We start from the raw sequence: 63,627 nt of genomic DNA, 5'->3' as shown, positions 1-63,627 counted from the left end.
CTACACCGTGACCGAAAAGACACAATAAGCGGTTATGAGTGTACATCCTCGTTTTCAAACACACCAATGTCAGTTTCTGACCGTCCAGACTAAAGCACAGCCACAGAGTTTTCAAACTAAAACAGGGTCAGGAGCGTTTCCAAACGTCTCAGTTTTAACAGCTCTAAAACTCTGGAGTAGTGTGGACGTTAGCCATATCCACAGCAGGATTGCTGCGTGTTCAAACGGAAATGTAATAATGTGGATGTATCCTTACTCGTACTCTTACATTTTCTTTGTCTCAATTCACACTTGCTATTTACATATCTGCATTTACGCCGACACGTATGGCTGCATACGTTGTAATATTAAGTACGTGGATGGACACTTCTCGGACTCAGCAGTCGCCATTATGGCTAGCAGAGGCAGAAGGGTTGGGAACACCAGCCAAAATTAGCACCCGAAGAAAGGAGGAAACATTGTCGTCACAAATATTTCCATGTTACACGATAGAGGGGACACGCAAGAAAGTAAAAATGTCACATGAGCAAAGCAGTCAGGCAGCCATCACATGTTCAGACATTTCCTGTGAGTTCACAACTGCCGTGTTTGGATTGGCTCAACACTACCGCTGCTGGAATTCATACTCTACACCAGTGAGAATACAGTGTACACAGTGAACTGTATTCGAAGTGTTCGATTTGAGCCTCAGCAATTGTGTTCATGTCAAGCAGCTCGACAAGTGCTCAGCATTTAACTTTGGCAGAAACATTCCCCCTCTCATGGGGGGGGTTAGAAAGGCAGAGAGGCAGCAGTGAATCAATCCAAGAGTGGATCATTCTCAGTGTTCATCTCAGAGAGGGGGGCAGAGAGAGAGTGATGCAAAACAACATATAGAAGAGTCAAGTGCCAAAAGTCTCATTCCTGGAAATGTACAGCCTGGCAGTCTCAGCCATGCGGCTTGTTGGAGGATGAGGTGATAGAATGTGACAGAAGGCATTTTGACAGGCTCTAATTGAGAACAGACCTTGATTCTGGACACCAGTTTCCCAGAGAAAACAAGCATCTTGTCATCCTCCAAACTGATGTCTATTAGGAGAAGTATGATGTCAACTTGTTAATAATTGTTTTGTCTGTTTGGCATCAGTGGCATCAGTGTTTCTTAGTATTTTGTGGCCTTACAAAAGGTTGTGCGATGTGTGTCCAATGTGTACTTTCTCTTGTTTCCTTTGTCCTCTGCCCAACCAAATCCCATTCACTTTATTCATAAGAACAAAATATTCCAGTTTCTGTCCTTATTCCCCAAAACACAATTCCTACTAAGCTGTTTACATTGGTAATGAAAATGATTATTCCACTAATATTCCCATGCAGCCGTTATACTCAGAAGAAAAGACACATATTATGCTCATATTCAGATTCATCATTTTACTTTGGGTCATTACTTGAAACGTTTTACATGCTCTAATGTTCAGTAAAAACATAACTTTCCTCATACTGTCCATTGCTGCAGCTCCTCTTTTCAGCCTCTGTCTGACACACTTGGTTTTAGCTCCTGTCTCTTTTAAGGTCCCTTCCCAATAACACCCAGTCTGCTCTTATTGACCCACTCTATTGTCATTGGTCAACTGCTTCCAGCGTTTGAAGGAAATGTTGGCCTTCGCTTTCACTTTACCTGGTTTTGTTTGAAGGCGAGCCACACTAGTCGCTAGGTGTGCATTATGCAAAGTGTTATGCAAAATTGTGTGACATCTCCATTATGTGGAAGTATCGGTCGGACTCCTGATGAGGTGTCAGCAGTTTCAGGAGCAGGGTTTTCTGTGGGGTAGAGGAGCTGCCTTTATCTCAGACCTTGGACTTTTTAACTTTGAAGAGGTTTTAGGTTCTCAAAAAATATATATATAACACACTGGAGGAAAGAAAAACAGAAAAAGCATCTCCTTTAAGATAAAAGCCCCCATGTCACTGCTCGCTCTCGAACTTAATTGCCCTCTGGAGGATTTTCCCCTCTTGTCAAACTGCTGGCATGCTGCTCCCGCGGTGAACCCTTGTTGTAAGTCAGCACTGTGTTCTTCAACTTAGTTGGTTTGTTTACAACATACACATTTACAGTTGAGTGTAAACAGACAGGAGGTCGTGTGAGGCAAAATGCTGTAATAACCCCAATACATATTCAGAATGGGACATATAGATCTGGGGGGACTGGTGCAGTAGCAGTGTGCGTTGAGGCCAACCAGAGGAGTGTGTGTGGCTGCAGAGTCTGATCCCCCTCAGGGACATCAGAGAGGTGGGAGACTGGACAGCTGGGACGAGCATGGAATATGGCAAGTGGATTACCAGGGCAAGGAGAAGGAGCAGTTAACCTTTCTGTCACCACCAGACAGGATGTATTTTTGAATGGGATTGATTGAGATGGCAGTGATGTTGACATGTATGGGACCAGCGGTGGTGTGACATAAGCTTATGGGGAATTTACGGCAGAAATATGCTTTGCCTGCGTCGCAGCTGCAGAGACAAACCCATGAAGCAGCTTATCTTTCTGAGCTCCAACTCCAGGCAGTGGATGTCATCCCTTAACTTCCTTTTCCTTAAGCAAATTTGCTGCAGCTGGTTTTTAGCCCAACTGTAATTCAAGAAACAATACGATTGATGAAATAGAAAAAAAAATAAAAGTGATCCAACAATGCGTAGAAGAGCAGGACTAAAAGGATTAAAAGCTGAAACCAACCGAGTCTGTAATGGAGATTAAATAACAATATGGGGGATGTCAGGTAAACACTTGCAGAAACCAAATCCTTCAAGATTGGATGGTGGAAAGCATGGTTATGGTAATTTCAGGAGAATGTTTGAAATGCAGTTCGGTCTGAAAGTAGTTTTTGTGACATCAAAAGTTCCAGAAGTCCTTCCAGCCCGTTTTAAGCCACGGTTTCTAAAGAAAACAGGCTGTGTGCCTTTCTCTGTGGCTTGAAAGCTTTGGTTATTTCATACTATTTACTGAACACCCATTTCTGCTTTCTAACCAAAATGAAATTGAAAACTGACTTTCTATAATATGGGACCTTTCATCAGAAATTTCTAAATTTATTATAAAGCTAAATTCTGAATATTGAAATGGAATAAGCTGTTATCTTAACTGGTTGAGTCAGAAACACAACAACACAGCAACAAGGTTGGCCAAGTGGCTGGTTCTTCATACAAATCTATATCTACCTCTAAAGGAATTTAAAGTGATGTAACACAATTCTTACAATGTCCGAGGTCCATTGCTCCTGACAGCAACGATTAGCATCAATACCAAGTAAAGCTCTTAATTGATTATTTCAATCAGAATGCATTGATGACATTCAGTTTGTTAAGTCATTATTCAACAATCCATGTTCCAATGAGAATCCCTTGTATTTTTCTGTAATTAATTTAGTTATCCTAAATCTTTCAGGGAAAGTGGAAATATATCTCAAATCAATCTGAGAAAGATGAAAGATGAGAAAACAGGATTGTTTCTGAAAGATATTAGACTTTCCAACCCTCACAATTATATTATGTATGATACAGATGAGAAAGGGCAGTAACAGACCATGAAGAGAAAACTATTGCTAATGAATAAAGAAAGTATCTAGTTTTTACATATATAGTTTTATATGGTTCTTATTTTAATTAGACCTACAGATGCACACTTTTTTTTATTTGATAATGAACAGGAGAATGGTATAAACCTTCCGAGTCGACTCGAAAATACTGTATTAGTGAAGCTCTTTGCTTCACCTGCTCTCAGATGATCCCCCATATTTACCTTGTTATGATTATGACATGTTCTAATTAGGCAGTTTGTTCCTCCCTTGCGACAGTTTCCTCTCTTGTCTTCTGCAGGTCGTCATGTTTCCTGCACCCAAAAAAAAGCTCTGTCAGAGTGACACGCAGCACTATTGCATCTGTCCTGGTTCCACTGCGTTACCGTGATTACATCTCAGCCACATGAGCCCCGAACTTGTAACGTTTAACTCACAAGGCAGAAAAGTAGGAGCACTGTGTAGTATTTTATATGTTACAGTTACATGGATGAGTGCAGCATGGATAACCTGCCTTGGGCCTGTTTCCACTGTGCAAACACTCGCTTCAGTGGACAAGGACAAGCTGCAACCTTCTCTGACATGACAAAGCAGCGGGCTGTGTAAAAGTCTGATCTGACACAGCTGCTTGACTCTTAATGGTGTGTTTCTCCTCACATGACAGCGCTCCTCACAATGTTATGACCGCAAATTGTTCATGCTATGTGGCACCATTAGAGAGATGCACATATAAGATTCATATCTGGAAGTGCTTCTTTGGCATGTCTGGTGATATGCTGTATGTGGGTGATATGAATGCATGGTGGCTTATTGGGGTGTTGCATTAAATCAGCAGAAGCAGCAGCTCACTGCAGATAACTTAGGGATTTAGATGTGGATAACAGAGTTAGCTTGATTTGATGCACTTTAAACAAAAGCACTTGATCTCTGCAGCGGAATTAAATACACCATATCCTGCCTCCTGAATTCTATACCCCGGCGCCACCCCTCGACTGAATGTTCCGGACGTTTTCCTGTCGTCGTGAACATGTCTGACTCGGGCAATCTCCTGCTGCATCCTTCATATGTGAAAGGCAAACTCTCAACTATCAATGGATTTAGGATTATTCCCTAATGACTTCGGTAATCCAATGATTTTCCTCTATGGTCATTATGAGGTTGTCATGTTTTTGTGTTTTCCTAAAAGGGTTTAACAACTATCAGTACAATAACCAATGAAATTTGTGACAGATACTCATGGTGCACAGGGAATAAATCGTAATGTGTTTGACATTTATGTTTTTAGTTAAATGTGTTGACAGCAATTGAATTCGTACAAACGTTAGTATTTCCTGGGTAGCATGGTGGTGCAGATACTGTCACCTCACAGCGAAAGGGTCCTGGGTCTGAACCTGCTTGTCTGTTTGCATGTTCTCTCTGTGTGGATGGACATTCAAATTCCCCTCATCTTTCTTGAAACGGGAAACATCTTTAAAAAACACAAGTCCAGTTGACAATTCCCATCAGTTCCTATTGTGCCAACGTGCATAGTCTCATAAAGTGCTGCTGTGACTTTATACCTTTAGCTCTTTCTAGTAAGACTTGATAGTAAAAGCACTGCACAACAGCAGCTTTAGCCCTGTTTGTGCCTACAGAGGAAGCATTCAGGCACAATATTTAGTATAGGTCACCTGCATTTGGTCAATGGCCAGTGCATAATCCCTGTAGCATTGCACGCTACAGGTCAGATATACAATGCAAGCAGTTTTCCAGTCTGAACAGGAACTGAAAATGCAGTGAAATGCTCCCCTGAGTAGACAAGTCTCGACAGTCCTGTCCAGTTCTCTGAGGCTGGCTCAAAGTTTTTGTGGATCTGTTATCAGAGCAACAAGCTGTTAAGATCAAACCCGTCGGCTTATTCCCAGTTTGCTGGATCATTGCTTTTCAGGGTGAAACCACATGAAGCCTGAAAAGAATAAGATATGAATAAGCCATTGAATGATGGTCACTGTCAAGTGTGAGATCTCACAAACAGTTGTTTGTCTTTCAATTGAACACACTACAGATGAACTCTAATCAAGGCACAGAAATATCTAAATGATGATCAAAAGAGGTGGGTGGCACCTGAGCCACAATGGCTCTGAATATTTAAATCAATGTGATTTATCAGTGTTTCTTTTTTAACAGAACTTGTTTATTTACACTATAAACTAAGTTTTTTTTCTATTTCAACATAACAAAATGAGAGGAAAACAAAAGTGACTGAATGTTTTCTGATTGAACTATAAAAAGTCCAAATTATTTAGCTTCACTTGATCTTTTGGTTTAGAACACAAAATTAACATTAACCACAGAGCAAATATTATCTCATCTCCAAAGCATATCCACTTGATTCCTGAAAGAAACATGTGAACACGCAGCCTCAGACGAGGATTAAAGCTCCACAGTCCAGAGTACACACTGGATAACACATATTGATTTGTTTTGCCACTTGGTTCGTTAATGATGTTGATTTCATTTGCATGCTCGTGTAACTCAAGTGTAAAGTGTTATCAGCAGCCTCTCAGTTAAATCAAATGCACGGCGCCCACGTGGTGCACTCCCGTCTTACTCTGCCCCTGGCAGACAGCAAAGGGCAAACTGTCGCCCAGGGCAAGGAAATCAGGTGTATTAACAAGTCATTGAGAAATTCATGTGTGTATAATTTCACAGTGAGCACATCTGACCTTTGTTAATGATGCCACTCAAACCTGCAGGTGGTGTTTCTCAAATAAACTCCCGTGGGAGCTGCGTGCGTTCCTGCTGCTGCTGCCTCTGCGTGAGCAGCTCTTTCCTCCAGACGAGAGGAAGGAAGAACACACACTCAATTAAAGGGAAAAAAGTGAAACTGAATAGGAATCCATTGTCCAAACCACTTTACATCAAAACTCAACGGGCGCTCACTGTCTTTTGTTTTTTTCTTCTTCATTCTGAGTCACTTTTTTGTGGCACTGTCAGAAAAGATATGTCTTGGCATCAAAGTGTTGTTGGTATGCAAACATGTTTCCATTTGAGAGTGCTCATCTGTGCTCTTTCTTTTTTTTTCTCCCACCAGAGATGAGATGAGGGGGGAGGGGGAGGATAAGTACTTGCTGGTTCCTAAACCGTTCTTTTCCAGCAGCTTTAGTGCAGTGAAGAAGACCGAGAGTAGAAGTGGTGGTTAGAAAGTCCTTGAAAAGCAATTTATCCTCTTCCATCTACAGCCACCTTCTAACTGCTGGCTCTTCCAACTGTTGTCCACCATCTCCTCCTCTCATCTCCCGGAGCCCTCTTACTCCATCTTAATTTTGCGCTGCGCTTTCATCACCTGCTGACTCACGCTCTCCATCAGCTGTGTCCCCCCCCCACCCCCCTTACCCTTAGCTGTACCTTCCGCATTACTCTCTTTCTCTGAGCCGGATCACACACTTATCACATCTAGTATCGTCAGAATCAAATGTGAAGGCCGGCCACTGTCTCGATGCTTAAATCTCCCCATAATGGAGCCCAAGGGTATCTGAAATTGAGTGTGAAGACGGCATCAAGGTCATTTACTCCACCCCACAGGATAGTGATGGATGTGTTGTCTGATTGCTCAATTTGGCTGCCCTACTTGAGGGAGGGGGGGGGGGGCATATCTCATTGCACTTTGCGAGCAAGGGAGTGTTCCTTTTTGCACGGACGGCCAGAGAGTCCTTCCAGGCAGAGAAGGAAAAAGATGGAGGGGTGGGAGGTGGGTGTAATAGGAGAGTGGAGACTGTACAATAGCCACTGCCGCCTGGGAAGAAAGGGGTTCTGTGTCTCTGTACTCGAGTAAACATTTGAAGGAATAAAATAAAACATATTGATTGCTGGATGGATGGAGCGCCATCTGTCAATACGCTAATCTACCAAATTGACTGCACCTCGCTGAGTATTGTGCAGCTCCAAACAGCTGGATTCAGTCATTGAGAACCATAAACACCAGCCGGAGTCAGCGGAACCCTCACCCAAGTGCCTGTGATTTATAATCCCTTGGATTGTGTGTGCGTGGACTTGTGGGAATTACTAAAGACTGTGGATGGACATGTGGGGCTCAGCCCATGCAGTACTATTAAAGGGGTAAAAAGGATCATTCCCTTAGAGAAGCGCGATCTGAACTACGTTGTGCTTCTCTGACACTTTGTTGTTCCAACCACCTTCTTAAAAGCAGCATTGTGAAGTGGAAACTGTTGACCACTGTAATCCACTGTAATAAAGTTAACGTACAACATAATAATGTATTAACATTATCAGTGTTGTAAAAGATTATTTAATTTGAGCAAACAAAAACCCTTACTCTTCTCATTCACTAGTACAGAATAGATTTGAGGACTCCCAAATCCCTACAAGCCACTGGATTAAAAATGGCAAATGGAGTGTATTTATATAGACATTTTCCAGTTTTATTGGCCACTAAAAGCTTTTTACAGTACGTAGGTTCATGCACACATTCAAACAACCCTTCCATATGCTTCACTTTTTCTATCACATAGTGAGGGCAGTTTAAGGGTTTAGTATTTTGAAAGTTCTCTGATTAGCTAAAATCAAGTGCTGTTCTTGTCTACAAATTTGAGTTACTGCAGTTTTACTTGAGTATTTCCATTTTATGATTGATTTTCGTTTTCTGTTGATCATCTTATAACGTACCCGAACAACGTAATAAACACTATGTGGATTATTAGTTCCAACCACAACACTGAGGTATCACTCATCTAGAAAACTAGAATGTCACTCAGTAGAGTTCATACCTCCACCAAGACCCCAAATTCTCCTTAAGAAACCACATTTAAATTAGCTAGATCCACATTTTTATTTCATTTGAATTTGCACACATTCATAATTTTATTCACCAAGATCCATGAATTATTCTCAAAAATAATAATACAACAAAAATGTTGAAAAAAGCACAATGTTAAAAAAAGTGCAAAAAAAATCCTGGATTCACACCAAAAATGTAATGAGTTCTTTCCTGACCAAAACCACATCCTTACACAAAGTTAATCCGTCCAGGGGCTTTTGTGTATTCTTGCTTACAGACACACAATCTCTAATCAAAACATCCCTGGCAGAGGTAATGATGCAATGATGTAATATGATGAAATGGGATAAATCGCCATGGTATTATGCATACTTTTACTTTTGACTTATAAGTACATCTTATTGCCAAGTAAACTTTTGAATTGCAAGACTATTATTTAAAAGAGATATTTCAAACCTTGGCTTTGTTATGTCAGAGAGCACACTGTGACACTGAAAGATCTTATTAAAGGTTATTATTGTGCAATTACGTGCTTAACACCAAAAATGCCGATAATTTTTGTGAGCGAAGAATTGACTTTTGTTTGCTCCTAATAATCGATTCTTTACTTTTCTCTGCAAAATTTAACTTTTCCGGGTGAACAAAATTTGCTTAAAATAACCTGTGGCGTTTTCAGAATGGAGTCACAAATTTAACACCCACGTATACAGCGCACGGTTATCCTGCATTACAGATACAGCAGGAGTCAAACATGAATCCCAGTGCATGAGTCGGAGGCATTGCGCCGTCAGGCTAACAATCAACAGGCACACACGTGATAGACGAGTGAGGCGTGATTGTCTTAGTCTTTATGCAGTGTTATGTTTGAGGGTTAACAAAGCATAAGATTGGGCCGTGCCTCCGTGCTGCACATTCTCAGCTTGCAGGCCTTTTGTTCAGCAGCCCTTTGTGGAGCCTGCCCCGGATTCATTGAGACTCTCCACTGCTGAGTGAGCTGGAAGAGCTGCTTTTTTTATTGTCACACACCCTTATTCTTTCCTCAACACACACAGACATTCACACACATACGTGCACATACACACACAGGCATGCACACACATACGTGCACATACACACACAGGCATGCACAAAGGCTGAAGCCCTGCCAGCATTTCGTGGGATAATCTACCTTCCTGGAGGTTCGCTATAAAGCACCCTTCCCTTCCTCCCTTCCAACCGCACAACCCCACTTCTTCTCCTCCCCTCAACCCCTCCTCCCCTCAACCCCTCCTCCCCTCCCACCTCCTTCTCCGTCTTATCGGCCCCAGTGTTAGAAGCATGTGGTTTCCTGCCAATTTCTGGGAGCCGTGAGCAGCCTCTCCAAACAGGAACACGCATGAAGACATTCCACTGTTGAAGGAAACGGTGTCCTCAACCGCCCTCCCCTCTTTTTTCAAATCCCCACTGGACGCTTCTACACATCCCGGGATAACACGCACAAACATCCACAGACGAACAAGAGCGGGCACGGGTTATGCAGCCATTCAATACAGCCATGGACATGGCAATGAAGATGGCTGTGTGACCGTGTGTGTGACAGAAACAAACCAAAATAGTGTGAGAAAGAGCGTATGACAGCAACAGAGGAAAAGTGTGCATGGGTTTTATTGTATGAAAAAGAGAAGGGGACGTTTCAGTCAACAAAAAGAACTGAAATTACTTTTTTATAGAGAAATGTATCATCATAATCACATCATAATTTATCATCATGTCAGAACTTTGGCTTTGGAATGGGAGTCCGACTGTGAAACAGAAAACTCTTTAGTGTGCTTACTCACCACACTTAACCATAAGTTGTTTGAGAGGTGCTTGTACTGTATGTTTTTTTATTGGAAATCTATAAAAGCTTCAGTTGAAAAGCAAACATCAGTGTGAAGAGCACTGAGCGAGCTGTTGGAGGGCTGTTATGTGCCTGGTAGAAGAGTTGTTTAACATCGCAGGGAGCGCTCTTTGAAAGGCAGACGGCAGGTCATGTGGTGAGATGCGGAGAAAAAAGAACAATAGGCACAGACTCACATGGGCATCATCTGCATGTGGAAGGTCAAGTAGTTCTAATCGCGGTAATACAGTGGAACTGGAACAGACGCAACAGCAGCCTCTGTGTCGTCACGACACCACGGAGAAATGAGTCTTGATGACAAAGGCAGCCTCACTGTGAAGAAAGACTGAAGTGTGTAATTAGTAGGTTTAGAAGGAAGCAACCTCAAGGGACTGATTCTCTCCAAAAGTCAAACAAAAACTGGGATTCAAGCAAGTAAACGATGCACAATAGTAGGCTTTAAATCATTCAAAATCTTATTTATAAGCTCCGTGCTCTCTCCCCTGGCATGCGAGGCGTATCGATCGGGGAATTTTATTGGAGAATTCTGCGAGAGATGATTAATCATAAGTCACTTTTCTCCCCTGTGTGTAATGGATCAGTGCCAGGGAGAGAGAGGCAGAGAGGGTATGTCCTCAATCTGCCGTGCCGTTGCCTTTTTAGCAGCCAATTCTCCCACTTCACATCTTATCTGCACTCCTCCGTTTCTGAAGGTTTTGGAAGGTAGAGTACACAGAGCGAAATGCCCCAGACAGACATTTCTCTACTCCCTTCCCTTTCCAAGGTGGTTGTGCTCACCAGGCATGTACGTGGCATGGCTTCTTTTTTGTGTGCCCACATAAATGATTCAGTGCCATATTGAAATAACACAGTGAGCTCCTCCGGTGAGGCTGCAGAGTTGTTTTGAGATTCAGGTCAACTGTTGGATGCTCAATACAAACCAAGGTACTTGAAGCAAGTACAGATTAACTTGAACTTTAGTTGCCATATACTTGATTTTCTTGTCTCTTACTGAATTAAATAAGGTCTTTGAGGAATTGTCATTTGTTTTTGTGTCATGCCAATTAAGTCTCCAAGAGGGTCATCCACCATGACTGTTGGATGCTGCTTGATTAAACTGACCAGTTTAATCCATCAATTTAAATACATTCAATAAGTATACACAAAGTGGTTGGATTTCATGAATTTGTCTCAATTTCTGATATCATATTACATTTTACAAGACAAAAGGCTACATTAAGTTTAATCTTGTTTGGTTTGAGTTTTTTGAAACCCCTGTGAAGTAGTGGATCGTCACGTTGATTCAGACAAGTAGTTCCAGCCTCATTTTCTAATCAGCATACAGCCCCCCACCCACCAACCCTCACATCATGGGAGACATTTCTTGTCACACACACATGCCCATGGTTGAGGGTCTGCGTCAGTCTGTGGTACCACACATGAGTACCTGATCATACATCCCATTCCATTCCAATATTGTACCTGGAGCATGGGAAGTTGACGCATATATTTGAGACGGTCAAAACTTTTGATTGGAAGACGACATTTGCATGACGAAGACCATAGTGAACCCCAGCACACTGACAGACGCGGAAACCATGAATTCGCCTTAACCCTTCACCCTAACCATTCTGTAAAGCCCTGGATAGGTACATGAATTACTTTACATTGCTTTCTGCAATATCAGGCCAAAGCCAATTTTTGCGCACTGACGTCACACAAGGATTTGAATACAATTGCTTAATTCACTTTCACAGTTGAGAGAAACACTATGAAAAATGTGAGCAACAATATCCCTGTGGGGAAAAACTGTTCCAAAGTGTGCGCTGCTACCCCCAGTTGTACAAGTATCACGTGTCACCTGTTGCTATGATGGTCAGCTTTAAGGGGGCTCTTCAGAACAGTTAAAAATACTTTTTTCCCCCAGTCATGTTGAGACAACAATGAAGTTTGGCTCTGAAAATACTGAAACCTTTGGTGTTATGGAAAAAAAATGGTTATGTCAAAGGAATTTTGGTTAAGGTGTGGTTAGGGTTAGGCAACAGAACAGGTTAGGGATTGTGGTTCCGACATTCACAACCAGATCACGCCATGATTGAGCAGCTGTGCAGAGGTGAGAAAAGAGTCATGGTTAAAACTTCTCCCCCAAGCTCTCATTTTTCATTCTTTTTCAACTGACTCTGACACTTTTCATGTGAACAACCAAGTGCAACAGTATGACGGTTTTCCAGGAATGACTGTCAGAAAACATACGCTACATGTTTTAAAGTTACTGCAACCCCCCTCTCTATCGGCTTTTCAATAGAAATAACTACAAACGCATGATTTCTGATGTGGTTGGACAACATGTTTTACCATCTGGGTCTCATACAGTTAAGTCCGGCCCTGAAACAACCAGTGTGCTTCATCAGAACTGGTTCTCTGATGGTTGGCTTCAGAAACACCCCTCCTCCTTTTTTGATATTCAGATCAGTTTAACTTGTAGACCCTTTTACAGAGCCTGTTCAAGGCAAGAGTGTTATGCATACCATTCTGTATAAAGGGTACAAATACGGAATTTGGGGGTTGGTAGGCTATTGTTGTTCCGTCATTATGCCAGCAGAAGAGATGGTCACATAGCCTGATCGACAAGACAGACACCAACACTATTGTGTTAAAGCCATGCCCCTGATTCTGGAGCGTTGGCTTGATGTGTTAGGTCACTCACCAGGCTTTGTGTTTCAGTGAAAAAATATATATATTAAGGGGTCTTCTCAACTGCAATATTGCAAGATCTCTGTATCAGGCTACATCCATATGTTTCATTTGGAAACGTATCAACTCCTCTGCAGATACGCCTGGCGTCCACACTACACCAGAGTTTTAGAGCTACTAAAACAGAAATGTTTGGAAATGCTGCTTGCCCCATTTAGGTCTAAAAACTCCCTGGCTGCATTTTAGTCTTGAAGGGCAAAGACGGATATATGTTTTGAAACAATGACATAGACACCCACAACCACTTGCTGATTGGGTCTTTTCAGTCACGACGTAGTCTTCGCTGATTCTTCAGGCTCCAATCAAATGAACCCCTTTTTGTAGAAAACAACCTCGGCTACCAGTGTAGAACACAACATGGATTATCAATTACAAGCATTGCTGACCCTGTTGTCTTCACTAAGTTAAACTTTTGTGCAGTTAAACTCTAGATTTCCCTTCCTGCCATTGCTGCTTCTTGTTTGTAGCCTAGCTCTTTCTGCAACAAACAACCAAGTGCTTCCTGTGTAGACCCGCACAAGCAAAGAAAGGTGGGGAATTATGGTTCCACCTTTGTGCTGCCTGTTGATGTAGTCACCGAGCCGGATCGATGTCTGTGTACAAGGGAGATTTAGAACCGTGGGGACAGACACCGACACTGTTGTGTCACAGGTCACGCCGCTGATTCCGGAAAGCTGGCATGATACAGTTTGTCAAATCACACACAGGAGTAGCAATATCCCGACTTGTTGGGTTCTGTGTAAAAAAGGCAAAGGAGGAACAACAAAAGCTCTTATTAACGGCAGTGCAGCTGGATCTCTGTGTTAAAGAGGCTAGTGTAACACAACATCCCCCTTCTTTACACAAAGAGCACACTGCTTCCTGTAGTGGCACTAGACGTACATAATTCACACAAGGACATGATTCCTATACTGGAATGTATATATCCTGTCACACTGCGATGATGATGTTTGATGGGAATATTGGCTACTGCTGTGGTCGAATCTGTGATTTTTGTACACACCGAACATTACTCAGTTTTTACACATTCATGCCCAGAAGCAGTACAACCTCAATCTTCTACTGTCAGAGGCCGAGCAGCCCTCTGGAGTTATTGCAATTCAAGGCTGCTACGTGCTTCAAACAAACTGCTGCTGACTGACGAAGGATGCAGTCAGATTGAGTCTGAAGAGTTTTTATGTTGTGGGTAAACAACAACCTGACAGTGACTCACTTTACTTGAGTCGACTGGAGTGATTTTTTTTTCAGCACAAACATGATTGGCACAACTGTCATCCTCCTTTGCATTATAAAGAGTCCTCAAAGTTGTTTCCGCACATCTCGCCCCTGATAAGTTTCTCCATCTTAATGTCATGCTGTTCAAACTCAGCTGCACACCTCTCATACATAATGAATGAGGGCTAACTGTTTGTCTTATGAAGTCGTCTGCGAGTAACGCAAGCTCCTTGCTCAAGGGTGCAGTTGATGAGGGGAGAATCCACTCCGCAAGTGCACGTCTCTCACCTCAGTAAAATGCCTCTTTTAATATGATCTTCATCCCTGTGGTATCAATAAATTAACCAGTCTGCAGATATTGTGGTCTCTCTGAAAAAAAAGAAAAAATACATGTAGCTCCAAGGACTCATCCCACCTATGAATATAAATGAACTCTATGCCATAACTCGCAAGTTAAAACAAAAAAAATCACAGTTTTCCCAGGAACTCATTACAGAAGCAGTGAGGCAGGGCTTAATGTTGTTTTGACTGAATTGTAGTTATCAGTAGGCCACCGTGATGAGGCTCAATTAGAGCAGCATGCTATGAGCTAAGCAGAGGTAATCACTGGGCGGAGGGCAGACTTATGTGGAGGCATGGATATTCACTCTGAACAGAAAAAAGCGAGGGATTCACAATAGGACCTGGAGCCGTGGAGAGCAGCTAATGAGCCTACATGATTCACGCTTGGTCTCCCCCACAGAGAGCCTTGTCCTGGGCAGAGCGGAGGCGCACAAGAGGTGCAGTTTTTGCTCCAACACATTCCACGACGCAGCCTGTCAGAGCCAGGAGGGTAAAGGGGGCGATTAAAAGTTTCTCTTGCAAATGCTGAGATGAATGAAAGCTTTTTTTCCTGCATCTTATTAGAATCTTGAATTAATCTGGACATTGTGGACGTGTTTATTTCATTAAACAGAGCAGGACAATGTGTCCTGCGCCAAGACTCCATCTTCCCCCATTCAACTTGATGTTGCAGAGAGCTCACAAGAAAACCTGCTTGTGGTTTTAAAGGGGTAATTTTGTTGAGAATAACTATTAACACTGCAGACAAGTGATGATCTGAGCAGATATACCTAATCCTCCATGCAAGAAAATTGCTGGACAAATTAAAAAGACTGTTGTTGGGTTTCTTTGTAATATTGTTAGGTCTCGACCTTACCATATAAAGTGCCTGGAGATAATTTTAAAACCACAACATAACAATATGTTGTGGTTTTAAAATTCAAATGAATTACTGAGTTAAGGTGTGAGAGGCATTGCTTAAATGATCTGCACTATCAGATCATTTAGTCGGTCCTGAGGTAGGACAGGTCGTTCACTAACAAGAAGGTCAGGGCTTCGATCCCAGTCTCCCCCTTTCCACATGCTGAAGGCAAGATACAGAACCCCAAATGCACTGTATGAGTGTGTTTGTATGAAGGGGAAAAAAGGACTGTAAAAGTGCTTCAAGTGGTCATCAGGTTCAACAAGTAGAAGATGGTGCAGAAATGTAACTGGTCCATCATGGATAACTGTATAACACCATAATAATTAAAAAGGTGCTATTATTATCCATAGATTAATAATAATAATTATTATGTCACTCATTTCACTGCGCCTTTCTAGAATGGTTGGAAGTTAAACCAAGATTAAAATCAGGTTAAGAGGCAAAGACACCTAACAGTACATCATATGTGAACACAAGAGGGACTAAAAGTAAGACCAGGGGTTAAAAAGTGATAAGTAAGGGACAGATAAGATTTTATGGTGACTGATCAAAGCAGATGTGTTTTTAGTTGGGATTTGAACAGTCCGGCTGGAGGATGTGAGGTGGCAGGGATGTCCAAAGGCTCTGCCACCCACAGTGCTGAGTTTTAATATGGGGACAGAGAGAAGAGCAGCTGAGGAAGAGCGCAGGGCACAGGAAGATGAAGAAGGTCCAACAGGTATGGGGAGCCAGGTTATGGAGGGCTGTATTTATATAGTGATTTTTAAGTCTTGATGAAAGTGCTTTACAGTGCTTCACCCATTCACACACACATTCATACAGCACATCTATGTGCAGCACCTTCTTTATCACATACACACAATTCAGGGTTGCCCATGGACACTTCGGCATGCAGAATGGGTGAGCATCCCAGTAGAACCTTGTGGTGTATTGTTTGTTGGGAGACTGGGATTGAATTGCTGAACCTTTGGTTAGTGGAAGATCCGCTCTACCCCCTGAGCCACAGTAGCATCTTGAAGAAGATGAATGAGGAGTGGTGTGATGTATTGATTTAAATCAGCTGGAATAGTGATCTTGTGTTTCTTCCAGATAAAGTTGAGAATCAAAAAGAGATTGTTTTTTATCAACAGATCTCCTCCTGCCTCAATATCTGATATTATTGTTTTAAACGTTATACAGATTAGCCACTTGTTGCCTGTAGGTGTGTGTGTGTGGGTCGAGGTGATGTCTCTGAAGAATCTCTGGTTTTATTCATTAAAAAAAAAAGCCACTAAATAAGCATCGAGACTTTTAAACCGAGGCGCGCTGTGATTGGGCGGCAGCGGGCCACGTGGGGCGGTGCAGTCAGTCGCTGTGCGGTGCCTGGAGCCAGCGCTGAGTGGAGCCTGTCTGCCAACAGCCTCAGCAGCGGCTCGATCTGGATCCTACTACACTCACTGACAATTAAACAGGAGGCCGCTTTTTCTTCTTATTCCCGAGGACCACTCTCCACCATGGGCGACAAGAAGAGCCCTACCAGGTAATGCGACCGCCTGCTGTCGATTTCGAGCCGTTCCGTGCGTCCTCGCGGCTCGATATTCGGATGCGTTTCTCCGCTTCACGGGGATCGTTTCTCCCTTTTTCAGTTGGTATGCCACAGCTAGCTAGAATAGTGCAGTCACTATGGCGGCTTCTCGCTCCCCTCGCAGCCCCAGTCACTTAACAGACAAAGGGATTTTTTTCGGCGGAGACGCCTGGCATTCCCCGGAACGCTCTTCCGTCTCCGAGAAGCCTTTCGGAGGGTCACTGTCGAAATGGACACGGTGTGATATCCGTTTCGTTAGCCGACATGCTAAGCGTCGATGCCGAAATTTTTAGCAACGCTCGCCTGCCTGCTAGCACGTAGCCTGGCGATACAATCGGACGGTGTGGATGGTCGTCCGCTCCTCCGCTGAGGAGGGGGACACATTCAAACCAAGGAGCTCCACGAACCGGGACTCGAACCCAATATTAATGACAACACCAGCATGCTTTGTGCAGGAGAGTAGCTTTTATATCGCACAACAGGTTACGTTGGTCACCGCCACCTTTCTTGTAAATTCGTGGAGAAACGTTCTTGGCATTTTGTTTAACTAACTTGACCTTAACGTCTGTGTCATTTATTTTATGATTTTTTTTTGCAAAGGCCAAAAAGACAAGCCAAACAGACCGCAGACGATGGATACTGGGACTGTAGCGTGTGCACCTTCAGGAACACCGCCGAGGCTTTTAAATGCAGCATCTGCGATGTGAGGAAGGGCACATCCACAAGGTAACGTAGCTCTCTCTCCAACCTCCAGCTCCCTCTCCCTTCTCTCTCTCTCTCTCTCTCTCTCTCTCTCTCCCCTCCAGTCTGAGCGCACCCCCCCTCCCCCCCTTGCTTGGCTGGCTGCAGCAGCGTTGCATCGCAATTTATGGGAATGACAACTTTGATCGACAGCTTATTTGTCTGCGAGCTAACAGGGACTTGTTGATTGACAAAAAAACACAAAAAACACACATCTTCTTCTGCCGTTGTCTGGATTAATCCACAGATTTCTTTTTTTTTTTTTTTGAAGCACTGCGTTGCCTCTGTGCATTGGTCTAGGTAGGCTGGCTGCTTCACTAGCCAGAGGGGGGTGAGGTGAGGTGGGCTGGGGGAGAGGGACCATACTTCATGATGGCTGTACAGCTACAGTGCATCAACAAGAGCTGCAGCGAGAGGCACTGGCTGCCTTCCTCTTTCTTTTCTTCCATGCAGTGAAACGAGGTGAATGCATGCATGGGCATTTCAGTTACCTGTAGGATTGTACAGGATTTTTTCCTACATATATTGGGCTGACAAGTAAGATTTATTGTGCCTGGAGCTGCTGCACGGTGAAGGAATGATTGTATTTCTTAGGGCAGGAAAAGTGGTTGTAAGCTGCATCAGAGACACCAACTCCACATGTTGTTTTTTTACATTTCTCTTGTGCTGTGTATTTTAAGCCAGTGTCATTTTATACCCAACCTGGTATGACTGTGTTTAGAGGAGGTTCACTAGTTTTTTTTCAAATGTAAAAAAATATATATACGTTTTTGTTAATACCTATGATTAACATATATTAGGCGATTATTATAATATAATAATTTTCCAAATTTAAATCAGCTACAAATTTGCTTTGTTCCTTGAAGTGAATTTTACTTTTTTTTGCTCTCAGAAAAAAGGACATCTTCAGGTTAATCATTTTGGCATTTATAGTAACAGGTGGCTCGTATGTTCCAGACATTTCCCCTGAGCTCAACTCAAAATGTTGTGATGTCACTCAAAGACAGCGTCTTATGGGAAACTGAGATGAAATCAGCATGTAACCTGAATATCATGACGGGATTCCCTTTCGGTTTAGGTGTATACTGACGCCTCCTCCTTCTGTTCTGGGGAAGGTGTTTGATGATAAGTTGTGTGTGTCACGGTGTGAGTTTGTTTTCTCACATCATCAGTTGTATGAAGAAGTGGAGACATAGATTAGTCATCTGTGGGTTTGTTGACAAGTTCCCTACACTCTAACCTTTCCAGCTGTGGTTTTACAATGAGTGGCTCGACTGACACCCATGGTGCACTGCAAAAACGGGGGAGAGCATACTTGGCGCTGCTGTACTGAGAATCCTAAAGATTCAGCTCAATCCTAATTGTGTGGCTCCCCTCCCCCTATGAGCTTTTCCCAGCAGCGTGTAGCTTAAGACCACAGCTGATGATGCAGGCTGAGCTCGCTGCGCGAAAGCAGGAAGCGGAGACAAGTGCGTCGTAGCCATCCTGCCACTGTGCTTTTGGCAACAGCCCAGTTGCCTGTATTTTGTAAATGGGAGCACATGACATCACTGGAGTGTTTGTTGCAAGTCACTATTTGATCTGAATTGTTAACCTTTGATTAATGCAATTTTATAGTTGTGGGGCTGCCTCTTATTCTAATGAGTACTAATTAGCTGTCTTTTCTTCACTGTGTGATGTGTTCCAGCAAAGCATGGGACAAAGCAACATGCTCTTAGCCAAACGATTCACACTCAAGGCGATGTGTGGATGTTCGCTGCTTTTTTCTGATGCTTTGCTTTAAATGTGTTTTTATGCACGAGGACATGTGTGTTCACTAATTAGAGTTCCTCACTGCTGATCAGAGTTGAAACACCTCTTTTGTCAATATTGTAGCCATGATTTGGTGCTACAGGAGAGATCGGTTTAGGTATTGGCTTGTGCAGACACTGTGACATGATTATATTGAAGGCATATTTGAAATAGCTTATTTTGGAAGGTGTAAATGTGTGGGAGCCAGTTCCACACGCTCCTCCCTCCGTTGCCAAATGTAGCTGTTTTTCTCCTGTGTCCTGGGACAAAGGTCAGCTAGTATTGGCTGTAGCAGCTGACTGTAGTAAGAAGAATGTTGATGTAGCAGAAGTTTAGGGCAAAAACATGATCAGTCACATATTCATGAATTGTGGAAAAGCTGTTGGTACAACAAGTTGCAGTAGTGATGTGACGACCTACATTAGTTGTCCCAGCGTGCCCCATGGCCATTCTGGGAACGATGGTGTCGTGTGCATTCATGAATATCAATAGATAATAAAATATATATTTAACTTAATGTTTAACATTTAGGTGAGTTAGTTAAATTACCTTTCCCTTGCTTCTATTTTTCTCTCCCCCTTTCTCTCTCCCTCTGGCAGACTGCTGCTAAATTGTATGTATCAGAAATACTGGGTTGCAGCCAGCAGACAGTAGCGCATTGATGTGGTTTCTAGCTGCACTTTTGAGTCATACAGGGTTAACCTACCTCACTTAAGTGAAATCTAAATCAGATGAATATTTCCATCCCCTTACGATCGATACATCCATAATTTACAGTCTGCTCGGGGTAATTGATCCTGCTCTTACCTGGTATTAGTCTGAGGTGATCCGGTCACAAGTGGCTCACCTCAGATCACTCAGGCCACTTTCTGCGGTGGCCTGGGTTGCATATGTCCACGCTCTTGTGGATGCAAATGTGTCCTGGGCCAAAGTGAAAGACCACCTACTCACCTGATGCCCTCTGCACAAGCTGAAGTATTTTCAAAAACGCCGGCTGGGATGCTGTGTATTATGAGCGTGCACCATATCTTGGGCGATGTGGTTTGCCTGAAAAATTCAAAGGAATAGATCAGGTCTTCATTGTTTCTACTTCTTATCATTTCTGGCAGACAGGCACAGGAAGTGCAGTGCTGCCACCTGCCTTTTAAAACACATTTGTTTTTGCAAACAGAAATTGTGAATTTATTTGCATATTGAACAGCACATGGTGACGCATACTAATGCCAGGTGTGAACTGACATACTAAGAGCTGTTCACTTGTTGTTGGATTATCCAAGGCCCTTATTAATGCCAGGTATGTACAGGACCGCTGAGATACTTGCTGTTTCCACCAGTGTTGGTTGAGAATATACAGTTAACACGAACCATGGTAATTTACAGATAACTGTTTACACTTGACAAGACTTGAATCACACCTGGTCCCCTACTAGCGGTAGGTAAGCTAGATAACTGTGGGTCATGACGTTTTGATTTGTGCTACTGGAGGCAAGAATATGTTAACGAGAGCTGTGGCATCAGCATGCGGAGAGAGGCCCCACTCTCCCCAGCCGAGTGCAGCCTAATGAACCTGTTGACCCAGTCCAGCTCAGTGATGTAACATGATACCCAAGTAGGCTAAATCTAGCTTCTGCCACTCTTGACTCTTAAACAAGAAAGCACTTTGCTTTTTGCACCTGACCTCGCAGTTATTCTACAAGTCCAAGTAGCCAAAGTGTTCAGCCTCTGCATTCAGTGCTGACTTCTTTGGTAATTAGAGAAGGGGTCGTATTGGCATCCCCTGTGAGGCACATGCTATCATATTTAAATGTTTCTGGCATCTGAACCTGATCAGTGTGTGAACGTGACACCTTGTTGCTGTACATCAGTTTGCTTTGTGGTGGTGTTTGGTATGCACCTCTGGCAGCCCGGGGCCCAGGGAGAAACCATTAGGAGCCCTCTAAAGTTGATTGATGGTGGGGATCACAGGAAGTCTTGAGGTACCTCAGTCTTTGACTGCTGCGCTGTTATCTGTGCACTGTTGCTCTGTTGTCAACCATTTCAAGTAGCTTCCATCTGTGCCCTATATAAAACAGAACAAATGGGTGTCTCTCACTTGTTCGCAAAATCCAGCGCTCTGACTTGAATGAATACATTTATATGGTCCAGACTGCTGCAGGCATACACACAACCAAAACAGTTACAACTGATATGCTGTGTATATAGCAGTATGATATACAGGGGTTATTTGTATAGGTTTTAAGAATAAGACAAGTAGAAAATGTTCTTAAAAGGTTTAAATCAGTTAAAAAATGTGAGGAGTGGAGAGGACTCTCATCCCTCTAGAAACTAACATTTCTCTCTATGGACACTTCATATTCACTTCAATTCACACGCCTGTGAGTAAAGCATGTGAATGAAACACTTTGCACCACGTTGAGAACAACAAGCATCAGTCAGATGTCAACAATGAAGTGAGCAATGCTCATAACAGATTTAGGATTATCATTCATAGAAGAGAAGACAATACTGCAACTTAACAGGAGTATCGCTCAGTAGAGTTAGAGCAAACACACTCACTTGATAGGAACACACAAGGAATTATGCACTTAATCTGTGACATAAACAAATTTGAAAGATCCAGCTTGTTATAAAGACACAAGGTATTCCTTGTGGGGGTCTTACTTTGTGCGAGGGCCACTGTAATATGCAAATGCACATAGGTATGTTGTCATTACATAATATTTGGATAGGATTCGCTAAAAGAAATGTTGTCGGTGTATTCTAGCATTACATTTAAGTAAATTAACACTTAAATGTTAACATAACGGTGTGGTAATGCGAGTGAATTCTGGATAAAGGAACAGCTAACAATGAGTAATTGGAAGAATGAATGCCTGTTAGCTAGCTAGACAGACATTTCCTCTTTTCATTACTGTTCGCAAATGTTCTGTATGTACTCAGGCCTCAAGAGCCTTTCTGGTGCGGGCAGATGCAAAGAAACCTCCCAGCAGGGTGCGTTTTGCAAGCACACTAAAGAACTTTCGCACACATGCGCTTCATCTCCACTGCTACAACTCCATCCCAGGAGAAACGCTGTGATCACTGTGGCAAACTTAAATAAGTCAACCATAGGCAGTTACTCACACTTGTCCATGACTCAGTGGATATTTACAGATGTTAATGTGCTTAAGTAAATGTGTTTTGCATTTAGTCTGTGGCTTTATAGTGAGACCATATGGGCAACTCATAAATCCCCAGATTATGAATGGTTGAAGCAGGATTGATAAGTAGAGTCAGAATGGATAGAATCTAAGGGACACTTAGCCATAAAGATGGGGTTAGTATTTGGGCCAAAAAAAGTTAAAGTGCATCTCTCGTTCTGTGTGTTTGTTAAGACTACAGAATTATTGGAAAGTGATTGCAGTGTGTGTGTGTGTGTGTGTGTGTCTCGTTGTGTGTGCCTTTTACAATGATGGAATAGAGTCATTATAATCCGTGGATTCTCCCACTGTCGCATTAAGGCAAATTGTCTTGGATAATGGAATTACATAAGAGGGACATGCTGGCGCTCAATTTTTATCTGCACTTCCTCGCCCACCCCTTGCCCCTACAGCAGCCCCTGCTCAGAGGAAACTGCTTTTGCTTATCCAGCATTATCAGCATCTGCACTAAAACCCTAAGCACGAGCGGTTAGCCCTAATCTTTACGTTAATTGCTGGATTTAAAAGTTCTTAATTACTTCATGGGATTTGGCAGAGTGTGAGTGATTAAATACAATAGCCAATTTGGCAATCTGACAAAACAAGAGAAATGTTTAGAGAGTTGTCGGGCTCCTCCCATTCAGGAAAAAGATGAGGCAAGCAAATGAGCGTGACAGAGAGGGAGAGAGAGAGAGAGAGAGGCATCTCTGAAAACTACAGGGAATAAAGCATATGAGGACAAGGAGGAAGGGAACGAGGCAGTTGTTAAGCATGCAGTCACAGCGAGCTGAGGAGTCGGAAGAGGGCAAAAGAGGACAAGGAAAGAAACAGAGTGGTGAAGCACGTGTGTGTGTGTGTGTGTGTGTGTGTGTGTGTGTGTGTGTGTGTGTGTGTGTGTGTGTGTGTGTGTGTGTGTGTGTGTGTGTGTGTGTGTGTGTGTGTGTGTGTGTGTGTGTGTGTGTGTTGAAGGAAGGGGGGCTATGGGTGGCTGTAAGGGGGATGTGCTCACTCAGCCAAGAGTCTCCAGGGGCTAAAGCAGAGCGAAGCACATCATTACCCAGGGAGGGGGTGACTGGACAGCCTCGTCTGTTTCTACCAGCACCACCATCCATGCATGGCAAAAGAACAGAAGCATTCAACGTGCCATTTGCTACAAATGAGAACCAGAATTTTCCTTGTAATTTCAAGCGTTTTCATGCTATTGATCCTCAGTCCAGTTTCAAATCTAGTTGGCCACGGTTAGTCTAAATGTTACTGAGAAGTTAACATCCAGAAAAACTTGCTTTGGTAAATTTGAATCTTGGCTACAGTTTTAGCTCTTAGGTTTCCCACTTGCTGTTTGATGGCTTTATGTTGTGCCCCTTGTGTAGAACATTGACTCTATATAAGGATGAATGATGCATCACCACTTTCCCTCACTGTACAAAATGGACCCAAAATAGTCTAGATGCAGATGCTGCCATATTGTTATAGTGACGTCATAGTGATCAGGAGGTGGAGCTTTGGTATTGAGGTCCGACCCATAGGACCAACCAGTTACATAGTAAGGCTGTGCGATATATAACCAAAATCCCATGTCCTGATATCACCTTTTTATTATTTCCAGATAATGATGCATATCACTATATAGTTCATTTATTCTAATGTCAGTTAATAGTTATATAGTAAGTTTTCAACAAATGAAAGGCACTTTTTCACATGTGGTTATTTTTCTTTCTTTAGAACCTTTATGAAATGTTTGCAATTTAAAAATATAACAATATGAAAGAATGGATTATGTTAATGTAAGAATTATAAATTAATACACTTTTTGGCTATAGTTGAAAACAAAATAAATATAGGCCTAAAATGCAAATATGTTCAAAAATATCAAAACCAAACATGTAATGCTGTAACAGTAGGACCCTGCCCCTTTTATAGTACAAGCTCATAATATAAATTATTGATTTCAATAGATGTTTTTGTGTAATAACAGCCCTATAACAGTGCTGCTGGATGATTTGTTGAATAAATTAAAACCAGGCCGAGTTTACACTAAATCAAATGGGCAGGAAAAATGAGTGGACAGCAGCACGACAGAGAGACTGTCTGCTTGACGGATAACTCATGCCCACCAGAGGCAAGCAGCAGGAGAGAGGGTGAAGAAGAGACCTACTTAAAGACGGCAGGATTTAAGAAAGGGGCGATGGTGGGAGGGGGATAATGTGCAGTTAGAAAGTGAAGACCTGAAGAATGATGGAAAGGCAATAGAGAGGAGGAAAACAAATGAGTGATACCGAGCAATGTCACACAGTGCTGCTGATGGAAGTAACTTATACGTGCTTAGTGCCTTTGCAGTGACTTCACTGTCAGTCTACCCCTATGCCAGGCAGTTCATAGCCTGAAAGCTCTGGCATGGAATGGGATGAGTTGGGAGTGTGAATATGAAATGTCTTTTACACATTTTCTCTATAAATTCCCCAAGTTCTTCTTGATCTGTCCCACTCAAATGTAGAGAAACTCGGGCTACATCCATACTACTACGTTTTTGTTTGAAAATGCATCAATTCTGCTACGGATATACATGGCACCCACACTACTCCGGAGTTTTAGAGCCTCATAAAAAAAGAGTAGGTTGCCCAGTATACATGAGTGGTCATGTCTTATGCATTTTCAGACATATTATTATGGACGGGGATTAAAACTTGCATAAAGCCGAAATGCTCATGGGGACAGAGAGCATATTAGTTTGAAAAGGTTGAAAAAGCACTTTTCAAACAACAACTCATTGGTATGGATGCAGCCTCAGATAGCCAGGCACTGTCAGGGGAAGCAGATAAACACACTCCTGGCAGCCGTCGTGGCGTATAAGGTTCACAGTTGTTGCTGAAAAGTTCAGATATTTCTCTTCAGTTTTCCCCGAATTTCCCTCACTCTCTCTTGTAATATGTTTTTTGGATTCATGATCCAACAACATCGATTAATAACTAAATACATGTGATTGTTTTGGTAAGCAACAGAGACGAGCAGACACACACTCCTGCAGACAGGAGAGAAGTTCTTCCACAGATTATGACACAACGTAGTGTCTTAACTTCATTGTTGCAGGAAAACAAAGCCTCTTTTATTCATGAACATAAAAATGAATTCAGCTGGTTTTTGTAATGATCGGCTCTACATGTGATCGATTTAGAAAAGAGCAGAGGCGCAGAATCTCTTGTTGGTTGACGCTGAGTATTGCACATCAATGCAGTGGCACTGCCAGCAGGGCCACCTGGACACTGTGATGGCTATAATCAGAGTTTTTTTACCACACATCCTTAGTGTATTGGGGCCAGACTGCCGCTGCTGCTAAAAAATCCAGGGAAACGCTGAGTACCTATAGAAATTTGATGGAGACATTGTAGGAGATCCAAAGACCCCCACAAGGAGGGTAAGGAGAAGTGGTTAGAGGGGGGAGAAGTGACAGTAACATTAAGCCCTCAAAGTCCTGACTGGAAGGGAGGGATGAAAGAATGAATGCTTAATGCCTCTGGTGGGCAGTGGGAATGAATTGAGGAGCACTATAGCCCCAGGCTGCTCTTCGGGTGTTATCCTCATTCAACCTCCCTAAGACACTCACTCACACAGATTGCTTTACCCATGGATGGCTAGAGGTGACAACACCACTTCAGTCACGTCAGGCTCACATGATCAACAATGTTCCCACAGGGAATGTGCAGTCACTCCTCAGTTTATTAGGAACACCTTGCTTACACCAATGCAGTCTAATACAACAGGCCTCCAAATATGTGAACAGCTGTGTTAATGAGGTTTTGATTCAGCTGATTGTTTTAAAGGCTGCAGTTTATGATGATGTTGAAGTGGATTGCATTGTACAAAGAGGTGGGTCACTAATTACCCTAGTAAATAGTAGGAACGCCTGTCTACATAACAGTGCAGTTCAACAGGACCACAAACTGCATCCTCCATAATGATTATTCAGTTGTAAATGGTATATATTTATATAGCAGAAGTAGTATTAGCTGGGTGTTTCTAATAAATACAAAATGCAAGTCCTGTAGTCTATTAAGCTGTTGACGTGATCTGAAAATTGGGTCCGGACATTTTCCAGACTTTGCATTTCACATATGAAGAACGCAGCAGAAGATTATCCAGGTCAGAAGTTTTCACAACAACACAGACATTTTCCAGCATTCAGGCCAGGGGTGGTGGCTGCGGAGAGCATGCAGAAGGCAGCACAAAATATAAATATTCAGCTGCAGAAATCAGTGTTTTTATGTATAGCACATCCACACCAGTGTCTGTTCTTATTACCAGGAGCTCTAGAATTTCCTTGTCTTTCTAAGTTGACATCTTCGTCTGTGTCTTCTACGTGCATGTCTCCTCTTTTTCTGAGATATTTTTATTCCTCCACATTTACGTCTGCTGCATCTCACAAACATCCTCACAACTACTCGCGCTTTGTGAATTTTCTCGACATTGTCCTGCTGTATTCTCTCATGGGCTCACTTGGACATTTTCTGGAAATTTTACTAGGGGGGGGGGCAGGAAAAGTTATGGAAAATATCTGGAGTATCTGACTCAAACATTTGCATTCTCACATTACAATTTCACAGCACCTCTGGAAATTTCCAAAATTCATTGCATATCTGAAAGTAGCTTTATGGATGTTAAGGTGTTGAAATTTGGCCACTGTGTAATAAAGTAGTGACAACATGGTATTACTAGCATTTGACAAGAAAAGATTATGTTGGCACAGTATCTTGCGTTGAAACAATGCTGAGATCTTCAACGTTAGATTTTGCTGTTGGCAGCCTCGCTCTTCTGCTGTATGAGCCTGAACACCTTGTATCACCGGTAACACTGACTACCATGGCAACTTAATAGTCTATGAGGTATTAAATTTGCCAACTAGGGATGCATGATATATATCGGCCCGATAATGGGAATTTTATATTATTATTTAATTATTTACCCGTAGGTGTGCATAAACTTAAGGCTATGAACTTCTTTTTAAGAAACGTGAAATTATCGGTATCGGCCGGAAATATCCATATCCTGCATCCCTATTGCCACCTGTTAATTTTCACATCCCAATGAAAAGTAAAAAATAGGTCTGTTCATGTACACTGAACTGTGTCAGGCAGGGGCTGTGTAGTGCTCTTCTCAGACATGCTTTGTCATTCAGCATTTAACAATACAACAATAGACCATACATCTGTATGTATGAATGCCTCTGCATGGACTGCCTCTGGTCAACAAACCAGAGGCAGTCCATGCAGGCAGCTCTGGTCTCTGCTCCATCAACCCCCATACTTGTTGTCAGGGAGGGGTGGCAGATATCACATGTTTCTACATAATAGTAAGGGTGTAAAACAAGTGTGCACATAGATCATCAGTTACATGGTTGACAGCGTTTCATAGAGGGGCGTCATGATCAAACATTAGCCCTGTGGCATTTTCACATGTTGAATCTGAGGGATGTGCTCAAAGCAGAGGTTGTGATGGAGGTCACAGCAGGTCACTGGCGACGCACGTGAATAGCGGATTCATGTTTCCCAACAGCGCTTTATGTCACTGAGCACAAGGAGCCCACGTTCATACTGTGTTATATACAGAGTCTAAATGAGCGAGTGGGTGATGGTAATAGCTGGAGCTCTTCAGTGGCTCTCTCTCCTCTCTCCTCTCTCCTCTTCCCTCTCTCCTCTTCCCTCAGCTGTTTGTCATTGCATTCCCTCAGCCTGGCAGGAAATAATTGCTTGTCCTCCACACAGTGCTTCACATAAAAGAGCTGTGTTAATGAGGGCTTTCCTGCACCCCTCTCTCTCTCTCTCCCTCTCTCTACCACACCCTCCATCACTCACTCATTCTCTTTATTGCTCTGTATCTCCATGAAGTGTTCAACCTCATTGTTTTTGGTTGTCTGTAGACATGGTTCAGTCTGAAGCAGCAGCTTCTTGGTGATAGCGGCATCAACAAGCTTTTCCTGGCTGGAGAAGCAGAGCACCAGCTGGGCGGAGGTGTGTCTGTTCCTGGATGGTTCAGGCAGAGCAGAGCAGTCTAACTATGGGTGTCAGTCTGACTGAATTAGGAGCTTTTAAGCATGATGATAGTTATTTCTGGGCATCCTGTGGAGGGAGTCTCCGAACCCCTCCTGCCTCTAGAAGGTGGAATTGAGGGGCAAGCATAGGGGGAGCTGTCAATCACGGCCTATTGTTGCGCACAGAGGAGGTAATATGCTGTAAGCCCTCACAGTGGGAAATGATTCAACAGAAGGCTTTATACACTTGACACACACACATGCACACACACATTCCCCGGTAATATATTGGCAGCAGTTGGAGGTTGGAGCAGCTTTTCGCAATTGGACCCAGGGGTTCACTCCTGGTCCTGCTCCCAGTGTCATTTCCAGTACCTGTTTGTAAATACACTAGATTGCTCCTGTTTGATTTGGGTGTTTGCACAATATTATTAATTTGTAATCAATTTAAACAATGTTTTAGTAATTGGTATATTGTATGCTTAACAATGTGCAGATTATTTTAATATGAGCTATAATTAATTTTATATCTTAGGTTTATTATTTTCAGGACTGGGGAGACTTTTGCCAGCTGTTTAGGGCCACCACGGTTTAATCAGTGGTGGCGTGTACACACACACACACACACACACACACACACACACGGTGTCATGCTGTCTCCATGCATGTTAATGGGCCTCAGAGCAGTGCTGTGCAAAGCCATGATGTTTGGTCAGTAAATAAATAATTGGGCAAAGCCAGTATTGGCTCTATCATGCCAGCAGCACCTCATGGCTGACTTACTGCTGGCACTGAATCACAGTTAAACTACCAGGGCTGCTTCTGACACCATGGCCACTTCTTCTGCTGCCGCTGACACAAATCTCAGGCTCTGACCAGGGCCCCAGCTCTGCAGCAGGCAGAGGAGGTGTGGATCTTTTCCATCAGTCAATCACTTCTTCACCGCCTCCTTGGCTAATAGCTATCACTGCCAAAAAAAAGATTTCTGGTCTCTCTGAATGCCGTATGTGTTCAGAATCTGTTTGCTCATGACTGTGGGTTAGAGACACAAATATTTTTTCTTGATGGGTTTATGTGGGTGAGCACATGTCATTATTGTAGCTTTGATCACTGGTATTTTTCTCATGTAGCTCAAACTGCTCACCCAAAACTCTCTGGAATTCTTTGTCACAGTGCTTCAGTTGCATGTTGACAGTTTCCCACAAGATGTTGAGTGGATCAGGAACAGGAATGGTACACCAGGGACCTGCTGGATTCCCATGGGGTGGACTGTATTGGCAGAAGGACAGCACATGGAAATCCTTGGCTAATAACTTTATGAGTTTGGAAGAATTTAAATTGATATCAGCCAACCTTTTATAAAATATCTTTGCTCGTGATCCACACACTGGGGAAGTGCAATTGTGACAACAGCAGACAGGTCAGATTGAGGTAGACATGAGAATTTAAAAAAGGCAATAGAATAAAAATACAAAATTTAATAGAAAAAGTCTGATGTGTATATGGTGAACAGCAAAGGAGAGAGCACTGTTGTTCCCTGTGGAACTCAGCCGGGGAACTAATTACTCTAGATTGAAATGGAATTGGGATCAAATTGATGGGAACGGGCAATTATGACGCTAAGTTGGGATGGGAGGAAAATTTCGCTCCCACATCACCCGCTTAATTCTCACTTTCTTCCATGCCCCAGAAGGTGCCAAACACAAGGGCAGCAGGTAGAAATATCCCAAGGCTCCAGAGAACCATGACCGCTAATGGATACTGCATCAACAGTCCGGGGCTCATTGCATTTGCCACAGCTGGTCTATTGATTGGAATGTAGTGCAAGCATTAGGACATGATGCTCTATTATGCCCCGATTGATTGCTCTCTGATCGGCTGTGCGACCCAACCCCCTCCTCAAGGACAGCTTCTCTCAGTCTGTAATAGGCTGCTGCAGGAGGACACTGAATGAGTGATGGAGCAGCACAGAAAGTTGTAAAAGAATTATACTGAAAACCGGAGAGAAAATGTTAGTTTTAAAGTGCGTGGTTACTAAAAGATAGAGAGACTGGAGAGTGAGCTCTGAAAGACTTGAGAGGATTTAAGTGCAGAGGCAAGAAAACCAATCTCCATAGCAAGTCACTGATATCTACATCATCAGTCTGACACAGCTTTGAGCCTCGACAGTGTTTGCCACACGCATTCGATTTTAAACTCTACTCTATAGTGGCCCATTCGTACGGCAAAAAGCCAAAAAGATTAATTTTCTCTTGTAGAGCTTCATTTTTCAGCAGTGAACACTTGTTTATCTGGCCTGAAGCTCAGACTGTCAGTTTCTACAAGTTTCATAACTCTCTACTTGACCACAGGCCTCATAAAGCAGTCCTCGGGATCAAGAGCCCTTTACTTCACTGGTGGGATATCACTAAATATCCTCCTGCCAAAACTGGAATTGGTTTTGGAAGGATTGAGTTATGCTCAGCTAGCGAGTATAACTTGTTGGGTTCCTGTTGAAAGGCCTCCTGAGTGGCCATCGAGCCGTGCCAGGCTGTGTGCTTGCACGCTAATCTTTTCAAGTGTGTGTCTGTGTGTGTGTGTGAGCACACTTGTGGTGTAGTCCTCACCATGCTTGCCCAGCACTGGCCTGTGATCATCCATGTTGCTGGCTACAGTTAGGTCTCGTCTGAGTCTGTGGAAGACTGCAGTCATCCTTCTCTCTCTCCCCGAGGTCCTCAGTTTCCCTCCCAGATGCTGCCAGCTGGTGTCCATTATACTGTAGGTGTGTGTGCGTGTGTTTATGCTCAGGTGGTTCGACTTTGATTTAGCATTTTGCCTCGAAACTTCAGGCCCTGTTCATCTGCACAGCGGATAGAGCAGGATGCTGCTCTTGCTTGCATGTCTGCCTCAGTTCAGGGGTGACAGACCATAGAAAAGGATAGATTTATGTGAACTGCCAGTTTTAGGAAATCCGTGGGATTCTTTTAAAAGTTTCATGTGACATTAATCTTCCTGGCATTTATTGTCATTGCTGAGTAAGACGGATCAAACTCAAAAGAGGTTATGGTGTGTGTTTGTTGGTGTATGTGTTTGAAAATGAGTAAATTAGTCAAACAGGGGAGACGGAATGGCTCTGTGGTTTCTAGTGAGCTCAGTGTGTGGAGCAGCTTCACCATGTCAACCTGAATCTCAGTCTGTGACGAATGGGGCCAACCCTGCAGTAATCAGATTAGAGGACCTAAGTGACGTGCTGCAAATGTCCCACCTTGTGATCCTGTGCATTCATTTTATTACAGCAGTGAACTAATGAGATTAGCCCTCAAAACAGAGCTGCTCCATCAGGAAGCGTCCACATAAAGCTACCTCAGCAGCAGCTGGGCGCAGCCCTCCTCTAGGTTCAGTCGCCTCTCTTTGTCAGCCGCTGTTTAACCGTGTCACTACGTCGCCACTGTCACCTCGCAGCTCTGCTATGAGGCTAATCCATGTTTGTGCCTTGGATTCCCTCCACAGGAAACCCCGGATCAACTCCCAGCTGGTTGCCCAGCAGGTGGCTCAGCAATACCCGATGCCTCCCCCACCCAAGAAGGAGCGAAGGGAGAGGAGCGAGCGCACAGAGAAGGAGCGCCCAGACGGAGAAGGCGAGCGTGCCAATGGCGAGGGGCGTCCGGAGGGCGAGCGTCCAGAGGGCGGGCGTCCGGAGGGCGAGCATGCCATTGGCGAGGGGCGTCCGGAGTGTGAGCGTCCAGAAGGCGAGCGTGCCAATGGCGAGGGGCGCCCGGAGAGCGAGCGTCCGGAGAGCGAGCGTCCAGAGAGCATGAGGCCAGAGGGAGACACCCCTGAGAAGGACAAGAGCGACATGGAACAGCCAATCAAAGACAAACCCGACAGAGAGAAGGACATCATCCCGGCCATTACAAAGAAGCCCAACAGCAAAAAGACCAGGTCAGCGGAAATGTCAAACTTACCTCCATCTGGATCTTGTCCCTTGTGTTGGTTTTGTCCTCACCTGTTGTGTATGTTGTTTTCTTCCAGACCCAAATCAGACAACCACCAGAGCCCACCCAGTGACAAACACAGCATACAGTCTGGAAAATCAGCAACCAAGACCAACAAGAACTCTCACATTTCCAGGTGTGTAGCAGCATTTCTCACAGAACACACACTTTCACATCTATGGCTTCTCAGCACCTCTGTTCAGAGAAACTCATATAGCACCAGGCTGGTGGGAAACCTCAAATGATTCACAAATGATCTTTTACACTAAACACCCACTCTCACTTTATATACACTTGTTCTGACTGTTCATGTGTCACACAATGAATTTAGCAATTTAGTGTAACCACCCCCACAGTGCTGGCAGCCTCTGTCTTGTTGTTGCTGAAACACACACATATTGTGGTTGGCCTTTTTGGTCATTCATTTTTGTTCTTTTCTTTTTCTCTCTTCTTCTGTCTGCCCCTCAGACCCAAACTGAAGAACATCGACCGGAGCACCGCCCAGCAGTTGGCCATTACCGTAGGGAATGTGACGGTCATTATAACAGACTTTAAGGAGAAGACCCGCTCCTCCTCCACGTCCTCATCCACCATCACGTCCAGCGCGGGCTCTGAACAGCAGCACCAGAGCTCCGGCTCCGAGAGCATGGACAAGGGCTCGTCACGCGCCTCTACGCCTAAAGGGGATCTCTCTGTGGGGCATGACGAGTCGTTCTGAGGGTCCCGCCTCATTCCTTCCCCACAGTCTTCACCCTGCGCCACTACCCCTTTTCCCCCCACGTTTTGGACACTATGGATCCCATAGGGGGAGAGATTTCACCTTTTCCCATTGCTGCCCTGCCTCCATTCCATGAGCCACCCCTGGATGCAGAGAGGATCTGGTTGCCTGAGAGGAACAGTGCGATGCTTCTGTCAGGGAAAACAAACGCCCTGCTTGGAGGACTTCCCTCGTGGTTACAACCGTGGCACAGGCGAGGAGAGTTGCTCTACAAAGAGTAATGCCCCCATCCCAAACGCCCCCTGCGGTAGCATCCAGACACTTGTATGTATTGTTTTATATTTGTACGTGGATGTGAGGCCAAGTCGACTTTTTTTTTGTTTTTGTAAAGAAGAATTCTTCGCTGGGCACAATAACCACCATCATTTTAATAACTTTAAACTATTATTACCCTTATTTATTACCTGTTGCACCTGTATACTTTGATATTCTCCTTTTTATGTTGATGCTTTGCTGTGTAGCTCTGCCGATCGATCGTTCCTCTGGTGTTTTTCTTACAGTTTGAAAATGATAGGACATGACTCGAGTCACAGACAGACACACATACATACATACACACACACACACACACACACAAACACACACACTGGTGCTAGATACACTGTGAAGCGGTTTTGCAGATCTGGGATTGCCCATTCACTCAATGTGACAAAGTGCTGATGAATCAAATTCTCATTCACTTTTCTCTACAACACTGTCTCACTCTGAACACTGTCTGGACCTCCATCAGGTCCGTCTGCTTGTTCTGTACAGGTCAATGTGCGTCAGAAGAAAACCACCTGACGTTTTCAACTAGACTGTCTATGATTTAGTATGCTATAGCAGATCTCTTATACAGTATCTTATGTCCTTAACTGTACAGTGTAGGCTGTTGTGTAAAACACTAAAAGCTGTTGATATTTTTCTGCATCCCATACTTACATATTGAGTTTCCTGGCAGAAGGTAGAGCTATTCTCTCATCTCTTGAGCCAGACGGTTTTATTCTGTTGTGACTGAAGGAGGGTTCCGCGTAGTTCCACTTGGTCAAACCATATTGAACTGTAAAAACAGACCTGTTGTGTCAAGCTGTTGTGAATCGAGTTCATTTATTTTGTTGGTGGTCCTGAAGACAACTTTGAATCTTCACTTTTTCAACCTGATAAATCCCACAAAACAAGTACAAAGACACAAACAAGTTACAAAGATTGACAATTCAATTGACTTGTGTTTATTTTTTTATTAATTTAAGACTCCTGTCATTGAAGGCAAAAAATAATATTGCAGTAGTTAATAAAACTTAATTGCTCTTTTCAATTTTTAGAACAGCAAGGCTTATTTAAGGGTTTTAATTCACTTCCACATTAGCTGATACTAGACCAACATAATTTTCTTTAACTGTATGAAATTGTATAAAGAATAAATGTGTATATGATATCTTAGTTTTATTTATTGAAGGACCAAAGGAATTTCATAATGACATGATACATAGACAGATGAATAACAATTTGAAATGCAATTATCTAATGTGTGAGATGAATAACAGTTTAAATAAAGACTAATATAATCCATGTAAATGGTGTTCTTATTGTCCACTTGTCTCTGTGCGCGGCTAAATCTGGGCAGAGAAGGGTCAGAGCAGAGTTAAAGAAACCTCTGGGCTCTGCTCTCAGTGGTGGCCGTGGCCTCGTCGTGCAGGTGATGTGGAGCAGACTGAGTGTGTGTGAGTGGGTGGGAAGATGAGAGGTCTGGTGCCGCTGAGTTGAAGCCTCAGCAAATCTCCTCTTCACTCTGCTGGACCACCACAGCACATGTCGCCGCCCCTGAATAACACAGGCTCCCAGAGCATCAAAAACCAGGTTAGTTGAGGAAAATGCATCCCAGAAAACTCCTGAGCGACAGGATTTGATCTGTGTTGACATTAGAAATACAGCCCTGCAGGTTCACACGTATGGATGATAATCACCTGTGTTGTAAGGAATGTCCAGGAGATGTCTGTTCATAACTTTTGTTCTGCTCTTAAACTGAAGGTTATCTTTGTAATTATGTACTTTATTGCCTACAAATATGGAATCAGTGTTCAAAGTGAGGAAAAGCAATGTGAATAGAAGTAAAAAAAAAAAAAAAAAGTGGGACCTCTGAGTCAAAAGGGGAAAATGTTCTGTCTGAGTTTTAATGAGAATAAAACCCTGCTTTGTGATGCAATCTGTCAGAAATGGGCCTGAGAAGCCATCTCTTCACCTGCCTTATCTGCAACCGTTCACTTGACTGAGTACTCCAACAGGAAGGATTCATTGTTAAATTATTGATAAATGGCCATTTGCTGAGTATATGAATTATTGCTTGTAAATAGAATTCTAAAAAGGTGCAAAAGCAAACACTATGAATAATGGCATCAGAGCTGAAGTCTTTTGTTCCTGTTTCCTTTCCGCGCAAGCAGTTCTGTTCTTGTGTGCGACCAGTAACCTTAATTTACTGTGTAAAGATGGTTACATTTTTTAGCTTTGTTTGTCAGAGACCCAAATATAGAATGCTTGTTTTAATGACTGTATAACCTTAACCGTGAATTTCCAATTAAGTGTATTATACAAACTCATTTCTTCCTATAACAATGTCTTGTACAATGCTTTTAAAGTTATTGCTCGGTTTAAAATAAAAATGGGGGAAAAAATGTAGGGACAGTACAATAATCCATTCTTTGTTTAATCCAGTTTTACTTTTGTTTTACTTATAGCTGATGTGTCATTGTTTCCCCTTGTGAAATGGTCACATTATGTTCCTGGTGTGGAAATGTATGCAGCATTTTCAGCAGATCACAGCTCCTTGTCTAGCTTATAATGTTAAAATACTACATGTTTCTGGCATGTGCACGACTTTGCGCTTATAGGCTAACCTGATCATTTTCCTCTGCTTCAAATAGAAATGTCTATTTATGAATTTTGCTTGTAGTTTTTCACAAATAAAATTGTTAAAGTTACCTATTTCCTGGCTGCTGTGTGTCCTTCATTGATGCCGTTTGTTCACATGCACACATGTACTTTGCAAACAGGAAGTGTGTATGTATCTGGAGATGGCAGAGTATTGATTGAGATGTCCCAGGGAGAGTGTGTGTTTGTAGGAGAGGAAGCCTCCACAGTGCAGCGACACATGACATGAGGGAGCCCTCACACTGACAACAGCTCTCAATCATGTCTCCCTCCAGGGGCTGGTTAGCAGCCCACTAATGCGCTGCCTAGAAGCTCCGACGGATGACTGCAGTCTTCTGTTGTCACTAATATTCCATGCAGATATGAAAGTAAGCAGAAGAGAATAGTTCATGTTTTAAGTGTAGAATCACTGCAGTCATGATCTTATCCTCGAAGTCAGCATGGCTGATTCCATTTCTCTCCGGTTGATGCATTAATACGCTCCATCCTCTTGTACCGAAGAACAGCTCTGTGGCTTCATCTTTTAAAGGTTGTCATTGCAAAATGAATATAGGTGGGGGTTTTTTCTCCAGTTGAATATCATCAATGAATATTTCAAAATAAGTCAGGTGGATTCGGACTGTCACAGTATATGACTTGGTCCTGGGTACATTCCCTGCACTACGAACTTGTGTGGAGTTTGACTGATGTGGGTTTTTAGCAGATGGCGAACGTTTATTGATAGAAGTGAAGCATCCAATGTTTTCAATCAAGACCCTATGAAGCAAATCCCAATTTGTCTCATAGGGCTTAACAATGTGTGACATCCTCTGTCCTCAAGTAAGTAAGGAAAAACTACCAAAAAATACCCTTTTAGCAGGTGAAAAAAATGTAGAAACCTCAGAGAGAGCCTGTATAAGGAACTAATAGTCATTATATCTCAACCCCCTTCATATGGGATAACTCCTCTAAGGCTCATGCCCTATGTTGCCATGTGAAAGAAAGTTGGCATGACTCCTGCTGCATGTCCTCCCCCATTTTCTTTTCTCCGCAGTTCACACTTACTGTCCTGTCAATAAAGTTGAAATGCCTGAAACACAATATATATATATGTATTAAAAAAAGGAAAGTGTAAAAAATATTGCTGGCTCCGCCCATTTATCTGGATCCATTTCGACATTTAATGGGTTATTCCTGCGCCATTCCCCACTTTTCTTCTTTCAGTACATTAGTGAGCTGCTTTTGGATTTTAGTTTCATAATTTAATAAACATATTTTAAAATATAATAAAGGCAGCAGTTCTTCAGCCAGAGCAGGGTATATTGGTCTTCTCTCTGCCCATGGCTACACATCCCCAGATATCCTTGAGATCTGATACTTAACCTGCACCTGCTTCGGGGCCTGCAAAGAGGGAGCACAGAGATCTTCCCCTTGAGGGATAAATGTAACTGTATCATAAGAAGAAAATTGCTTTTGGGTCACTAACCAAGTAACAAGGACAAAAATCTACCGTATAAGGTGCATTTCAGTCTTTTTCAAATATTGTGAGAGCACAACTGAACAGAGCAGGTGGGTGAGTAATAAATCTTTGGTGTATTCTTTGGAAAGCTATGAATGACTCCGGCCCCAGGGGTGATTTTAGGAACTTTTTAGGGTGCTTGGGCAGGCACCCTTAAATGTGATCCATGCACAATCCCATGGACCTGCAGAGCCGAAGAGCCCCTGCCCTAAAAAGTCATTATGAATAACAGTCATTATATTATACCAGTAGGTGGCGCTATGGCGTCATAAGCACCAAGCTTTTAGCACCAAGTAGCAGAAGAAGCTTCGTCTCAAAGCGGGACATGAGAACAAATGTAAGTTGGAAATGAAACTGCTGAATGTTCCGACAGAGAAAATTGTTGGTTATTTTAAAATCAGAGAATGTTTTGTTACAGCTCCACAGTGTGTCAGAGACCACAAGCTAACGTAGTTCATTCAACATTATCAGCTAATATTAGCTGTCTGAGCTTGTTCTGCTTGCACACTGGTAGCCAACAAGCTAACTGAACACTTAATTATTCTGGTTAGAGTATTCCCAATATGTCTTATTCTTAGAGTTTGGCTTTATGGTATTTATTTATTACATTAATAGACAATGTACTGAAACATTCCAACAAACCCTCACTCACTGGAAATGTCTGTTTTTCCATAGACATATGTTTATAAGAGGAAACAGCCAGGTTCAGGTGAGAGGGTCGGATTGAAATGATTGCGCACAGAAACCCAGTCTTCCATTAGAATAATGTTATAAATCCATGTGGATCCATTTATACCTCTTATTAGATTATAAATTCTCTGTTTGGTCGACAATGCTAAGAGGGAGAGATGGCAGGATGAACTCTACAGAGACAGAGAGCAAGAAGAAGCAGGTGAGAAACAAGTGAAGACCACATTCACAGCAGATTCCATACAGTGGACTCAACAGTGATTTCACTTAGTGAGCAGTGTATTCATATACTGCTCTCAAATGTGGATTCTGACAATCCTCTGACATCTATTTACTGAATATATGTAATATATGTAATGTAAAACTGTACTGTAAAGTGCTTGAGTGGTCATCAGGACTAGAAAAGCACGATACTAATACAGACAATTTACCATTTATCAGATCATGGCAGAGGTGGACATATTATTCAGTTCCTACCTACTATACCACACTGTAAGATACTACACTACAAAAAACACACTACACTACCTGCTTTAACAATTTTACTTAAAATTAAAACATTTTCATAAAAGAAATAAAAATTAGATACAAATACTTAAGTAAAGTACAGGTTACCTTAAATTTGTACTTCAATATATTGCTTGAGTAAATGTCCGTAGTTACTGTCCAACACTGATTATATGTCATTGTTTTAGTTGAGCTTGTGTGTGTGTGTGTGTGTGTGTGGGTGTGTGTGTGTGTGTTTGTGTGTGTCAGTGTAGAGAGGGAGAGATGAGGATGGACTTGGAGAGGAAGGAGAGAGAGAGCAGGAGCAAGACGGACCAGGTGAGAAAATGGACACTGATCAAATCCACATAGGTAAAATGCCAAGTCAGCGTCTGTTTGGGCCATATTTATTGCATTGGACTCCATTTCCCATAGCAAAGTAACTAGTAGTTAGTTCGTAACTTCACTAATATGCTGGATCACACCTTCATACAGTCTGGGTTTCTTGGCAAAGGGGCAAGATGCGACATTTATAGATGGACCTTACGGAAACCTTGGCAACAAGGGATAATGAAAGAAGTTAAATTTTTCCACACTCACAGCTCTCTAACAGGCCTCTGAGGTTACATTATTTCAGATCTGCATGCATTCTTGATCAATCATAACCAGCCTAGTCAACACTGTAGGGGGTGCCCTTGGGAAAAATCCATTGTGTCGAAGCAGCTCAACATGTTGTCGTAATGAGGCTCTGCTTGGTCTCTGCCCTGCTGCCTTGATCGCTGCCACTAGCTTCCAAAACCTACCAAGCTGTCAGGAAGAAGGGAGATTTGTCCAAAGCTGAATGCAGAGGGTCTCCATCAGGTTAACATCTTACACTTCTGCAGTCGGCGGCCAAGGCAGCTTGGGATCATTAGCGTCTTCTGACCCTCCGCTCACAGTGAGTCAAGTCCTAAAAGGAGCTTTCATGCATCTAATTATAATTTCTCCATGGATCAAATGAACTTTTTAATTGATCATACATGGCCATGATCCTCACAAGTTACAAAAAACAAAAAACTTTGTAGAACTGATTAATGATGCAGTTGAATGGACTGTTCTGTCTCTGTGAGAGAGAGCACCAAAACCGTGATTTGTCAAGTAACCATGCTGCTGTGCCTGATATACAACCATTCATTTGATTGCTATGGGAGCACCATAAGATGCATGGCTTCATACCGTAGTGTCCCAGCATTTGGTTGCGTATATAGCGGTACTTTTTTTCGAAGACATAGAGTAGTCATTCAAGAAAACTCACATTGCAGCTCCGGTGAAGGCACGCAGAATACATACTGCCTGTGTGAACAACAGACGCCTGTGATACGCAGCAGATCAGCGGCGCAGCTGTCAAGCACTGCACATGCAGCCAGTGTGGCCCATTAGGACATAAGAAATCAGTAAACAATCTGTAAATAACAAATTTAAACTTTATTGAGTATAGAATGAAGGATTGGTAATTCCATTGTCATACTTAAAATCATTCCTGCTAGTTTCAAACTAGATGTCAAAAAGAGTACAGAAAAACTACCCAAAAAATACTTTTAACAGGGGGGAAAACGTAGAAACCTCAGAGAGAGCCACATGTGAGTGATCCCTCTCCCAGGACGGACAGAGGTGCAATAGATGCTACGTGTAACTGATAACATCAGCAAAATAGTAAATGAGTATTTCCAACATTGATTAGAAGAAACAGTTTGTAACATAATGGAAGGTAAATTAATTGAGGAGTTATTTTTCAGTAATGGTACAGTGTGAGAGTAGGCATATTGTATATCAAGCAGTTTTGTTGAAAATAAGGGTCCACAATTAGCTGCCATCACGATCAGGATCCACCACCACTACCCACAATCAGCTTTCAACATGCTCCGCCAATACGGTCGCGATCTCTGATTCGCGATCCACCATCATGATCCACAATGTGGCCGCAACTGCGGTCCTGGATCTGCAAAAGATCAAGCACAAGGACTCCAAGAAGTCAACTCAGTGATATGTATTGATGAGATATTAATGTGATAATGAGGGAGAAGAGTAAAGAGAAGCTCCATGTGTCATGTGGCCCCCGACATTCTAGACCTATAGCAGCATAACTAAGAGCTGGTCCAAGACAAACCTGAACCAGCTCTAACGATATGTTTTATCAAAAAGGAATATTTTAAGCCTACTCTTGAACATACAGATGGTGTCTGCCTCCTGAACTGAACCTGGGAGATGATTCCACAGGAGAGGAGCTTGATAGCTGAGAGCTCTGGCTCCTTCTCTACTTTTAGAGACTTTAGGGATGATGAGTAAGCCTAAATACTGGGAGCGCAGTGCTCTAGTGAGGTGATATGGTACTATGTGCTCTTTAAGGTATGATGGTGCAATATTATTAAGGGCCTTGTAGGTGAGGAGGAGAATTTTCAATTATATTCTAAATTTAACAGGAAGCCAGTGTAGTGAGGCTAATACAGGAGAAATGTGGTCTCTTTTCCTGGTTCTTGTCAGGACACGTGCTTCGGCATTTTGGACAAGCTGCAGAGTATTTAACGACTTACTGCTGGAGCCTGATAATAAGGAATTACAATAATAAAGTCTTGATGAAACAAAGGTTTGGACTAGTTTGTCTGCATGTTTTTGAGGCAGGACCTCTATGATTGATGAGATATTACGCAAGTGAAAGAAGGCGGTCCTAGAAATTAGTTTTAAGTGAGAATTAAAGGACAAATCGTGATTGAAGATGACTCCCAAGTTCCTGACAGTTACATTGGAAGCAAGAACAATGTCATCTAGCGCAGCTATATTAGATTAGATTAGATCAGATTAGATTAGATTCAACTTTATTGTCATTGCACAGAGTACAAGTACTGAGACAACGAAATGCAGTTTAGCATCTAACCAGAAGTGCAAAAAAAAGCAGTAAAAGTGCAGAGTATGTGCATATGAAAAGTGGAATATGTAAATAAATAAGATATGTACAGTAAGAAATAGATATGGAATATGAACAGTATTGATACAAGACTAGCAGCAATAGAGGTAGGTAGTGTAGATATGGTAAGTGTGTATAAAGTGCAGGTGTAAGTATAAGTGGTGGTAGTAAGTGAGATAAAAATGAGAAATTAAGTGAATGAGGTAGTAGTAATATTGTATACAGAGTAAGTTAAAAGGTATGGTATGATATAATTACGATGAATACATGTGAGCAAGAAGTATATAAATAGATATAAATATGAATACACTATAGGTGGGATAATACAGTAGTAAAAAAATAACAGTCTAGTGCAAATGTTCAGTGGCTGGAGGAGGGTGTGTGGCAGTCCAAGCCAGGGTGGAGGGGGGAAGTACAGTCACTGGAGGAGGTGTGTGTGTGTGGGGGTATCACCGTGGTGCAGAGTTCAGCAGGGTGACAGCCGCAGGGAAGAAGCTGTTCCTGAACCTGCTGGTCCGGGAACGGAGGACCCTGTAGCGCCTCCCAGAGGGAGGAGGGCAAACAGTCTGTGGTGGGGTGTGAGCTGTCCTTGACGATGCTGTGCGCCCTCCGCAGACATCTCTTGCTCTGGACAGCCTCAATTGGGGAGTGAGGAACCGGTGATGCGTTGGGCAGTTTTCACCACCCTCTGCAATGTTTTCCGGTCCGCAACAGAGCAGCTGCCATACCACACTGAGATGCAGTTGGTGAGGATGCTCTCGATGGTGCAGCGGTAGAAATTTACCAGAATCTGAGGAGACAGATGGGCCTTCTTCAGTCTCCTCAGGAAGAAGAGACGCTGGTGTGCCTTCTTGACCAGGGTTGAGGTGTTGAGGGTCCAAGAGAGGTCCTCAGAGATGTGGACACCCAGGAACTTGAAGCTGGCGACACGCTCAACCTCCGTTCCGTTGATATGGATGGGGGTGTGTGTGCCACCTTTCTTCCTGAAGTCCACAATGAGCTCTTTGGTCTTCTTGGAGTTGAGAGCTAGGTTGTTGTCGTCGCACCACTCCGCCAGGTGCTGGACCTCTTCTCTGTAGGCAGACTCATCATTGTCGCTGATGAGGCCAATCACTGTTGTGTCGTCTGCAAACTTAACAATGGTATTAGAACCATGTACAGGTGTGCAGTCGTAGGTGAAGAGGGAGTAGAGGAGAGGACTCAGCACACAGCCCTGTGGCACGCCGGTGTTCAGGATGAGGGTTGAGGAGGTGTGGTTCTCTAACCTAACAGACTGGGGTCTGTTGGATAGGAAGTCCAGTATCCAGTTGCAGAGGGAAGTGTTGATACCTAGATCACTGAGTTTCGTGATCAGTTTGGAGGGGATGATGGTGTTGAAAGCTGAACTGAAGTCTATGAACAGCATTCTCACATAGCTGTTGTTGTTGTCCAGGTGAGTAAGTGCAGAGTGTAGTGCCGTGGAGATGGCATCCTCCGTACTCCTATTCTGGCGGTAGGCGAATTGGAAGGGGTCCAGTGTGGGTGGTAAACAGGTTTTGAGGTGAGCCAGGACCATCCTCTCGAAGCACTTCATGATGGTAGGGGTGAGTGCAACAGGGCGGAAGTCGTTAAGGCTCGCTGCAGTGGAGTGTTTTGGCACCAGCACGATGGAGGTGGTTTTAAAGCACGTGGGGACAGCTGCTTGGGCCAGTGACAGGTTGAATATGTCAGTCAAGACCTCAGCTAGCTGCCCAGCACAGGCCCTGAACCCGGGGATGCCATCAGGGCCAGCAGCCTTACGTGCATTGATCCTGCTCAGTGCAGCACACACGTCGGTGGAGGAGAGTGTGAGGGACTGGTGGTCGGTAGAGAGCACAGCCTTGATGGCCGCCTCCTGGTTGTCCCTGTCAAAGCGAGCATAAAAGCTGTTAAGCTCGTCAGGGAAGGAGGCATCGCTGTTTTGGGGGGTGGTGTTGGTGGGTTTGAAGTCCGTTATGGCCTGGATGCCTTGCCACATGCATCTGGGGTCGGAGTTGTTCTTGAAGTGCTCCTCAATCCTTAGCGTGTGGCAGTGCTTGGCTTTCTTGATGCCCCTCTTCAGGTCAGCCCTGGATGAACTGTAGGCCTGAGCATCACCTGATCTGAAAGCGGTGTCTCGTGCCTTCAGCAGTAGGCGGACCTCTCTGTTCATCCATGGCTTCTGATTAGGGAATGTAGTGATTCGTTTGAGGGTGGTGACACTGTTGATGTTGGTGTTGATGAAGTCCAGAACGGAAGAGGCATAGGAGTCGATGTCCGTGTGGGAGTCCAGTGTGGCCTGAATGGCAAACACCCTCCAGTCTGTGTGTTCGAACCGGAGCTGTAGTGCAGAGTCTGCTCCCTCTGGCCACACTTTAACTGTCCTCACTGTGGGTTTCACACGTTTGATGAGTGGTGTGTACTTGGGGAGTAGGAACAAAGAGAGGTGGTCAGACTGACCTAGGTGGGGGAGGGGGACGGCTTTGTATTCTAGGTTAGGAGAGCAGTGACTCTCGATGATGATAATGTCCGTGCACCAAGCTTTGTTCACATAGATGCACAGACCCCCACCTCTGGTCTTACCGGAGTCATCAGCTGTTCTATCAGCCCGGAGGAGGTAGCGCCCCGTTAGCTCGATGGCGCTATCGGGAACGCTGCTGTTGAGCCATGTTTCCGTGAAAATCATGATGTTGCAGTCCATCATCCATTTATGTGTGGTGATCCGCAGCCGCAGCTCATCCATTTTGTTCGCCAGAGACCGAACATTGGCGAGGAAAAGGCTAGGTAGAGATAGCCGGTGAGGAGTTAGCTTCAGCTTAGCCCTTAGCCCACCTCTCTTCCCCCGTCTTTGTTTACGATCTCGACGCCGCCTGTGAGCACTTCCGGTCGGCGGAGCCGGCTTAGTAGCCTCCATAGTCCTGGCGATCTCAGGAATGAGCCTGAGACCATCGATAAAGTGGATATTATTACAAGATCCGATGTCCAGAAGATCCTGTCGGTTGTAGAAAGTGTTCGCAAGACTGTTCTGAGTGAACAGACTTGAAACAAGTAGGCAGATAGTAACTATTTTGCAAAATCTGGGGAGACGCTGAGCCTCGCGTTGTGCACGCGCCACCATCTTGGTTGTAGACCATTAGATAATGCATATCTAAGGTGTTTAGGGCCAAGTATTAGAACCTCTGTTTTTATCTGAGTTTAATATGAGAAAATTGCGGGTCATCCAGGTTTTTATGTCGTTGGTTGAAGTTTAGTTAATTGATTATACTGTTCTGGTTTTATTGATAGGTATAACTGGGTTTCATCTGCATAACATTGGAAATTTACATAGTGTTTCCTGATAATGTTTCCTAGTGGAAGCATATATAATGAGAATAAAAGTGGGCCGAGCACAGAACCCTCAGGAACACCGTTGTAAACTGTTGTGTGCACAGATGACTCATCAGTAATTTGCACAATTTGGAATCAATCTTATAAATAAGATTAGGGTGGTTCCTTTAATGCCAATTAACTGGAATTTAAAAGGAACAGGAGTTGAAGTACCTCCAACTACTTCTAGCGGTGGTGGCAGTGCCCACAAACACTGCTTGTGTTCCTGTGAAACTATGAATGGAAGACCATAGTTGTAATTGTGAGCTTTCTAATAGGTTTCCACCACTGGCAGACATTTTTCCTCCATCTGAGTCTATTACTCAATGTTTTCACTTTGTACTACGAGTTGTACAAAAGAACTGTGCGAACATTCATGTTTCTGCACACGTTGTAACTTCTGCAGGGTTTGATCTGTGGAAGCTGTCAAATGACCCCATGAACACTCAATGCAGACATCACACATACTAAAAGGTCTTACATAGTGTTTTAGCTAAGAAAATGGCATGGTGAATAGGAACTTTGGATGCAGCCAGTGGCTGGGTGACAGATGATATCAGTAAAAGTTAAAAGCAGTGAAAAAGGCAACAACCTCCAAATAGCAAGATACTGACTTAAAGAAGTACTTACAAGGAGACAGATTGTTTGAAGCAGGGAGTGAAAGAGGCCATCTTTGCTCCACTCCGATAACCATCATGTGTGAGGAGGCTGTTTAAGACACACTTTCAGCAAGCTATAATGCACTGTCTATTTCTCTCCCATTCACACAAACCAACACACCCCAACTTCCGGGTGGGACCTCATTTTCTCATACAATAGCAGAATGGGTTTATGACTTAAAAATGTTATTGACACCTTGACTCAGAACTGAGTTAACAGAACTCACATGGATTATGCAATATTTCTGTCTGATTCATCTCAACATGATGCTCTTATAAAAACAAATTTATAAATTGAATCTCGATACAGCCAATAGTTTAGTTCCCTGACCGGGAATCGAACCCGGGCCGCGGCGGTGAAAACGCCGAATCCTAGCCACTAGACCATCAGGGACACAGCCGGTTTTGAAAGTAACTCTGGTCCGGACTTTCTGCCCATTAAAAGGAAAAGGAGTTGAAGTACCACCATCTAATGACTTAAAGAAGTATTTAACAGAATATTGATTGTTTGAAGCAGGGAGTGAAAGAGGCCATCTTTTGTCGACCTGATATAACCATCATGTAAAGAGTGAGGCTGCTTAAGACATCGACTTTCAGCAAGTCACAATGCACTGTCTAATTTCTCCTATCTAGTCATTAAACACCTACACCCCAACTTCCGTACTACAAAGTAGCAGGATGGGTGTATGACTTCAGGACACCAGGCATTGACACTCTGACCAGAACTGAGTTAACAGAACTCACATGGATTGTGCAGTATTCTCCGTCTGATTCATTCTCAACATGTGCCTCCCTATGAACACAAATTTGGATCCAATAGACAAGTTTTCAATAGTTTAGTTCCCTGACCGAACCGAACCCGGCCGCTATGAAAACGATCAATCCTAGCCACTAGACCATCAGGATATTTTTCCTGATTGGAAGGTAGCCGGTCAGGAATTTCTATTAATAAAGGAACAGGAGTTAAAGTACCACCATCTAATGGATTGTAAATATATTTACGGTAGCTGACAGATTGCTTTGAAGCAGGGAGTGAAAGAGGCCATCTTTGGTCGACCTGATATAACCATCATGTAAAGAGGAGGCTGTTTGAGACATCGACTTTCAGCAAAGCTACAATGCACTGCTCTAGTTCTCTCCCCATTCAGCTTCACAAACCACTTGCCACCATCTACATCTTCCGTGGACCTAATCTCGCCAATAATAGCAGATGGTTCATGATTTACAGGTATCATCAGCCACACACTTTACCTGTGAACTGTTAACAGAACTCACATGGATTGTGCAATATTCTCCGCCTGATTCATTTCAACATGATGCTCTCTATGAACACAAATTTGGCACCAACTGACAGTTTTCAATAGCTTAGTTCTGACTGGAATCAACCCGGCCAGCCGGCAAGGTGAGAGCCGTCAGAATCCAGCCACTAGACCAGGGACATGTTTTTGGTTTGAAAGGCACCTGGTCCGGACTTTCTGCCCCATTAAAAGGAACAGGAGTTGAAGTACCACCATCTAATGACTTAAAGAAGTACTTACGAGAAGACAGATTTTTTAAAGCAGGAGTGAAAGAGGCCATCTTTGTCGAATCTGATATAACCATCATGTAAAAGAGGAGGCTGTTTTAGACATCGCCTTCAGCAAGCTACAATGCACTGTCTAAACTTTCTCCCATTCAGCTCACAAAACCATCTACACCCCATCTTCCGTGGACCTAACTTCACACACAGCAGACGGGTCTATGACTTACAGGCATCAGCCATTGACACCTTGACTCAGAACTGAGTTAACAGAACTCATGGACAGCAATATTCTCTGTCTGACTACTCTCAACATGATGCTCTCCCTATGAACACAAATTTGGCACCAACTGACAAGCCAATAGTTTAGTTCCCTGACCGGCATCGAACCCGGGTCAAAGGGCGGTGGAGCTACCAACTTCTAGCCACTAGACCATCAGGACATGTTTCTTGGTTTGAAAGGCACCTGGTCCGGGACTTTCGCCCATTGCAAAGGAACAGGAGTTGAAGTACCACCATCTAATGACTAAAGAAGTACTACTGAGAAGACACAGATTGTTTGAAGCCGGAGTGAAAGACGCCATCTTTGTCGACTCCATATAACCATCATGTAAAAGAGGAGGGCTGTTTAAGACATCGACTTTCAGCAAAGCTACAATGTGCACTGTCTAGTTCTCTCCCATTCACAGCTCACAAACCATCTAATATCCCCATCTTCCGTGGACCTAACTTCTCACACAATAGCAGGATGGGTCTATGACTTACAGGTATCATCAGCCATTGACACCTGACTCAGAACTGAGTTAACAGAACTCACATGGATTGTGCAATATTCTCCGTCTGATTCATTCTCAACATGATGCTCTCCTATGAACACAAATTTGGCACCAACTGACAGTTTTCAATAGTTTAGTTCCCTGACCGGGAATCGAACCGGCCGCGGCGGTGAGAGCGCCGAATCCTAGCCACTAGACCATCAGGGACATGTTTCTTGGTTTGAAAGGCACCTGGTCCGGACTTTCTGCCCATTAAAAGGAACAGGAGTTGAAGTACCACCATCTAATGACTTAAAGAAGTACTTACGAGAAGACAGATTGTTTGAAGCAGGGAGTGAAAGACGCCATCTTTGTCGACCTGATATAACCATCATGTAAAAGAGGAGGCTGTTTAAGACATCGACTTTCAGCAAGCTACAATGCACTGTCTAGTTCTCTCCCCATTCAGCCCACAAACCATCTACACCCCATCTTCCGTGGACCTAACTTCTCACACAATAAGAGGATATATGACTTACAGGTATCATCAGCCATTGACACCTTGACTCAGAACTGAGTTAACAGAACTCACATGGATTGTGCAATATTCTCCGTCTGATTCATTCTCAACATGATGCTCTCCTATGAACACAAATTTGGATCTACAGATGCTTTAGCTTTTCTAGTTCCTGACCGGGAATCGAACCCGGGCCGCGGCGGTGAAAACGCCGAATCCTAGCCACTAGACCATCAGGGACATTTTTCCTGATTTGGAAGGTAGCTGGTCAGGAATTTCTGGCCATTAAAAGGAACAGGAGTTGAAGTACCACCATCTAATGACTTAAAGAAGTACTTACGAGAAGACAGATTGTTTAAAGCAGGGAGTGAAAGACGCCATCTTTGTCGACCTGATATAACCATCATGTAAAAGAGGAGGCTGTTTAAGACATCGACTTTCAGCAAGCTACAATGCACTGTCTAGTTTTCCCCATTCAGCTCACAAACCATCTACAATTTACTTCGCGGACCTAACTTCTCACACAATAGCAGGATGTGGGTCTATGACTTACAGGTATCATCAGTCATTGACACCTTGACTCAGAACTGAGTTAACAGAACTCACATGGATTGTGCAATATTCTCCGTCTGATTCATTCTCAACATGATGCTCTCCTATGAACACAAATTTGGATCCAATAGACAGTTTTCAATAGTTTAGTTCCCTGACCGAGAATCGAAATCCGGCCGCATGTATGGTGAAAAACGCCGAATCCTAGCCACTAGACCATCAGGATATTTTTCCTTCTGGGAAGGTAGCTGGTCAGGAATTTCTGGCCATTAAAAGGAACAGGAGTTGAAGTACCACCATCTAATGACTTGTGCTAGTACTTACGAGAAGACAGATTGTTTAGCAGGGGAGTGAAAGAGGCCATCTTTGTCGACCTGATATAACCATCATGTAAAAGAGGAGGCTGTTTGAGACATCGACTTTCAGCAAGCAATGGTTATGCACTGTCTAGTTCTCTCCCCATTCAGCTCACAAACCATCTACACCATCTACATCTTCCGTGGACCTAACTTCTCACACAATAGCAGGATGGGTCTATGACTTACAGGTATCATCAGCCATTGACACCTTGACTCAGAACTGAGTTAACAGAACTCACATGGATTGTGCAATATTCTCCGTCTGATTCATTCTCAACATGATGCTCTCCTATGAACACAAATTTGGCACCAACTGACAGTTTTCAATAGTTTAGTTCCCTGACCGGGAATCGAACCCGGGCCGCGGCGGTGAGAGCGCCGAATCCTAGCCACTAGACCATCAGGGACATGTTTCTTGGTTTGAAAGGCACCTGGTCCGGACTTTCTGCCCATTAAAAGGAACAGGAGTTGAAGTACCACCATCTAATGACTTAAAGAAGTACTTACGAGAAGACAGATTTTTTAAAGCAGGGAGTGAAAGAGGCCATCTTTGCCTAATTATAACCATCAGTGTAAAAGAGGAGGCTGTTTGTGACATCGCCTTTCAGCAAAAGTTACAATGCACTGCCTGTTCTCCCCATTCAGCCACAAACCATCTACACCCCATCTTCCTCGTGGACCTAATCTCACACAATAGCAGGATGGGTCTATGACTTATAGGTATCATCAGCCATTTACACCTTGACTCAGAACTGAGTTAACAGAACTCTCACATGGATTGTAGCTATTTCATCTGATTCATTCTCAACATGATGCTCTCCTATGAACACAAATTTGATCCAATAGACAGTTTTTCAACAGTTTAGTTCCCTGACCGGACCGAACCTCGCGGCGGTGAGCGCGGGAATCTCTAGCCACTAGACCATCAGGACATGTTCCTTGGTTTGAAAGGCACCTGGTCCGGGACTTTCTGCCCAGCTGGTGCGAACAAACAGGAGTTGAAGTACCACTATCTAATGACTTAAAGAAGTACTTTACAAGAAGACAGATTGTTTGAAGCAGGGAGGAAAGACTTCTTATCTTTGTCGACCTGATATAACCACATGTAAAAGAGGAGGCTGTTAAGACATCGTACTTTCAGCAAGCTACAATGCACTGTCTGGGTTTTCTCCCATTCAGCTCACAAACCATCTACACCCATCTTCCGGACCTAACTTCTCACACAATAGCAGGATGGGTCTATGACTTACAGGTATCATCAGCCATTGACACCTTGACTCAGAACTGAGTTAACAGAACTCACATGGATTGTGCAATATTCTCCGTCTGATTCATTCTCAACATGATGCTTCATGAACACAAATTTGGCACCAACTGACAGTTTTCAGTTTAGTTCCCTGACCGAATCAACTCCGCCGCAAGGTGAAAACGCCAAATCCTAGCCACTAGACCATCAGGGATATTTTTCCTGATTTGGAAGGTAGCTGGTCAGGAATTTCTGCCCATTAAAAGGGAACAGGAGTTGAAGTACCACCATCTAATGACTTAAAGAAGTACTTACAAGAATACAGATTGTTTGAAGCAGGGAGTGAAAGACGCCATCTTTGTCTACCTGATATAACCATCATGTAAAAGAGGAGGCTGTTTAAGACATCGACTTTCAGCAAAGCTACAATGCACTGTCTAGTTCTCTCCCCATTCAGCTCACAAACCATCTACACCCCATCTTCCGTGGACCTTAACTTCTCACACAATAGCAGGATACCCAGACTTACAGGTATCATCAGCCATTGACACCTGACTCAGAATTGAGTTAACAGAACTCATGATTGTGCAATACTCTCTGTCTGATTCATTCTCAACATGATGCTTCCTATGAACACAAATTTGGCACCAACTGACAGTTTTCAATAGTTTAGTTCCCTGACCGGGAATCGAACCCGGGCCGCGGCGGTGAAAACGCCAATCCTAGCCACTAGACCATCAGGGATATTTTTCCTGATTTGGAAGGTAGCTGGTCAGGAATTCGCCCATTAAAAGGAACAGGAGTTGAAGTACCACCATCTAATGACTTAAAGAAGTACTTACGAAGACAGATTGCTTGAAGCCGAGAAAGACGCCATCTTTGTTTAGCCTGATATAACCGTCATGTAAAAGAGGAGGCTGCTTAAGACATCGACTTTCAGCAAAGCTACAATGCACTGTCTAGTTCTCTCCCCATTCAGCTCACAAACCATCTACACCCCATCTTCCGTGGACCTAACTTCTCACACAATAGCAGGATGGGTCTATGACTTACAGGTATCATCAGCCATTGACACCTTGACTCAGAACTGAGTTAACAGAACTCACATGGATTGTGCAATATTCTCCGTCTGATTCATTCTCAACATGATGCTCTCCTATGAACACAAATTTGGATCCAATAGACAGTTTTCAATAGTTTAGTTCCCTGACCGGGAATCGAACCCCGGCCGCGGCGAAAACGCCAACCTAGCCACTAGACCATCAGGGATATTTTTCCTGATTTGGAAGGTAGCTGGTCAGAATTTCTGGGCTACTTAAAAGGAACAGAGTTGTATACCACCATCTAATGACTTAAAGAAGTACTTACGAGAAGACAGATTGTTTGAAGCAGGAGTGAAAGACGCCTCATCTTTGCCGACCTGATATAACCATCATGCAGTGAGGAGTTGTTTAAGACATCGACTTTCAGCAAGCTACAATGCACTGTCTAGTTCTCTCCCCATTCAGCTCACAAACCATCTACACCCCATCTTCCGTGGACCTAACTTCTCACACAATAGCAGGATGGGCCTATGACTTACAGGTATCATCATCATTGACACCTGACTCAGAACTGAGTTAACAGAACTCACATGGATTGTGCAATATTCTCCGTCTGATTCATTCTCAACATGATGCTCTCCTATGAACACAAATTCTGGCACCAACTGACAGTTTTCATTGAAGTTTAATTCCCTGACCGAATCTAACCCGGCCGCCGGCGAGAGCGCCGAATCCTAGCCACTAGACCATCAGGGACATGTTTCTGGTTTGAAAGGCACCTGGTCCGACTTTCGCCCATTAAAAGGAACAGGAGTTGAAGTACCACCATCTAATGACTTAAAGAAGACCACAGAAGACAGATTTTTGAAGCAGAGAAAGAGGCCATCTTTGTCGACTCCGATATAACCATCATGTAAAAGAGGAGGCTGTTTTAGACATCGCTCAGCAAGCTACAATGCACTGTCTAGTTCTCTCCCCATTCAGCTCACAAACCATCTACACCCCATCTTCCGTGGACCTAACTTCTCACACAATAGCAGGATGGGTCTATGACTTACAGGTATCATCAGCCATTGACACCTTGACTCAGAACTGAGTTAACAGAACTCACATGGATTGTGCAATATTCTCCGTCTGATTCATTCTCAACATGATGCTCTCCTATGAACACAAATTTGGATCCAATAGACAGTTTTCAATAGTTTAGTTCCCTGACCGGGAATCGAACCCGGGCCGCGGCGGTGAGAGCGCCGAATCCTAGCCACTAGACCATCAGGGACATGTTCCTTGGTTTGAAAGGCACCTGGTCCGGACTTTCTGCCCATTAAAAGGAACAGGAGTTGAAGTACCACCATCTAATGACTTAAAGAAGTACTTACAAGAAGACAGATTGTTTGAAGCAGGGAGTGAAAGACGCCATCTTTGTCGACCTGATATAACCATCATGTAAAAGAGGAGGCTGTTTAAGACATCGACTTTCAGCAAGCTACAATGCACTGTCTAGTTCTCTCCCCATTCAGCTCACAAACCATCTACACCCCATCTTCCGTGGACCTAACTTCTCACACAATAGCAGGATGGGTCTATGACTTACAGGTATCATCAGCCATTGACACCTTGACTCAGAATTGAGTTAACAGAACTCACATGGATTGTGCAATATTCTCTGTCTGATTCATTCTCAACATGATGTCTCCTCTTCTATGAACACAAATTTGGCACCAACTGACAAGCCAATAGTTTAGTTCCTGACTGAATCGAACTCGGGTCATGTGGTGAAAACGCCAAATCCTAGCCACTAGACCATCAGGATATTTTTCCTCGATTTGGAAGGTAGCTGGTCAGAATTTCTGCCCATTAAAAGGAACAGAGTTGGAAGTACCCACCATCTAATGACTTAAAGAAGTACTTACGAAGACAGATTGTTTGAAGTCGTGAGTGAAAGACGCCATCTTTGTCAAATTGATATAACCGTCATGTAAAAGAGGAGGCTGTTTAAGACATCGACCTCAGCAAGCTACAATGCACTGCCCAGTTCTCTCCCATCCAGCTCACACATCTACACCCCATCTTCTGACCTAACTTCACAACAGCAGGATGGGTCTATGACTTACAGAAATATCAAATATTGGACACTTTGACTCAGAACTGAGTTAACAGAACTCACATGGATTGCAGTAATATTCTCCGTCTGATTCATTCTCAACATGATGCTCTCCCATGAACACAAATTTGGCACCAACTGACAGTTTTCAATAGTTTAGTTCCCCGACCGAATCGACCCGTCTCGCTATGTGTGAGAGCGCTAATCCTAGCCACTAGACCATCAGGGACATGTTTCTTGGTTTGAAAGGCACCTGGTCCGGACTTTCTGCCCATTAAAAGGAACAGGAGTTGAAGTACCACCATCTAATGACTTAAAGAAGTACTTACGAGAAGACAGATTTTTTAAAGCAGGGAGTGAAAGAGGCCATCTTTGTCGACCTGATATAACCATCATGTAAAAGAGGAGGCTGTTTGAGACATCGACTTTCAGCAAGCTACAATGCACTGTCTAGTTCTCTCCCCATTCAGCTCAAAACCATCTACACCCCATCTTCCGTGGACCTAACTTCTCACACAATAGCAGGATGGGTCTATGACTTACAGGTATCATCAGCCATTGACACCTTGACTCAGAACTGAGTTAACAGAACTCACATGGATTGTGCAATATTCTCCGTCTGATTCATTCTCAACATGATGCTCTCCTATGAACACAAATTTGGATCCAATAGACAGTTTTCAATAGTTTAGTTCCCTGACCGGGAATCGAACCCGGGCCGCGGCGGTGAAAACGCCGAATCCTAGCCACTAGACCATCAGGGATATTTTTCCTGATTTGGAAGGTAGCTGGTCAGGAATTTCTGGCCATTAAAAGGAACAGGAGTTGAAGTACCACCATCTAATGACTTAAAGAAGTACTTACGAAATATTTGATTGTTTAAAGCAGGGAGTGAAAGAGGCCATCTTTGTCGACCTGATATAACCATCATGTAAAAGAGGAGGCTGTTTGAGACATCGACTTTCAGCAAGCTACAAATGCACTGGCCTAGTTCTCTCCCCATTCAGTCACAAACAATCTACACCCCAACTTCCGTACTCATAAAGTAGCAGGATGGGTCTATGACTTACAGGTATCATCAGCCATTGACACTCTTGACTCAGAACTTGAGCACAGAACAGAACTCACATGGATTGTGCAATATTCTCCGTCTGATTCATTCTCAACATGATGCTCTCCTATGAACACAAATTTGGATCCAATAGAGCTGGCTAACAGTTAGTTCCCCAATCGGGAATCGAACCCCGGGCCGCGCGGTGAGAGCCGCCTAATCCTAGCCACTAGACCATCAGGGATATGTCTTGTTCTCTCTCCCCTGATTTGGAAGGTAGCTGGTCAGGAATTCTGCCCATTAAAAGGAACAGGAGTTGAAGTACCACCATCTAATGATTCTAAAGAAGTACTTACAAGAAGACAGATTGTTTGAAGTGCAGGGGAGTGAAAGATCACATCTTGTCGACCTGATATAACCATCATGTAAAAGAGGAGGCTGTTTAAGACATCGACTTTCAGCAAGCTACAATGCACTGTCTAGTTCTCTCCCCATTCAGCTCACAAACCATCTACACCCCATCTTCCGTGGACCTAACTTCTCACACAATAGCAGGATGGGTCTATGACTTACAGGTATCATCAGCCATTGACACCTTGACTCAGAACTGAGTTAACAGAACTCACATGGATTGTGCAATATTCTCCGTCTGATTCATTCTCAACATGATGCTCTCCTATGAACACAAATTTGGCACCAACTGACAGTTTTCAATAGTTTAGTTCCCTGACCGGGAATCGAACCCGGGCCGCGGCGGTGAGAGCGCCGAATCCTAGCCACTAGACCATCAGGGACATGTTTCTTGGTTTGAAAGGCACCTGGTCCGGACTTTCTGCCCATTAAAAGGAACAGGAGTTGAAGTACCACCATCTAATGACTTAAAGAAGTACTTACGAAGACAGATTTTTAAAGCAGGGAGTAAAAGAGCCATCTTTGTCGACCTGATATAACCATCATGTAAAGGAGGAGGCTGTTTGAGACATCGACTTTCAGCAAGCTACAATGCACTGTCTAGTTCTCTCCCCATTCAGCTCACAAACTACTTCACACCCATCTTCCGTGGACCTAACTTCTCACACAATAGCAGTGATGGGAATTATGACTTACAGGTATCATCAGCCATTGACACCTTGACTCAGAACTGAGTTAACAGAACTCACATGGATTGTGCAATATTCTCCGTCTGATTCATTCTCAACATGATGCTCTCCTATGAACACAAATTTGGCACCAACTGACAGTTTTCAATAGTTTAGTTCCCTGACCGGGAATCGAACCCGGGCCGCGGCGGTGAAAACGCCGAATCCTAGCCACTAGACCATCAGGGATATTTTTCCTGATTTGGAAGGTAGCTGGTCAGGAATTTCTGGCCATTAAAAGGAACAGGAGTTGAAGTACCACCATCTAATGACTTAAAGAAGTACTTACGAGAAGACAGATTGTTTGAAGCCGGGAGTGAAAGACGCCATCTTTGTCGACCTGATATAACCATCATGTAAAAGAGGAGGCTGTTTAAGACATCGACTTTCAGCAAGCTACAATGCACTGTCTAGTTCTCTCCCCATTCAGCTCACAAACCATCTACACCCCATCTTCCAAAGGGACCTTAACTTCTCACACAATAGCAGGATGGGTCTATGACTTACAGGTATCATCAGCCATTGACACCTTGGATCAGAAACTGAGTTAACAGAACTCACACATGGATTGTGCAATATTCGTCTGATCTATTCTCAACATGATGCTCTCCTATGAACACAAATTTGGCACCAACTGACAGTTTTCAATAGTTTAGTTCCCTGACCGGGAATCGAACCTCGGCCGCCGTGAGAGCGCTCGACCCTAGCCACTAGACCATCAGGACATGTTTTTGGTTTGAAAGGCACCTGGTCCGACTTTCTGCCCATTGGTGTGAACAGGAGTTGAAGTACCACCATCTAATGATTCTAAAGAAGTACTTACGAGAAGACAGATTTTTTAAAGCAGGAGAAAGAGGCCATCTTTGTCGACTCCGATATAACCATCATGTAAAAGAGGAGGCTGTTTGAGACATCGACTCTTCAGCAAGCTACTACAATGCACTGCCTAGTTCTCTCTCATTCAGCTCACAAACCATCTACACCCCCATCTTCCGTGACCTAATCCTCACACACAATAGCAGGATGGGTCTATGATCTACAGGTATCATCAGCCATTGACACACCTTGACTAGAACTGAAAGCAATAGAACTGCTACATGGATTGTGCAATATTTCTCCGCCTGATTCATTCTCAACATGCTGCTCTCCTATGAACACAAATTTGGATCCACAGACAGTTTTCAATAGTTTAGTTCCCTGACCGGGAATCGAACCCGGGCCGCGGCGGTGAAAACGCCGAATCCTAGCCACTAGACTATCAGGACATGTTCCTTGGTTTGGAAAGGCACCTGGTCCGGACTTTCTGCCCATTGCATGAACAGAGTTGAAGTACCACCATCTAATGACTTAAAGAAGTACTACAAGAAGACAGATTGTTTGAAGCAGGAGTGAAAGATGCCATCTTTGTCGACCTGATGAAATCACATCATGTAAAAGAGGAGGCTGTTTAAGACATCGATCAGCAAGCTAATGCACTGTCTAGTTCTCTCTCTTCTCCATTCAGCTCACAAACCATCTACACCCCATCTTCCGCAGGGACTCAATCCTCACACAATAGCAGGATGGGTCTATGACTTACAGGTATCATCAGCCATTGATACCTTGACTTGGAGAACTGAGTTAACAGAACTCACATGGATTGTGCAATATTCTCCGTCTGATTCATTCTCAACATGATGCTCTCTATGAACACAAAATTTGGCACCAACTGACAAGTTTTTCACAGTTTAGTACCCTGACCAATCGAACCCGGCCACGGGCGAGAGCGCCTAACTTGGGGCCACTAGACCAGGGACATGTTTCTTGGTTTGAAAGGCACCTGGTCCGGACTTTCTGCCCATTAAAAGGAACAGGAGTTGAAGTACCACCATCTAATGACTTAAAGAAGTACTTACGAGAAGACAGATTGTTTAAAGCAGGGAGTGAAAGAGGCCATCTTTGTCGACCTGATATAACCATCATGTAAAAGAGGAGGCTGTTTGAGACATCGACTTTCAGCAAGCTACAATGCACTGTCTAGTTCTCTCCCCATTCAGCTCACAAACCATCTACACCCCATCTTCCGTGGACCTAACTTCTCACACAATAGCAGGATGGGTCTATGACTTACAGGTATCATCAGCCATTGACACCTTGACTCAGAACTGAGTTAACAGAACTCACATGGATTGTGCAATATCGCCTGATTCATTCTTAACATGATGCTCTCATGAACACAAATTCTAAGTACCCAACTGACAGTTTTCAATAGTTTAGTTCCCTGACCGAATCGAACACGGCCGCCATGGTGAGCGCCTGGATCTCAGCTACTCAGGACCATCAGGGACGTTTCTGGTTTGAAAGGCACCTGGTCCGGACTTTCTGCCCATTAAAGAACAGGGAGTTGAAGTACCACCATCTAATGACTTAAAGAAGTACTTACGAGAAGACAGATTGTTTAAAGCAGGAGTGAAAAGAGGCCATCTTTGTCGACCTGATATAACCATCATGTAAAAGAGGAGGCTGTTTGAGACATCGACTTTCAGCAAGCTACAATGCACTGTCTAGTTCTCTCCCCATTCAGCTCACAAACCATCTACACCCCATCTTCCGTGGACCTAACTTCTCACACAATAGCAGGATGGGTCTATGACTTACAGGTATCATCAGCCATTGACACCTTGACTCAGAACTGAGTTAACAGAACTCACATGGATTGTGCAATATTCTCCGTCTGATTCATTCTCAACATGATGCTCTCCTATGAACACAAATTTGGATCCAATAGACAGTTTTCAATAGTTTAGTTCCCTGACCGGGAATCGAACCCGGGCCGCGGCGGTGAAAACGCCGAATCCTAGCCACTAGACCATCAGGGATATTTTTCCTGATTTGGAAGGTAGCTGGTCAGGAATTTCTGGCCATTAAAAGGAACAGGAGTTGAAGTACCACCATCTAATGACTTAAAGAAGTACTTACGAGAAGACAGATTGTTTAAAGCAGGGAGTGAAAGAGGCCATCTTTGTCGACCTGATATAACCATCATGTAAAAGAGGAGGCTGTTTGAGACATCGACTTTCAGCAAGCTACAATGCACTGTCTAGTTCTCTCCCCATTCAGCTCACAAACAATCTACACCCCAACTTCCGTACTCATAAAGTAGCAGGATGGGTCTATGACTTAGAGGTATCATCAGGCATTGACACCTTGACTCAGAACTGAGTTAACAGAACTCACATGGATTGTGCAATATTCTCCGTCTGATTCATTCTCAACATGATGCTCTCCTATGAACACAAACTTGGCACCAACTGACAGTTTTCAATAGTTTAGTACCCTGACCGAATCGAATCACACGGCGAGAGCGCCGAATCCAGCCACTAGACCATCAGGGACATGTTTCTTGGCTTGAAAGGCACTCTGGTCCGACTTTCGCCCATTAAAAGGGAACAGTGAGTTGAAGTACCACCATCTAATGACTTAAAAAGAAAGTACTTACAAGAAGACAGATTGTTTGAAGTAGGAAAGAAAGACGCCATCTTTGTCGACCTGATATAACCATCATGTAAAAGAGGAGGCTGTTTAAGACATCGACTTTCAGCAAGCTACAATGCACTGTCTAAGCCCTCCCCATTCAGCTCACAAACCATCTACACCCCATCTTCCGTGGACCTAACTTCTCACACAATAGCAGGATGGGTCTATGACTTACGGTATCATCAGCCATTGACACCTTGACTCAGAACTGAGTTAACAGAACTCACATGGATTGTGCAATATTCTCCGTCTGATTCATTCTCAACATGATGCTCTCCTATGAACACAAATTTGGCACCAACTGACAGTTTTCAATAGTTTAGTTCCCTGACCGGGAATCGAACCCGGGCCGCGGCGGTGAGAGCGCCGAATCCTAGCCACTAGACCATCAGGGACATGTTTCTTGGTTTGAAAGGCACCTGGTCCGGACTGCCCATTAAAAGGAACAGGAGTTGAAGTACCACCATCTAATGACTTAAAGAAGTACTTACAAGAAGACAGATTGTTTGAAGCAGGGAGTGAAAGACGCCATCTTTGTCGACCTGATATAACCATCATGTAAAAGAGGAGGCTGTTTAAGACATCGACTTTCAGCAAGCTACAATGCACTGTCTAGTTCTCTCCCCATTCAGCTCACAAACCATCTACACCCCATCTTCCGTGGACCTAACTTCTCACACAATAGCAGGATGGGTCTATGACTTACAGGTATCATCAGCCATTGACACCTTGACTCAGAACTGAGTTAACAGAACACAACTCACATGGATTGTGCAATATTCTCCGTCTGATTCATTCTCAACATGATGCTCTCCTATGAACACAAATTTGGATCCAATAGACAGTTTTCAACAGTTTAGTTCCCTGACCGGGAATCGAACCCGGCCGCGCAGAGAGCGCCGACCCTAGCCACTAGACCATCAGGGACATGTTCCTTGGTTTGAAAGGCACCTGGTCCGGACTTTCTGCCCATTAAAAGGAACAGGAGTTGAAGTACCACCATCTAATGACTTAAAGAAGTACTACAAGAAGACAGATTGTTTGAAGTAGGGAGTGAAAGACGCCATCTTTGTCGCACTCCGTATAACCATCATGTAAAAGAGGAGGCTGTTTAAGACATCGACTTTCAGCAAGCTACAATGCACTGTCTAGTTCTCTCCCCATTCAGCTCACAAACCATCTACACCCCATCTTCCGTGGACCTAACTTCTCACACAATAGCAGGATGGGTCTATGACTTACAGGTATCATCAGCCATTGACACCTTGACTCAGAACTGAGTTAACAGAACTCACATGGATTGTGCAATATTCTCCGTCTGATTCATTCTCAACATGATGCTCTCCTATGAACACAAATTTGGCACCAACTGACAGTTTTCAATAGTTGCCCCTGACCGAATCGGCCCGGCCGCTGCAGTGAGAGCCGCCAGATCTCAGCCACTAGACCATCAGGGACATGTTTCTGGTTTGAAAGGCCTGTCCGACTTTTCTGCCCATTAAAAGAACAGGAGTTGAAGTACCACCATCTAACACTTAAAAGAAGTACTTACGAGAAGACAGACTTTAAAGAGAGTGAAAGAGGCTATCTTTGTCGACCTGATATAACTATCATGTAAAGGAGGAGGCTGTTTGAGACATCACTTTCAGCAAGCTACAATGCACTGTCTAGTTCTCTCCCCATTCAGCTCACAAAACTATCTACACCCCCATCTTCCGTGGGACCTAACTTCTCACAATAGCAGGATGGGTCTTAATTTTACAGGCATCATCAGCCACTGGACACTTTTTGACTACAGAACTGAGTTAACAGAACTTCACATGGGATTGTGCAATATTCTCCGTCTGATTCATTCTCAACATGATGCTCTCCTATGAACACAAATTTGGCACCAACTGACAGTTTTCAATAGTTTAGTTCCCTGACCGGGAATCGAACCCGGGCCGCGTGAAAACGCCGAATCCTAGCCACTAGACCATCAGGGATATTTTTCCTGATTTGGAAGGTAGCTGGTCAGGAATTTCTGGCCATTAAAAGGAACAGGAGTTGAAGTACCACCATCTAATGACTTAAAGAAGTACTTACGAGAAGACAGATTGTTTAAAGCAGGGAGTGAAAGAGGCCATCTTTGTCGACCTGATATAACCATCATGTAAAAGAGGAGGCTGTTTGAGACATCGACTTTCAGCAAGCTACAATGCACTGTCTAGTTCTCTCCCCATTCAGCTCACAAACCATCTACACCCCATCTTCTCGTGACTCCAACTTCTCACACAATAGCAGGATGGGCTCATGACTACAGTATCATCAGCCATTAATACCTGACTCAGAACTGAGTTAACAGAACTCATTGATTGTGCAATATTCTCCGTCTGATTCACATTTCAACATGATGCTCTCCATAACACAATTTGGCACCAACTGACAGTTTTCAATAGTTTAGTTTCCTGACCGAATCAACCCGGCCGCGGGCGGCAGAGCGCCAATCCAGCCACCAGATCATCAGGGACATGTTTCTTGGTTTGAGCACTGTCCTGACTTTCTTGCCGACAAAGGAACAGGAGTTGAAGTACCACCATCTAATGACTTAAAGAAGTACTACTGAGAAGACAGATTTTTTAAAGCAGGGAGGAAAAGAGCCATCTTTGTCTACCTGATATAACCATCATGTAAAAGAGAGGCTGTTTGAGACATCGATCAGCAAGCGACAATGCACTGCTCTAGCCTTTCTCCCCATTCAGCTCACAAACCATCACACCCCATCTTCCGGTGGGACCAACTTCTCACACAATAAAGATGGCTCCATAGACTTACAGGCAATACTCAAATGAGTTTGACACCTTGACTCAGAACTGAGTTAACAGAACTCACATGGATTGTGCAATATTCTCCGTCTGATTCATTCTCAACATGATGCTCTCCTATGAACACAAATTTGGATCCAATAGACAGTTTTCAATAGTTTAGTTCCCTGACCGGGAATCGAACCCGGGCCGCGGCGGTGAAAACGCCGAATCCTAGCCACTAGACCATCAGGGATATTTTTCCTGATTTGGAAGGTAGCTGGTCAGGAATTTCTGGCCATTAAAAGGAACAGGAGTTGAAGTACCACCATCTAATGACTAAAATATGCCTTCACGAAGACAGATTTTTTAAAGCAGGGAGTGAAAGAGGCCATCTTTGTCGACCTGATATAACCATCATGTAAAAGAGGAGGCTGTTTGAGACATCGACTTTCAGCAAGCTACAATGCACTGCTCCAGCCTCTCTCCCCATTCAGCTCACAAACAATCTACACCCCAACTTCCGTACTCATAAAGTAGCAGGATGGGTCTATGACCTTAGAGGCATCAGGCATTGGACACTTTGACTCAGAACTGAGTTAATATGAACTCACATGGACAAAAATATTCTCCGCCTGATTCATTCTCAACATGATGCTCTCCCTAAGGAACAATAAAATTTGGCACCAACTGACAGTTTTCATTGGGTTTAGTTCCTGACCGAATCGAAATCTGGCCGCGGGCAGAGCTCCTAATCCTAGCCACTAGACCACTGGTATGTTTCTTGGTTTGAAAGGCACTCTGGTCCGGACTTTCTGCCCATTAAAGGAACAGGAGTTGAAGCACCACCATCTAATGACTCTAAAAGAAGGGTCACATAAGAAGACAGATTACACAGGGAGTGAAAGACGCCATCTTTGTCGACCTGATATAACCATCATGTAAGAGGAGGCTGTTTAAGACATCGACTCTTCAGCAAGCTACAATGCACTGTCTAGTTCTTTCTCCCCATTCAGCTCACAAACCATCTACACCCCACCGTGACCAATCTCTCAGCA

General features: G+C 43.6%; 1 protein-coding gene and 12 non-coding genes across 13 annotated transcripts; 1 reads left to right on the top strand and 12 right to left on the bottom strand.

The window, feature by feature from the left end:
- Positions 1–16,731: 16,731 nt before the first annotated feature.
- On the top strand, positions 16,732–34,992 carry rybpb (RING1 and YY1 binding protein b). The gene is made up of 5 exons (XM_035152416.2): positions 16,732–16,914; positions 17,560–17,685; positions 32,182–32,613; positions 32,704–32,802; positions 33,135–34,992. Exons 1-5 carry the CDS (start codon positions 16,889–16,891, stop codon positions 33,382–33,384), a joined length of 933 nt encoding a protein of 310 aa, XP_035008307.1. The 5' UTR covers positions 16,732–16,888; the 3' UTR covers positions 33,385–34,992.
- An 11,315-nt stretch (positions 34,993–46,307) lies between these two features.
- Positions 46,308–46,379, bottom strand: trnae-cuc. The gene has a single exon. It is a non-coding gene; the product is annotated as a tRNA-Glu (tRNA).
- A 2,565-nt stretch (positions 46,380–48,944) lies between these two features.
- On the bottom strand, positions 48,945–49,016 carry trnae-cuc. Its single transcript has one exon. It is a non-coding gene; the product is annotated as a tRNA-Glu (tRNA).
- A 1,006-nt stretch (positions 49,017–50,022) lies between these two features.
- Positions 50,023–50,094, bottom strand: trnae-cuc. The gene has a single exon. It is a non-coding gene; the product is annotated as a tRNA-Glu (tRNA).
- Positions 50,095–51,606: 1,512 nt separating this feature from the next.
- On the bottom strand, positions 51,607–51,677 carry trnae-uuc. Its single transcript has one exon. It is a non-coding gene; the product is annotated as a tRNA-Glu (tRNA).
- A 1,506-nt stretch (positions 51,678–53,183) lies between these two features.
- Positions 53,184–53,255, bottom strand: trnae-cuc. Its single transcript has one exon. It is a non-coding gene; the product is annotated as a tRNA-Glu (tRNA).
- Positions 53,256–54,772: 1,517 nt separating this feature from the next.
- On the bottom strand, positions 54,773–54,844 carry trnae-uuc. The gene has a single exon. It is a non-coding gene; the product is annotated as a tRNA-Glu (tRNA).
- A 1,009-nt stretch (positions 54,845–55,853) lies between these two features.
- trnae-cuc lies at positions 55,854–55,925 on the bottom strand. Its single transcript has one exon. It is a non-coding gene; the product is annotated as a tRNA-Glu (tRNA).
- Positions 55,926–56,387: 462 nt separating this feature from the next.
- trnae-uuc lies at positions 56,388–56,459 on the bottom strand. The gene has a single exon. It is a non-coding gene; the product is annotated as a tRNA-Glu (tRNA).
- Positions 56,460–57,461: 1,002 nt separating this feature from the next.
- On the bottom strand, positions 57,462–57,535 carry trnae-uuc. Its single transcript has one exon. It is a non-coding gene; the product is annotated as a tRNA-Glu (tRNA).
- A 1,521-nt stretch (positions 57,536–59,056) lies between these two features.
- On the bottom strand, positions 59,057–59,128 carry trnae-uuc. Its single transcript has one exon. It is a non-coding gene; the product is annotated as a tRNA-Glu (tRNA).
- Positions 59,129–60,109: 981 nt separating this feature from the next.
- trnae-cuc lies at positions 60,110–60,181 on the bottom strand. Its single transcript has one exon. It is a non-coding gene; the product is annotated as a tRNA-Glu (tRNA).
- A 2,572-nt stretch (positions 60,182–62,753) lies between these two features.
- Positions 62,754–62,825, bottom strand: trnae-uuc. Its single transcript has one exon. It is a non-coding gene; the product is annotated as a tRNA-Glu (tRNA).
- Positions 62,826–63,627: the final 802 nt, after the last annotated feature.

Source organism: Hippoglossus stenolepis, chromosome 3, assembly GCF_022539355.2.
Source record: "Hippoglossus stenolepis isolate QCI-W04-F060 chromosome 3, HSTE1.2, whole genome shotgun sequence".
NCBI lineage: Eukaryota > Metazoa > Chordata > Actinopteri > Pleuronectiformes > Pleuronectidae > Hippoglossus > Hippoglossus stenolepis.
This window is presented reverse-complemented; position numbering and strand designations above follow the sequence as displayed.

Bases quoted from the DNA above. Each gene is read 5' to 3' on its own strand.
- rybpb (XM_035152416.2), top strand. From the start codon at position 16,889: ATGGGCGACAAGAAGAGCCCTACCAG. The intron at 32,614-32,703 runs GTCAGCGGAAAT...GTTTTCTTCCAG, and splicing joins CCCAACAGCAAAAAGACCAG to ACCCAAATCAGACAACCACC. The intron at 32,803-33,134 runs GTGTGTAGCAGC...TCTGCCCCTCAG, and splicing joins AAGAACTCTCACATTTCCAG to ACCCAAACTGAAGAACATCG.